Genomic DNA, 69168 nt, shown 5'->3' with positions numbered 1-69168 from the left:
GAGAAACTCATTCTTCACTGCCACAATGATGCATGGCAGCCCTGCAGTGTTGGAGGAAGATGAGCTGCCTGATGAAGTCTGGATCATTTTTGGTGATTTGGTGTTCTTTGGTGGTCAGAAGGAGTTTTTCCTCTCTCCTCGTTACTTCCTTTCCATTTTAAAACAGTCCATAACCAAACTGTCTCTAATCCTTTCCCCTTGAATGATCAGACATTTTTCTAGCACCGTTTCCCTCTCCCTCCCTCTCCCTTCATCCCCTCTTGTTTTAAGTCTGACTACCAAATAATCATTGAAGACGTTAGAGGTGGCTCGGGGAGTTTTATGGAGTATTTAGTATCAGCAAGGGGCTCTTGCTTTTAATTTGCTTTTGTTTATTTGTTGTCTGCTTGCTTTAGCACTGCCTCCGAATTAATGCCTGAGTCTAAATGAGACTGTTTATTTCTCTGAGTTTTGTGGGCTAAAGCCCCCATGGTGGTTTTCATTCTGTCAGGACGGTGGATGTTTTCACAGTCTGTGTGGTAGATTGAATGCCTTGGCTGATGCACTTCTTGTGTAATTCAAGCAGCTTTCCTGCACAGCCGGGGGGCCACAGCGGGGTCACACATTCTGCTGACAGAATGTGTTTACCCCATTGAAAACAGATCTGCATATGGTTATTTATTCTCACATACATCCAATTTCAGTGGTGCTGGTCTGGGCACACTCTGCATAAATGCTGGAGCTAAAAAACTGTATATGAGGAGCTCTTAAACTCCGAGGATTCGTCTCACCTCCTTTGACCTATTTAAGGAAAGCATGCAGGGAGGAGACGCCGACTCGAGGGCGAGAAAAGTGCTTCTAAATGATCGGGCAAAGGAAATGATGTGCCTCGGGTAAATGTTATGGAGCTAATGTTTTGAGACTGTTGCTATTCCTGTTTGGTGATGTTGTATTTTTCCATTTAGCAGAGTTTACACAGCTCTTTGTGTGTTTGCTAAATTCTTGAGAGATAAAACCGGAGGCGAAACACAACCATACATCAGCACAGATAACAACCTATTAGCAGCCAGAGAGGAGGAACGAGTTCTCTGTTTCACACCTCAACAATCCATTTCAGTGTTTCTTTACCTTTGCGATGCAACATTGTTTAAACCAAATGTTTAGGAAATCAAACAAGTTAGTTAGTTGACTCTTATGTTGTTAGTCAGTGATGAAGCTGGGTCGTCGTTTTGTCTCATTTCACATTGATCCTGTGTGACCCTGGTGTGCAGGTCGGTGTGCTCACAGTGCATTATGGCCAAACAGCAATCTGTTTAAAAATGAAGCCAACGCTGAAGTGTAACATCCTGCAGTACCTGGAGTGTCCACTAGAGGCTGACTGCAGTACCTGGAGTGTCCACTAGAGGCTGACTGCAGTACCTGGAGTGTCCACTAGAGGCTGGCTGCAGTACCTGGAGTGTCCACTAGAGGCTGGCTGCAGCAGCACAGGAAGTCACATAGATAGATAGATAGATACTTTATTGATCCCGAGGGAAATTCAAGGCATCCAGTAGCAGTATACAGACAGGCAGGACACAAGACATTAGTTACAATACACACCCGCTGTCCCCCCCCCCCCCCCCCCCCCCGTATACAAAATCCCCCAAACAAGATATAGCAGCCCCTATGTGACTAAAGCCATACACATACACACCCATTCAAACAGCCTGTTTTTACAGCAGACATGAACATGTTTACAGCCTGCTTCAAAGGTGTGATTAGCTCATGTCTCCATCCACACACACTGTACGGGGGGAATGTTTTGATGACTCAGCAGTTTTGATTGGATGAAGGATCAGAGTTATTCACAATAAGGCGTGTAGCTGAGCTGATTGATGCGATGTAATCAATGAAACGCCTCTCGCCCCTTTAATGCCTCAGTGATTAAGTCTAAAGGCGGCACAGAGGTGGGATCACTTCGATCCCTCATTAGACCCTCCTGACATGTCAGAGGTGAGGCGTTAGTCACGTGCCTTGACTTGGCAGTCACAATAAGGACTATGACTTGCGTATTCATAGCAAAGCGGCCATTCCTTTCATGAAGATGGCTCATTTCCCGTCTCCATTATACCAGCCTCCGTTCCTGCTCAGAAAGAAACAAATCAAGGGGTTAACACAATCCCAAAACATTTCCTCTGCCAGCAAAAACCTGGAAGCTTCCCTCGAGAGAAGCTGCCAAATTAATCAAATCTCCTCCATCTTACAGGAAATCCCCGAGCCGGGAGAGAAACCTGATGTATCCACTTACAGCGAGTGTGTGAGTCCACTCTGCACGCTGAGATTCAGAGGAGACGCCTGCAGCCTGGAGAGGTGAGAGGGGCGTGTTGGACAAAGGCTGGAGGCAGCAGTAGAGAATGCTTATCATATCACACACACACACACACACACACACACACACACACACACATGCACACGCACAATGTTACCGACACATTTCCCCCGACCGCTACGATGAGCCAAGACGATCATGCAGAAAATTGTTAGCTTGCTCCCAACCCCACTTCAGCTCAAATGGATTTTTATCTCAGTTCCGACCTCGTCCTCGCCCTGATATCTGCCCGCCTCACGTTCCTCCATCCTGCACGTTCACATCCCTTTGGTGTCCCTCTTCTTCTCCCCTCCTCCCTCAGTCCCTCTCTTTGCTTTTAACACTTAATGATGCTCGCTCCATGAAGGGGCAGAGGAAAGGACGCAAATGGGGGGTGGGGACAACACAAGTGGAGGAGCCTGTGGCGTCTCTTCCCTCGTTATCTCTGAAAGAAAGAATAACGATGGTATTTTGTGTTTTGAGGCTGAAAGCAGAAGAAGGACGGAGACTAAAGGAAAGGAGTGGATCAGAATCAGCAGGAGAGATGAGTGCAAAGCTAAAGCTCTTTCTGTGGGGGAGTTTCTTCTTCAGCATCGTCAGAGACGAGACGTAAAGTGCGAGAGAGAAGAGACGGGTCAAAAGCTAAGCAGCTCAACATTATGCAAATAAGTCTGAACTTTGCCTTGAAGTGTCAAAGTGATTCCCCCAAAAGTTTTATCTGAAAGTATAATGTGTTTGAATTTCATGGAGAGAACTCCTTTGTTCTATTACGCTGAACTTCAGAAACTAAAGCCCTCACATATGAAGCTCCACAGGGAGTTAAACCCTGAGCCATGATGTCATAACCATCAAAGCCAGACTGACCACGAGCTACCTGCCGTTTGTGTGCTGAGGAGAAAAGCGCCTCACGTCCGTCCTGTCTCCATGACAACAGTCTGTTGCAGCTGTATGAGCGACACGGCTCCGTTACTTGGTTACTGCATGTTTTATTATTGAGATTGTTCAGACACGGAGCGAGCAGCGCCTGGGAACAACACACGATCTGACGGAGGCTGAAATACAGCCGCACATTTTCAAAAGAGCGCCAGTGACGACGACGGCGCCTTTCTGAAAAGTTGAACGATTCTCGTAGAGGACGCTGAAGATGCTGCAAACGCTCACGCCTCCGTCGACACGAGGCCTGAGGCTGCAGCCATGTTTGAAAGCCTGACCACTCCCTAACCCACATATGTTCATTTATTTTATATCTGGCTGCTTCTCAGTTTGTGTTTTCTTCAGTTGTAGAAAGATGACCCTCCAGGTTAAAAAAACAACGTTGACATTTGCCGGGAGTCGGTGAAGTGAAAAGAAATCTCTTGGGTCGTAGTAACACCGGCCGTTCACAGAGACCCTTCTCCTCCCGGGGGGGCTTCAGCAGGATGCCACCAGGTCACTGTACTCCACAGCTGCACCTTTGCATGACTCTGGAGCTGGACTGACAGGACCGTCTCTGGGAGCTCTGCAAAGAGAAAAGTGACAGACTAAAGATGTCAAACTGTCTGAGATATTTAACAACCGTTCAAACTTCAGTTTTACAAGGACAAGCTGATTCTTGGGGGAGCTCCAACAGTTCCTCTGGACCATACATTTAGACACCTCTGCCACCTGCCAGGAGGTGTGAGAGGAGAAACAGAAACCTTGCAAAGAGAAAACCAGAGGAAGGAAGATGCTTCAGGGAATGCAGCAATTTTCTTCCCAGTATTGTATTACTTAAAGTCCTCGAGCAAGGCACTTCACCTTCAAGTTGCTCCTGATTCTTCGTTGGCGGTGTTTAAATGTGTCTGAATGGATGAGTTAATACTGATGGACTCTGCAGCAGCCTCTACCATCAGTGTGTGAATAGTGCTGCTCTATAAACGCTGTAGACTGATGGTAAGAATCAAACGTTGTGTGTGTGTGTGTGTGTGTGTGTGTGTGTGTGTGTGTGTGTGTGTGTGTGTGTGTGTGTGTGTGTGTGTGTGTGGAGCACCCGCTGTGCCACGCTTCTGCAACGCCAAAAGGGAATATGATTTAAGAAGAAATATTAGCTCATCCCTGATCGGCATCAACACACAGCTGTGGGAACAGAGATGCCGTTCCTTAAAGGACATGTTTGTCTTTGTCTCTCTGAACGTCTCAGCGGGTATTTGTTTGAAAGAAGTCCAGAGAAATCCTGACTAAAGAGGAGTGTGAAGGATCATTGTTGCTGCTGCCTGTCAGTGAGCACACACAATGACAGAGGAGGTGATAAACATTAGAGGTGCGATGCGTTCTGACTGACCTTAAATTCTCCATAAATTGATGATTTTCTCTCTCCAGCCTCAGCAGCGACATGATTCCCCTGCAGGGATTAATGATGTTTCTTCTTATCTTGCACCCACTACGCACAGTAATACAGTATAAACACAACCTGTCACAACTAGGGATTCACACACACACACACACACACACACAGTAGAGTGTAATGCCTTATTAATGCACATATCAACACATTGATTTCTCATCTTTAAAGATGCCGTTTCATTATTGCCGAGCTGCATGATGACTCGGCTCCCCTCTGCTCAAATGCAGGCAGTTCGATGAAGCGTGGAGGATCAAGGCCGTTCGGAGACACTGTGCTGAAAACTTAATGACCAAACACAGACATCTACACCATGTAAACACTCCCAATAAGATGTCTCCATCAGCAGAGCGGCTGACGAGCTTGTTTTTACGGCTGGAACAGAACAAAGGCAGACAATGTGAATTATGCAGCAAACACATGAGCTAGTTAATGCTAGCTGCTAAAGTGAGTGTGTGGTGGAAACAAACAATGACACACACACACACACACACAGCTTGAGCACTCTCTCTCTCTCTCTCTCTCACTCATAGGACACTCATGAACACAGATACACACAGCTGCACTTCACACACACACTGCAGGGAAACCTGCAGCACTCTCTCCTCGGGGGGGAAACGTGGTGAAGTAAAGTTTCTGTGCAAAGTAATTTAAACTTTGTGCGAGTAAAACGATCATATCTGCTAATGCAAATGTTGAATAATGCAAAATAACAGTGATTAGAGAGGCTTACAAAGGAGGCTTAATTAAGACATGAAAGGGTTGAAGCAAGAAAAGATAACTGGAAACAAAATCGGATGAAAGGCACAACCTGATCTTTTCCTTTTTTCTAAACAATCACAAGCTTCTACAGCCCTGCTTCTAAAAGCAGCACTGAGCCTGTTGGCTTGGTTTAAAGTTTTTCAGCCCTCAGAGACCCCCCGCCCCCCTCTTCTGGTCGGTTGCCCGTCGACCTCGGTGCCTCTGCCTGCTGTGAGGTGCATGTGTGAACAAGCAACTCAGGAAGACTTCAGGGCCAGCCTGTCAGGACTCAGTCAGGAGTGCATAGAGTACAGTAAAGTAGAGTAAACCAGCTCGTCTCTGCTTCCTGTCCGCAGCAGCCTCAGGAGAGGCCTCTGTGTGCTCCTGTTTTATACATAACCAGCAGGCTCATCTAATTACTCCGTGATGGAGAGCAGTCAATTTCACAGTCAGCCAGACACTTCTGCTGCCTAAAAATTGGGGCCACCCAAGTTTGATATATGAGGCAATAACCTGTAATGTAATGAAGTCACCTTCAGACCAAGACCCCTGTCATTGAAATAATAATGAATTATAACAAGTATAATAGTATTTAGGTTTGACAAGCTGAGACTCTTTCATACTGCCTCTCTCACTCTCTCCTATGCTCGCTGTCTTCTTTTCTCTTCCTCTATCAAATGGGCTTTTTTTTAATTCGCAATATTAAGGTGACTTTAAAGTTCATGGAGCAGCCAGTCAAATCGGCAGTTTGACTGTGGGCTTTAAATGGGAGACATATGCAGAGGGGGACGTGTCAAACGCCTCCAACACTCATAGTTCAAACTCATTTACTTAAGCAGGGGCAGCGCTGTAAAACTCAAATCTTGGGCTTGTCATCGTAATAGTGAGGCCGTATATAAAGAGTTCAGTGGCTTTATGTCTCAGCAAAGAGGGCCCTTATGCTGTGTAGCAGTACAGGAAGTGGTTGAATACATGTGGAGTGGCTGATTTACTGCCTGACTGATGATGGCATGTGACCCTTTCAAGAATGAAATATCCATTTATCTAATCCGACATACAGAACATCAGAGTTAAAGGCAGGATCAGTGATTTCCTCCGGATCCACTTTAACAGATGTTGGTGTAAACTGTCTTTAGGTCCTGACAGACATTAATAACTCAGGTTCTCTGAAAAAGGAACAAAGTAAATCCATCATCTGTATCAGTTTGTAAGTCTGTAAAAACTTCAACCAATGTCTGCCACGAGGTACCAATCTGATGGACCAATCACAGCCTCCCTGTCTCCCTGCTTTCTGATGAACCAATCACAGCCTCCCTGTCTCCCTGCTCTGTGATGAACCAATCACAGCCTCCCTGTCTCCCTGCTTTCTGATGAACCAATCACAGCCTCCCTGTCTCCCTGCTCTCTGATGGATCAATCACAGCCTCCCTGTCTCCCTGCTCTCTGATGAACCAATCACAGGCCTCCCTGTCTCCCTGCTCTGTGATGAACCAATCACAGCCTCCCTGTCTCCCTGCTCTCTGATGAACCAATCACAGCCTCCCTGTCTCCCTGCTCTCTGATGAACCAATCACAGCCTCCCTGTCTCCCTGCTCTCTGATGAACCAATCACAGCCTCCCTGTCTCCCTGCTCTCTGATGAACCAATCACAGCCTCCCTGTCTCCCTGCTCTGTGATGAACCAATCACAGCCTCCCTGTCTCCCTGCTCTCTGATGAACCAATCACAGCCTCCCTGTCTCCCTGCTCTCTGATGAACCAATCACAGCCTCCCTGTCTCCCTGATGAACCAATCACAGCCTCCCTGTCTCCCTGCTCTCTGATGAACCAATCACAGCCTCCCTGTCTCCCTGATGAACCAATCACAGCCTCCCTGTCTCCCTGCTCGTTCTCTAGCTCACAGTCAAAGCTCGTCCCCGGTGACAGAGTTTATCATGCTAGTTTTTGGGACCCTGCACTTTAACCTGGTTTGTGTGGACACAAGGACACTGAGTGCAGTTCAGCCGTCTGTGCAGGTCATGAAGTGGACTGTGAAGTGGAAGTGGACGCATGCTCCACTAATTCACGCACCCTAAAAACTCTGCACAGCCGTTATTGAACTGTATTGACTATGCTATTTGCACTATTGCACACTACCTCACTTTAACTTTGTATTTTTAATCTGCACTCTGTTTATATTGTTAATACTGTAATTTATCTACCTCATAGTAATTTATCCACATTCTACCTCAAAGCGAAACACTCACAAGTGCCTTGTCTGTCGATTGTCTGTTGTTCGTTATTTGTTGTCTGTTGTTCGTTATTTGTTGTCTGTTGTTCGTTATTTGTTGTCTGTTGTTCGTTATTTGTTGTCTGTTGTTCGTTATTTGTTGTCTGTTGTTCGTTATTTGTTGTCCAAATGTCTTTAGTTAAGTTATTTGTTGTACAGTATTGCTAGTTTTTTTCTTTAGTGCTCTTTTATGCACTGCAGGTTTGCACTGGGGGGGGGGGGAATGCAATTTCATCTGTGCTGTATGTTTAACATGTGGCATATTTGACAAATAAAGAACCTTGAACCTTGAACCTTGGACTCTGCAGCCACACAATCACTGAGTGAATCAGGCCCTCTCTTTATTGGATACAGAAAATAGACTCTTTTCTGTAGTCGACAGAACACCTGCATGAGTGACGGACGACCTTGCCTGAGGAGAAAAAAGCACCGAAGATTTGATCCCACAATTGCCAAGCGTGCCCACCTGCCAGCTGTGTGTGTTCCTCTGTGAGTGCTCATGTGAAGAGGAGGCTGCGTGTGTAATATGACCATGGAGGGTAGTTGAACGGAGAGATTCCGCCTGACAGCAGCGACGTCCCACAATAACGCTGCACAAGGTCACTGCCTCATTCGATGTCGACACACGAAGCTGCAGCCCCGTGGGTTTCGTCCATCTCAGAGTGCGGACCAAAAGCCAGCGTGTGTGTGCAAATGTGTGTGTGTGTGTGTGTGTGTGTGTAGCAACACTTTCCCAGAGCTTTCAGTCAAAGTTAAGGTCCCGAGGACGCTCATGTCCGTTGTGTCTGTCGTCATGTGTGCTGGGTCAGTGCTTCGCTCTGCTCTGAGAGGATTCTTTTACCGACACGTCATCCATCCAATCCACAGAAACCATTTCTACAAATGCTCCTAAAGCTCTGTCACCTGCTTTCATTTACAAAATGAGTTTAGTACAGACAGAAGAAAAAAATCACATTAACTGTTGGTTTTATTCTCATAAACATTAAACGACTTTAATCCCGTATATTGACGACTTCTTTCTCGCATTTTAATCAGATGTACTTCCTGTACAAGCTGACGCTGCATCACTTTCCTTTGTCTCCACTTTAAAAAATGTAGTTCAGAGAAGTGAAGAAACCCGGCAGATAATCGAGTCACTAGAGAAGGAGAAATAAAGAAGAAAGAGTCTGAGCCTTTTTTGAAACACATCCAGAGAAGAAGAAGCGTCTCTAACAACAGGGCCATTGAAATTCTGTTGAGAAAGCAACTGTTTGTCTTTTTTTAAATCCCATGTATCCCACCTGGTTCAGAGGTGGATGCGAGACCGGAGGCAAACTTCTTACATGGGCTTTATGTTGGTTGTGTTTGCACTCAGATGCAGGACCTCGGGGGACTTCTTGTTTTCTTCTCCTGATACCGGCTCAAAAACTGTTTTCCAACTTGGCCTCCTGGTGGGTGGGAAATGTGAGCAAATAACATGAATAATTAATACTCCAAGCTTCTGTTGAGGAGCCCTAGAGCAAGGCATTTGACTGCCAATTTTCATGTGAAGCTGTGGTTTTGCTGTCTGGGAAGGGCCACTGGTTTAACCTACAGTGTGTGTGTGTGTGTGTGTGTGTGTGTGTGTGTGTGTGTGTGTGTGTGTGTGTGTGTGTGTGTGTGTGTGTGTGTGTGTTGATGGGAGATACATAAGAGATGTGTGAACTGGCAGCTAGTTCATGATAAATTAAGGATCTGATCTGACCTCTGCTCTCTGCTGTCATGATCACAGCAAGAAGGACCTGATGGATGAGATGGATGGATGGATTGTTGGATGGATGGATGGATGGATGAGATGGATGGATGAGATGGATGGATGAGATGGATGGTTGGATGGATGGTTGGATGGATTGTTGGATGAGCTGGATGAGCTGGAGTATTTTTTTTAGTATTTGCACCTTTTCATGTTTTGTCCTGGAAACGCTGCACCTCCAATCTTCTCCTGGGGATAAATAAAGTTTGATCTTATCCCTAATTCATGAAGTTTCAAGGCCCCTCCGTGTTGAAAGAGCTGCTGCAGGTGTGTTCAGGGTCAGAAAGCTGAGGAGGCAGCAGGGGGCCTTCAGAGCTTCACAGCGAGACGCAGGAGTCCTGCCCTCGGTCTGGATGAATGCTCAACATCACAAGGAGAAAGTGAGGTCCACCATGATGAACGTGAACACACATATACACACCGACATCAGTCCTAACTCCCTCACTCAGTGTGCAGCTCACCTAAGAACAAGGAAGAGCAGCTGGAGGATAAAGTGATCCCATTGGTTGGCTGGGTGGAGTTAAATAAGCAGAATGATTTCCTGGTTCTTCCCAGGAAGCAGACGGATTACTCATCCTGAAAGTCAAAGCTGCTCGACAGCAGCTGTTCTTTAGTAAAACACATTGATCAATATGCTGATTGGTTATTCGACACACACGAATACCGAGCTCTGCTAAATGCCTCACAGTTTGTTTCCACTTATAATGCGGCATATTGATGTGTTTAATGGGTAATTAGTCAGCACATTCCCCAGAACATGGATGCAGAGCAGACCGGGCCAGCTGTGATCATAAACCCAACATCATTCATCGCTGTCGACGCCTCTTTAAAAATAGCTTGACATGATGTTTCTAATAACGAACGCCACTTTAACTGCAGTGGTTAGCGCTGTCGTCTCACAGTGAGGAGGTTGCTGGTTTGAATCCCCGTCTGTCAGGAGCCTCTCTGTGTGGAGTCTGCATGTTCTCCCCGTGCATGGCGTGGCTTCTCTCCTCCCACAGTCCAATCACATGCTGCTTACCTGCTGACTCTGTAGGTGTGTCTGTCTCTACATGTGAGCTCTGTGATTGGCTGGTGAACAGTCCAGGGTGTAACCCCGCCCCCCACCCAGTGAAAGGGACTCTCTCCAGCTCCCCGCAGACCTAAACAGACAAAGCTGCTCTCACAAAATCCAAACATTTTTTTACTTTGGATTTGTAATAAAAGCAGTTTTAATTGCCTCTGAATAGCTGTGTGTGTGTGTGTGTGTGTGTGTGTGTGTGTGTGTGTGTGTGTGTGTGTGTGTGTGTTTGTTTGTTTGTTTGTGTGTGTGTGTGTGGGGGGGGGGGGATTTATTGAGTCCAAGTTTAAAGACTAGAGTGAAATAAATGCTTGGAAACACATAATTGAAATTCATGAAATGTGGTGTTGTTGGGAAAAGAAATAATTTTGGCCGTCGAGTGAATAAAAATCCCAAAAATCAAATTGACTGCAGTAATTAGCAAAGTTTCTTCATTTCAGTGCAATTAAAAAGCCTGCTTCCTGGCACTTCTTCCTGTCATTAATTCAGCCTCTGATACATCTCACTGAAACACCAAATCCTCAATAATCACGTTAGCCGACTTTGTTTTCTCTAAACATGATCTCTTCAGTTTCAGCCGTTCAGATTGTTTTTTTTCCCCTCACAGCGACGACTCGGCCCAGCTTTGTTCGGTCTGATTAACGGGGTGGTTTGAGATGGAAATGTTCTTAAAGTGGACGAGTGGTCTGATGAGGACCGATGGAGAACAAAGAGGGCGAACGACGGAGAGAGAGAGAGAGAACAAAAAGGTCTGATTGGAGCTGAGAGCCTGTTTGTAGGATTTGTATTTAACAATCATGATGACAAAAGTAGGAGGGCTTACCCGCAATGGGCCGCCATCCTGACCCGCTGGGTCTGTGACATGCAAACATGTCTCTTTGTCTCTCTGAGGACGCTTCTTCACTTAAGGACTGATGTATGATGTTATCTATGGAGTGCTCGTCTTATCTGTCTTGTTTTCATTTGGATGTTTAATGAACTCCAGACAGAGACTTTGGATACATGTGGACTTTTCTTCTCGCCGTGTTCGTGTAAGAAGCCGACTGCAGCAGTGCGGCCAATTCACCGCTTCAAGGCGTCTTGTTCTTTTTGTCCATTGTGGAAACATTAGCTGCTCGTCTCTTCTGCCCAGAAGATGACAGCGAACCCTTCTGTCACTTACAGTTAATAGTTCTGATGAAACAGTTTCCATGAAGGCCAGCTGTGCTCCTGCGGGTGTTTGTGTGCTTTTCCTGTTAAAGCCCAACAGAGCGACGAGTCCTGAGTCATCAGAGGTGAGCGAGCGCAGCCTTTCATGTCTTTCACTGTGTCCAGTGCCGAGAGGGCTTTGGAGGCGCTGCATGGAAACCCACTGTGTCTGTGCCATTATCTTGTTCTCAGGGTCAAAGACCAAATAATGGATCCGTGTGGCCACCTGCTGCTCGCCACAACTTTCCTGCCACCGCCATCACTTCTGCTGGACAACAACAGGAAGGGAACAGAATGAGAGAGATCCAGCTCTTTGAAGGACCTTTACCTCCTGCGGTTCCTCGAGTCTCAGCTTCTGGTTGGCTGATAAAGACCAGGAAGTAGGGCCGTCTGGAGCCAAGCAGACGGACCGGGTTCAAATCTGACCTGTGGCATGTCCCTCCCTGCTCTCTCAATCCGGTCTGTAAAAAAGTTCAAACTGGCGCTTGGTCTGTTAGTAAAAAACACTCTGCACATTTATCTGAGTTAAAAACTATCCGGGCACAAAAGTTTGCACGAACAAGAAGTTTATTACTCTCAATCTGAGGGGGGAGAAAAAGAGTCTTAGTCAACACTTTTGCTTATATGTTTTATTGGGATAATTTTGAGCCTCCTAACGGCTGCATATGCAGAATAAGTGTTTCTTCTTCTGCTCTTTTCTCAGCTCTTTACATTCATCTTTGTCTCTTTATGTTATTTGCATTGTACTTTTGTTGTAACACTGATTTAAGGATGCAGTCTTTGGTGGCTCTCTCCTGGAAATAAGGGACGATTTTAATCTTAATAAAACTTTTACCTGCGCAGGTTAAGGAGGGGAAGTAATCCCAGGAGGCGCTCGTCCAGAGGTAGCCGTGTCCCCGAGTCAATAGCAGCTCTTATCAGGTGATTCATTATAAACAAAGACACTTTAATATCTCCTCAGCTTCCGATGAAACTCATTTTCATAACCTAATCACTGCCTTTAATAAATTTGACTCTAATAACATTCCTCATAGCTCGGAGCCAAGCCGCCTGTTTGAGTCCAGGGTCCATTAAGGGTGAGAAAACAATTAAGCGTAATCTGAGAACACAGAGCTGGCGTGTGCTTCGCGAGCGGACATCGGCGAAAGAAGATATCTCATTTTTTCATTGCTCAATTAAATAGTTAGCGCAGTGCACATAATTAACTTTTTAATCAGTCCATTCTGCAACAAGCGTCGTTACAGAGGACATTAAACAAACCACAAAGGCTTCTTGTTTTTAATGGAATACGGAGAAATACTGACGCTGATTAATCAGCTGTGTGCTCGTTTATTCTCCACAATATGCAACGCCGTGAATTCACGTCAGCATTTTTATACATTTTTGGTGGTTTAGGAGCCGATTGAATGTGCAGCGCGTGCTGTCAGGAGACATCAGAGGACAAACTCCACAGGCGTTTTGCCTTCATGTTTATTAATACAGCTGTTGTGACGAGCCTTGCATGTCATTTCTGCCTCCGTGTGTTCCCCGCTCTTCATCGTCAAACACAATTAGCCGAGACCTACTTCATGAGAGAGGGAGAAATACTGCTCTTTAATTGTCTCGCATCCTGGAGAGCAGCAAATGGGCTGTGTTTCATATAACGCTGCCAGTCAAGCTGCAGGAGGGAGGAAAGGGAGGGGGGGGGGCGCTGCACGTTCAAGAACACTTATCAGCACGTTAATGAATAATTACTGACTGTGGTCTGACAATATGAGAAAAGATCCTGTTTCATTAAAGTGATGGGTATGCTGTGCAGGATGAATGGAACTGGAGCAGTTTGATTGGGTGAAAAAGCTGCAGCTGATTATGAGCTTCCTGGATGACTTTAGATCTTCATTCAGCAGCAGTTTGATGTTTACATGTTGCAGAGTTTATCCACCAGCTTTGGTCACATTTTAAAATACCTGCACCTTGTTACTTCAGGAGGAGAAGTCATGTTTCCACAGACTGTGTGTCTGATCTTGTAGTTCTTCCTGTGATCTTGTAGTTCTTCCTGTGATCTTGTAGTTCTTCCTGTGATCTTGTAGTTCTCCTGTGATCTTGTAGTTCTCTGTGATCTTGTAGTTCTCTGTCATCTTGTAGTTCTCTGTCATCTTGTAGTTCTCTGTCATCTTGTAGTTCTTCCTGTGATCTTGTAGTTCTTCCTGTGATCTTGTAGTTCTTCCTGTGATCTTGTAGTTCTTCCTGTGATCTTGTAGTTCTTCCTGTGATCTTGTAGTTCTTCCTATGATCTTGTAGTTCTTCCTATGATCTTGTAGTTCTTCCTGTGATCTTGTAGTTCTTCTTTCTTAAATGCATTGCCTCGGTAGGGCACAAAAATAGTTGTGTAGAAGTTTCATTGAAAAGCTAAAAATGATTCCTTAAACCAACAGAGATGCACCGACTCCTCTCTGAAGATGTGGGTGGTAAAAATAACGAGGTTGAACATGCTGAACTTTCTTTTTGAGCACATTGTGAGAAAGAAAAGAACCACTGAAGGCTGCTGCACAAAACAACATCCATGCAATGAGTGAAACACACAGGCAGTCCTGTATGGCCACACCAGGAGCAGATCATTAATCATAATTGCCTTTCTCTTACTCTCTCTCTCTTCTGCTTCATAATTGCTCTACGAGTGAACAAGTGCAGATAAGAAAAGCACAACCTGCAATTTCCTTCCCTTCAGTTGGCTTCATAGACTTTAGAAAACATGGACGCCGTATCAGTGATGTCACTCAGGAAATGCTGTCCTTATCCTCGGGTCGGTCAGGCAGAGGGGGGAGCTGAAGCGGTCCTTAAGTCTCCTGACTAACGTTTACCACGCAGAAGCTTTCATCTCCTCCGACATGTTTGATGGCTTTGCTCCCTTCAGCAGAGACGATTTCATCCGACCAGTCACAGGTGAGGATGAACAGTTTGGCCTTCACAGTCTTCACGCTCGACTAGTTAGGATGAACCTTACGTCTCCATGGTAACCAAAAAAATGACAAGTTTGTTGGCCGTGGGCTCAGGAGTGCTGGCATGAAGCGCTCGTCCATCCTGTCTCCATGACAACAGTCTGTTGATAACGGCCGCTGTTGGACCGACACTGCTCCGTTACGTTTTACTGAATGTTTTATTTTTGAGATTGTTGATTTCCTGATCAGACACGGAGCGAGGAGGATGAGGGTACACGCATGATCGTTAGGAGGAATGTGGGACTTTGGAACACATGACCACATTCAGGGTTATCTCCATCTGTAGAAATGAAACAGTAGCTGCAGAGTGAGGAGGGGTCGTCATGGGAGACTCTGCTAGAAAATACATCACGTCATGAGGAGCTCAAACTGCCAGAGAATTTGAGCCCTTTAATGTCCAGAGCTGAACTGTGTGAAAATATGGAGTAAATAATGTTCCAGAGAGGAGGCAGGGAGCTGCACCTTTCACAGAGAGGTGGATTAAAGCCAAATGAATCAATCAGGAGTTAATACCTTCCTGGCCAGTCTTAACCTGCCTCTCTTAGGCTCACACACACACACACACACACACACACACACACACACACACACACACACACACACGCATGCACACCGCCGCCAGATAACCCCAGAGTGGAGATTGATTCATGAGGCGAGTGTCAAGTTCAAGCCAAGGACACCTGAGAACAGCTGAACCACACACACACACACACACACACACACACACAGACACACACACACACACACACACCGACACACACACACACACACACACACACACACACACACACACACACCGACACACACACACACACACACACACCGACACACACACACACACACACACACACACACACACACCGACACACACACACACACACACACACCGACACACACACACACACACACACACACACACACACACACACACCGACACACACACACACACACACACACACACACACACACACACACACACACACACCGACACACACACACACACACACACACACACACACACAAACTTTAACAAACACAAAGCAGGCTGGCACTTATAGAACTGTCCTCATTACCAGCTTGACAATAATTCACTGTTTATGTTAATGTGTTGATTGGACATAATTCATGATTTAAAACTTCGCCACGCATCATCAGTCTTTGTAATTAATGACTTTTCTTTAGATAAAAGTGCTAATTAATGCAGGAAATTGTTCATTTCTAAACTCCTCTGATCATTATTTTGAACTAAACGTTCCTCTCTTTAATATTAACCCACGAGGGACGCATGCAGAGATATCGTCATGAACGCAGGAAGTGACCAGAGGCAGAGAACAGGTACTGACAGGAAGTGACCAGAGACATAGAACAGGTACTGACAGGAAGTGACCAGAGGTACTGACAGGAAGTGACCAGAGACAGAGAACAGGTACTGACAGGAAGTGACCAGAGACAGAGAACAGGTACTGACAGGAAGTGACCAGAGACAGAGAACAGGTACTGACAGGAAGTGACCAGAGGCAGAGAACAGGTACTGACAGGAAGTGACCAGAGGCAGAGAACAGGTACTGACAGGAAGTGACCAGAGACAGAGAACAGGTACTGACAGGAAGTGACCAGAGGTACTGACAGGAAGTGACCAGAGGCAGAGAACAGGTACTGACAGGAAGTGACCAGAGACAGAGAACAGGTACTGACAGGAAGTGACCAGAGGTACTGACAGGAAGTGACCAGAGACACATGTGGACAGAGGTCCTAAACAGGCGCTGTTGATGCTGAAAACGCCACCAGTGGACACGGTCCAGAAGTTTGCACGATGCAGCCTGCCTGTCGGGTATAATACAGGGCAAAGTTTTCTTTCTTTGATTCTGGAAGGTTCTGATGGTTTAAGTTGCTGATGATGAGGAATGTGTTTGTGTGACGTTAACGACTTGGATCATTTCTTACTTTGTGCTGAGAATAACGAGGATAAAGCTGAGACAACGTGGGGACACTTTTTCCTGGCTGTAATTCCAGCTTGTGAAGCCAGAACATTTCTCAAACAGCAAACTTTTTTTTAGAAAAGCTTGGCATTCAGCTGTGGTGTCCATGGCTGCAGGAGAGAAAAGAGGTGCCAAGACATCCAAGAGATGATAGATGCTCTCAATTTCTGTAGTGTTCATAGAAAGAGAAGCCATTCAGCAGGAGATCTGAAAAACACAAAATCACTGCAACATCTGTCCGTCTGCACTCAACCCATCGACTTTCTAAAAGAAGGAAAAATAGCGTTCTGCTTTCAGACATGAAGGCGAAGCAGAATTATACCTGCGTTCAGTTAAAGGCCACATATTCTCCAGGTGTTCAGAATAAGTCTCAGAGCTGCTCAAAACACGAGTAAAGCACCAAACCTCTCCGTTTTTATGCATCCATTTCATAGAATGTGTTTCAGGTTTTCCTTTATTTTGAAGGTGGACACATTGAAGTGAGGTGCTTTTATTTTGAAGGTTGTTCTCCGGTGTTTATACAGCTTAAAGGTCAACATTTTAATCGTGATGTGGATATTAGGACATTTTTTTAGGCCATCATCAGACACGGATTCATTCCAGTTAACCTGGTATTAGTCCAGGTACCACAGGCAGGCTTCACCACATTCCCAGCATGTCACACACACACACACACACACACACACACACACACACAGCAGATACTGCAGGGTCCTCTCTCATGTGTGACTCTCAGGCAGGAGACCAGAGGTCAAAGCGACACACACATTCACATTCACAACTTCGCCCTTCTGCAGGAAAATGAAAAATGTCCGGTGGCTGCACGGCGAGCAGATGATGCCATACAGCGGCTTAGCCCTGTCATCTGGATTAGCGTGTCATCAAGCAGCATTTAGGTCGTTGGTCGTCGTGTGACAGTCGGGAAGGGCAAGCCAATTATGTGAGGTGGAAGACTGGCGCCGAGAGCTTCAGTCAGTCTGCACTGGACTTTATTATCTCCGCCGGCTTTGACTTTGACTGCAGCTCTGCCCGTGTTCACTCACAGCAGTGTTGTTGGTGCCGTGCTATCATGTCACCTTTAGGAGCCTGCTGCGCAGTAAGACAGTCCTCCAAACGCTGCTCATTACAACTTTATTCTCCTATATTGCTTCCATAACGCTGCGTCTAAAAAAAGGAGAAGAAGGTGGCTAAACGAGCAGCGGGGAGGAAGAGGAGCCGAGCGTGCACAAGCGTGCACGAGCGTGCACGAGTGTGCCGTGGACTCCAGATGGAGAGATTGGGACACCCTGTGATTACTTTATACTGGCCACATTACAACATTTACTCAAACAGCTAAATGTTCACTGACTGCAAGTTGATCTCAACGATTCAGAACCCGTGTTAGTTTGTGTGTCTCGTCCTGGCCGACACAAACAGAATCTGCTGCTTGTGGATCCATGGCTGTGGATCAGTTCGAAAGGAAAGGCAATAACAAGAACCTTCTCCACATGGACCAAAGAATGCAATAAACAGGAGCCGGATGAGGAGATGGAAGGAGGGTCTGAGTAAGAACACTCACACAAAGCAAGAGACGGGAGAGACGGGGGCAGAGAGACGAGGACACAAACAGGAAGGTGAAAAAGTCGGAGCGAGTGAAAGAATACCGAGAGGACAAAACTTTGGAAAAGAAAGACAATCAAAATAATTCGAAACATTGCAAAACTGAGAAAAACAAACACAAAACAATATTTTCATAGTTTGGATGTCTCAGCCTCGGGCGACCCAGGCTCCATCCTGGTGTGCGAGAGAGCGTCTGCCTGGGGCCATAGAAACACTTTTACCTGACTGTAAATGAAGGAAGTGGACAGAGGAGGTCGTGCTGCCTCGCTGCAGGGACGACTCCGTCTCATCCCTCCAAACTTCAAACCACAGAGAGGTCAGACGATGCGATCGTTCATGGACTCACAGGCAAACCCTGTTTCTGCCACGAACATCGATTTGTTCTGACCCGTTCTGCTGCGTCAGTCGGTCCTCAGCAGGAGTCCAGTCTGTCCTGTCCTGACTGTCCACCATGAGAGAGACTACAGAGAAGAAGAGCATACTCATCTGGATGAAGAGTTCACATGAATCACAGTCAGGTGAGAGCAGCTCCATCGCTTGGGCCGAATGCTGCTTGATCATGGTGCGTCCCATTTCATAACTCCTTTAGATAGATAGATAGATAGATAGATAGATAGATAGATAGATAGATAGATAGATAGATAGATAGATAGATAGATAGATAGATAGATAGATAGATACTTTATTGATCCCGAGGGAAATTCAAGGCATCCAGTAGCAGTATACAGACAGGCAGGACACAAGACATTAGTTACAATACACACACCCGCTGTCCCCCCCCCCCCCCCCCCCCTCTCTATACAATAATCCCCCAAACAAGATTTAGCAGCCCCTATGTGACTAAGAGTAAATATAATTACAGGTTAAACCTGTGCGAGGCGTGTCTCTGAAGGAGCGTGGACGCTTCAGTATATAGAAGGCGTGGCCTAACAGAGGTTTGTTTTGGTTTCATGCTGGAGTTCGAGGGCGACACCTGCTGGATCAGAAAGTTGCACATTTTTAAACCTTTAAGGTCCATTTAAAGCTCAGTGTAGCCTCCGCCTGCTGCAGCCTGCACACCTGAGCACTACGTCCACCTGCTCCATCTTACCGACCAGGTATGTGCTTTTATTATTTAGGTTGAATTAATCTCCTTTGTTTCTTAATGTCATGCAAAGCTGACATTTATTATGATGTGCCTGAAGGGGGGGCTTGTTCTACTGCCACGTTGCGTCGGTTAGCACCTTAAGGAGCAGAAAACACACCGCTGAGGCTGAATTTAATTCCCCCTCTCTGGAGACTCTGTTTAAATAGATGACTGCAGAGATAATTGTGAGTGAGAGCTGGAAGCAAACCGGGAGCATGAGAGCGCAAATGTCACTCAGACTATCCTGCATCCCGCGGGGGAACGCTGCCCTTTCATGGAGGATCATGGGACGCTTCATCATGATCCCGAGCAAACTTCCTCTGGACTCGAGATCCTGCAGGAAGAAGAGCGACAGCAGCGTGGTCAGAGGGGGAAATATCAAAACGGGAAACTGCCACAGACTCGAGCCATATTGTTCATAATTGTTAAAGGGGGGGCCTCGGATTAAAAGTGTTATTCGATGAGAGCGATCTGAGAGCCCTTGACAGTATTTAATTGCAATCAGTTAAATTGTTTAATTCAAACAGAGAGCCGTGGGGAAGGATGATTTGCAGGGAGGAGAGAGAAATAAGAGATTTTATTTATTTTATCCTAAGTACCTCTAACTATGTTTACATCAGGCTGTGCAATTAAATAAATGGGGACATTATGCTGATTTAATTGTTTGCTAATGTGCCTGTGAATGAGCCTGATGTGTCAGGGTGACTTCTAAAAGTGTGACAAAGAAAAACTAACTGAACACATTTCTGTTCTCGTCACAGGTGGGAGGAGAGTCACGGCTCTCGTTCTCTGGTTCGGACGCAGGTTTGATGTTTTTGATCGTATTCAGGTTTTAAGTCTGACAGTGTACGAAGGATTGTCTGTTCTTTCCTCACAGATTAACCTGATGGGAAATATTGATCCAGAAACGTTGTTACTTTTCAGGTCTTTTTGAAAGTCTATATTCTCACTGCCCTGGTGTTTATTGAACCTTAAAGCCACGTCGACGTGTCTTCATCTTCTCAAAGCACGACTTCACGGTGTTGTTGACAGCGAGCTGGCAGGAAGTACTTAGAGATTTTATTTTAAGCATTGGCGTGTGTAGTCGTATTTGGTCGTTTTAATGCTCCGGGACTTTACTGTCGGTCCAGTTGTCTGTTTTCTAAATATGTTTGTAAGAGTGACTGACTGTTATTCGTTAATGTTTACAGTGTAAATTTAACAAAACGGTCATTGGTGATACTGGATTTGTACTTTGGTCCTTCCTCTGCCGGGTTCTGACTCTGAAGCAGGAGCTAAAAGGTTCCTCTGAATGAGTTAGAGGAGCTGAAAGAGTTCTCAGTTCTTGTGGTGGGGAGTCAATGAGAAAGGGGGAGGAGTCCAACAGATCCTGGATTCAGGTGTGATCTTCCAGGTTCACCGGGTCATCCTTCAACAAACCTGTAAAGCTGTAAACCTTCAGAGACTTTATTCATGTGTAGAGTTATTTATTTAAATGTGCTCGCTCACATTTCACCACCACAGAATCCTGTTCATCAGAACAAACCTGGTTCATCATAAAAGTGAAACCATCATGGAGGTTTGAGGTGGTCCGCTTCCTCACCCTCATTCTGTTTGTACTGTCACATAAAACCATGTGTTCAAACGGAGAGTGGCGTGACTCTCAGCAGGCCGCAGAGAGTCGTTTGTTGAGTCAGCGCGAGAAAAAGGAAAGAGAGAGAGATGGTCATTTCAGACCAAGAAGATAATATACGACAAGCGGAGAGAGAGGACACAAGTCTCTGTTTATTATTTCATGCAGTGTTTAATGAGAGGACAGACCTCTGAAATAATACATTTGGAGTGTTAGTAACGCCACTTTAAGTGCTGCTGGAGGAGTCGGGAGAATTAATCGCCCCCTGACTCTATCTCAGCCAATCACATTATCCCCAGATTTATGAAACAACAACAGGCGAGAAAGCAGACACAACCTTGAGACCACGAGGTGCCGACTGGAACCGGATCTTTGTTGAATTCTAAAAAGTAAATGTTAAAGGAGCAGTCTGTAACTCTGCCCCCTAGTGTGTAAAATGAGTACTGCAGTCTAAACTCTAATCATCACAGAGAGCTGTCTGGCTCCGCCCCCTCCTCTCACACAGGTCAGCATGTGGTGGACACTGTAGCTTCAGTGTTTAGCCAGCTCTGCATGTGGTGGACACTGTAGCTTCAGTGTTTAGCCAGCTCTGCATGTGGTGGACACTGTAGCTTCAGTGTTTAGCCAGCTCTGCATGTGGTGGACACTGTAGCTTCAGTGTTTAGCCAGCTCTGCATGTGGTGGACACTGTAGCTTCAGTGTTTAGCCAGCTCTGCATGAGGTGGACACTGTAGCTTCAGTGTTTAGCCAGCTCTGCATGTAGAGACACTGTAGCTTCAGTGTTTAGCCAGCTCTGCATGTGGTGGACACTGTAGCTTCAGTGTTTAGCCAGCTCTGCATGAGGTGGACACTGTAGCTTCAGTGTTTAGCCAGCTCTGCATGTAGAGACACTGTAGCTTCAGTGTTTAGCCAGCTCTGCATGTGGTGGACACTGTAGCTTCAGTGTTTAGCCAGCTCTGCATGTGGTGGACACTGTAGCTTCAGTGTTTAGCCAGCTCTGCATGTAGAGACACTGTAGCTTCAGTGTTTAGCCAGCTCTGCATGTGGTGGACACTGTAGCTTCAGTGTTTAGCCAGCTCTGCATGGGTCTGTAAAGCTTTCTGCGTTCTAACCTCTCTCCATGTTTCATCTCCAACATTGATCCTAGTTTGAGCAGCTTTCTGCTGCTGGAGCTTATTAGAAACATGCAGAGGCTTTTTAGCTCGGGTACAATCACTTCTATCTGAAGCAGTTCCACTGCCCGCTTCCATCGCTGCAACACCTGTTCACCTGATAACTGCTCTCATATCTGGCAAACCCAGGGGCGTCCAAAACGGCCTCATCTTGTGTTGACCCTTGCCCAAAGAAGTCAACACTTCCTTTGGATTGTGGAGTTTAAGTTCACTTTAAAAAGCATTGAGAGAAGTATAAAGTAAAAGATAAATAAAGAGTATATATTTCTATATTCATTCAGAGTCTGTGATCAGCTGTGCAGCTTGGTTTCCTGAAGCATCTGAAGAAGACAACAACTCGTAGAGTCAGCAGCGCCACCAGATCCTCGTTTTGACAGGCATTGCGGCTGATTGGATTGTCTGTATCAGCATGTTGCAGGAGGGAGACCCTGAAGCTGATTAAAGTCTGGCACTGTCCCCCGCCTCCTAAACAGCTTGTGACAGGCTGCGAGTCCGGCAGGCTCCTCGGAGGCTCCCGCTGCAGCGAGGCGGAGACTGGAGGTGCCATCGCTGCTTAGAGTGTGTGTGACAGGAGAGGGACGGACAAAACCTGAAGAAATCAATGGACGCTCAGCGGCACCTCAGTTCTGGTTGGCTGCTGCTGTTTCGCTGCATCTTATTGTTTTTGGCAGGTAAATTTCAGAAAAGTAGCAGGTAGAAATAAAAAGCATAGATCTGTAGAATGTCCTTAAACCTTGAAGGACTCTGAAACCGCCACATTAGAGGCTCCATGCAACAGTAAACACACAGCAGGGGGGAACATAACCACTGCAGCTGAAAACAGGTAATGGCTGCTAAAGGTAACGAAGCTAAAAGGTAAAAAACAACAAGGTAGTCCTACACAGAAAACATAATTCAGCTCTGTTAACAAGCAAGCCTTTGTCTGACTTTTATTTCCGCTGCTTCGTCTTCCAGGACTCTAATTGCGCCCATTGATGTTCAAGAGAAAGCGTGCAGCGTTCTCAGCCACATCAAAAGACGGAAAATTACTTTGCTCTGCAGCGAGATTAATGCAGCCTGGTCATATATTTTTCTCTTTGTTATATCATCATATATTATGCACAGGGCCACTGGGACCAGCTATGAATCTAACACTCACTTATGCAGTCAGAAGTTGGATCCAGCATGGGGCCTAACATGTGTCTTTACACATGTATCCACTGAAAACACACACTCACATACAAACTGTGAAATAAGCCTGCTCGGAGTGCGCCGGTCTCTCACTGGCTGATTCATATTCAAACCTTACTGAGGATTGTCTGATGTCAGATAGTGACAGAAAGCTGAGCATGGTCCCTCCAGCTGCTCCTGGAGGAGTCACAGTTTCCGGTCCACCATGAGGATTTCCTCACAGCTCAACCAGTAAACCCTCAGAAAGTTCTGGAAGGCCCCATGAGTGAGGATTATCCTCATGTGTTGCCTCTTCTGTTCTTTGTCCACTAAAAGACCAAGGGCCGACACCAGCACCACTTTCAACTTTTAAACAATGGCTGCCTCTGTACAGTATCTGTGTGTGTGTCTGTGTAGATGTGTGTGTGAGAGAGAGAGAGGGAGAGCAAATTGCTCGCACCACCGTCTCCTGAGAACAGGCCAGGTGACAGTGCAGGCCAGGCCAGACAAACGGCCATTTTCACGTCCAGACTCAGACTCAGGGTCAAGTGTTGGAGCGCCACAGATCCATTACCACGAGCAGCCTGCAGAGGATCCAGGTGTCTAGACACAGAGCACATTACATGATTAAGGGGAGTTAAAATGCTGCAGGTGGAGTGTGTGTGTGTGTGTGTGTGTGTGTGTGTGTGTGTGTGGTGCAGATGAGGAGTACAGGTAGCCCAGAGCGCTCAGTGAGCTCTCAGATGGATCAATCCCCGACCATCCAATTTACACTGTGGGGGAAAGGGTGAATCGATCCAGGCTGGGGGTATCCACTCACACTCAGATCTCTCCAGAAAATGAAAACAACTCCTCCTGCTCTGAGCTGCATCGCCCTCGGCATACTTTACATGGTGTAGCACGTTGTTTAGTTGTAGCACCTGATAAGTGAAAGCCTTGACGCCCTTCCATTCTTTTTGACTTCTTGACGAGCCCACGTCATCATCACCTAACTGTTCTGAAGAACTCATTGTCGTATGTTTACTCTTCACCGCTCTGTTGAAGGAAGAGGATGAACCCATGTGCATGTTTTCATGAGAAAATCACACCGCCACCTACTGGCCTGGCATGTGCACTGCAGCTTTTGAGCTCGTTTTTGCAGATTCCTCTGCAGAACACTTGTTGTCAAAACGTTGTCATCTGAAGGAAGAACTTTTTTGAAAATGAAATTGAAAAGTATTTCCGTTTTCAGTGAAGAAGTGTAGATTCACTCAGGTGTGCAGCAGGCCGAGAGAGAGAGAGAGAGAGAGAGAGAGAGAGAGAGAGAGAGAGAGAGAGAGAGAGAGAGAGAGAGAGAACAATGTGGATATGATTGGAACCTGTAGATTGTTTTAATGTTTTTTTTTTCTCTCTCTCAGTTTTGATTTAAAACAGAGCATGTTCATCTGCACATTCAGTTCATGCATCAAACCCACAGTGGTGACTCGTTTTGACACTTGATGGAATCATGGAGACGGATGGAAAGAGGGGCTCTGATTGGACAGGGAGGGAACCAAAGGGGCGGGCTGAGGTTGGAAACCTGTCGAGAGGTTTGCTGGAGCTGGACTCCCTCGTTGAGATGCTCCACAAGTCTGCTGAAAGAAGCAGAATACTACCTGGCAATCAAACAGCACATAAACCTTTATCACCCTCCAGCTTTAACATGAAACAGCCCCTCTGAGTAAACAGCTCTCATACGACCTGTATAACCTGAGCGCTGTGTTTACAAGACTGTGCATGCCGTACGTCTCATGTGTTGATCACCATCAGAGTGTCAGAAAAATCAATCCTAATCTGAAGTCAGCCGTCTTTACACACATGTTGCTGCTTTTTACCATCATCGGGAACAAGGCCAGAGCTTTTCACTACGACGCGGCTGAGTGAGCAACATGTGAGGATTTCTGCTGCATTAGACACACCGCAGAAGAAGAAGAGGAAGACGATGATGATGTGTCGATTGCTGCCTGGTCAGAGGAGGTTTGGCGTCTGCATCTCAAAAACGGCAAAGATAAAGAACATATTGATTGATTTATGAATCCTTGAAGGGAGGATTCTGGTTTCACGCACACGTACAAACACAACCTGTGCACATGCATTAGCAGGAGAGATGTCAGTCCTGCTACACAGGGAGCGCCCCTTGCTCAAGGGCTCCTGGTACCAACTTCCAGACTTTGTTCTGCAGCGGCGATCCTCACGCTTAAAAACAACGTCTCTCCCTTTTAGTGTCACATGTAATCCTACCTTCGTCTTTACTCAATAATCCAACACGTCGCAGAGGAAACTTGTTGACGCGTATGCATATTAGTTCCAGACTCTCCGTCTTACACCCGGCAGTCCCAGCAGCCGGTTGTCCTTGAGTCTCGACGCCTCCTGCGTCTTCGCCACAATCTGCTACAAAGATGAGCTTCATTTATCTTTTTAAGTGGGAGAAACACGCTGAGATGTTTTGCCTCTCGAAACCAACTGCCATCTTCCCCCAAAACAAACTTGCGTTCAACATTTCCAAACCAATTAAGGATATAATTAATGAAACGCAGCACCTGTAGTGCCGGAGCAATCACAGGAGAGGGGACAGTGAAAAATGTAGCAATCAAATTAATCAAGCAAAAGGCACAGGCCAATTACTCACAAAGCATGGAGAATGTGGTGCGGCGCTGGGAGAACAGGTGATAGTTATCATTAAATTAGTGGGAGATCAGCAGCGAGGGCTGTCTCATCACGTGGGAGCTGGATGAGCCGCGGGCCGGCCCGACACGGCTCGGCGTTCTAAGAGGAGAGGCGGTGAGGACATGCTTGGATCATCATTAATGAAAATGTGAATGACTCTGCATCAACAACATCTGCTCCTGCACCAGGAGGATCCTGGACCTGAAGGAAAGGACACACATGGAGGTGACAGCAAGAACATCTGAACTGCTCTACGTCCACCCGACGTCCCTGACGCCCCTCAACCTCCGCCATCCGCCGTCCACTCCGACCTTCACGAGAGAGGAATACAAAGGAGAAATTCTTCCTTCATGTTATCTCATCTGCTCTTTCGTAAAGCGTCTCGAGATAACACTTAAATCTCGCACCAGAGACCACACCACCTCCGACTGGCTCCTCCTCCTCCAGCCCGGTCTGCGCACGCAGATGTGGTAAGGAGACACGCCGCCGCAGCACATGCAGCTTTCCATTTGAGCCCGGATTACTCTGGACCCGTGGACCCTGACGTTGGACTCAGTGCTGTTAGTGGAGAATATGTTCCCGCCACAAATTTTGTACCGTCTGAGGTCTTTTAATCTGATTGGTTGAAACATATCAGACGTTTAGGTCGTGGGTCACAATAAGCGATGCAATGATTCGATGATTCTCGTCCTCGCTGTGGAGAGCGTGCGTCTCAACCTCGCTCTTACCCTGACAGCTGGCACCGTGGAGGATCCCCAGAGAAGACTGCAACGGTTTCATCTGAAACACATTCAGGCTCTTTTCCTGACTGAATACAAATAATCACAGCAGCAGGTCGCAGGTACAGCGTGGCGAGCGGGCAGCTGTCCACCCATTGGCTGTGCTGCAGAGTGTGTATTAGCAGGAGGTCATCACAGTTTATTACACAGTCCATCTGAGCCGTTTCCATCCAGCCAACCTGAAACATACGTCCAGACTAATCAGCACCACGGACAGCACCTCTCACCCTTCACTCGGCTGCAGCGCCGCTTCACACCATTGAAATGCACGACGCCGTTCCCACTTCGGTGCACCGTGTCCAGCCTTTGTTTTTTCACACCATGCCCCAGCAGCCCTGCGACATTTACTTTGCAGTGCAGCACAAGCCGTCATCTTATTTTATCCACACGGAGCCGTTGATCTCTTTGCAGTGACACATGACAAACACAAGACCAGCAAACACTTCAGTTTAACCATTTCGATGCGACACGAAGAATGAACAACGTTGAAAGGAGGTTTGATCAGATCTGGACCTTCAAGTCATCGTACGGTTTGAAACATTGAAATCTGTTTATTTCCTTCTTTAATGTGGTCGTTAAACTTCCAGAAGATTTTCAACTTGCACATGAGATTGGGACGTTTGAGGGTTCACGTACCTGAAGGTATCACAGTACATGTGAGGTGATTCACCATGTTGAGCAAGAGAAATGACATGAATGATAACAGGTTTCACTGGTGGAGGAATGACATATCTGGCAAACCCAGGGGCGTCCAAAACGGCCTTCAAAGCCCCGCCTACCTTCTCTGGTCCAATCAGATCCAGAGCAGAATCTAAAGTTAGAAGGAGGACATACTGGCTGCTGCTTTGTTGCTGCACTGATGGATCCTTTGTTTCCCGTGACCCAGCCCAGCACAGCCGGGGTTAAAAATGCTGGAGGTTATCTGTGCAGGTTTTGTGCTTTTATTTCCTGCAGTGACGGCGACGTTTATCTGCCAGCTTTAATCCTGAGGTTTACCAAAGTCTGCTGTTCAACACAGATACCAAAATAACCAAACTCCGGCGCCGAGTGGTACGCGTCTGGATTGGATTAGTTTCTTATCAGTACTGTACAGATGTTTACCACAGTGCAGACTCACACAAAATGTGTCATGTCTGATTCATGATGTTCTTAAAAATTGGCCCAGCTCGGACGCCAGAGACACAATCCCATTAAAGCGAGTCACTGATTGTGAACTACATTTGGAAATGTGACTAATTCTCATCTTTCTCGTTTTAACAGCCTCGACTGGAATGGGAACAAATACATCACTGAATCAGCAATGCCCTACTGTCGACGTCATTATGAGTCTCAGTCCTATGCCAACTTCTTTCATTAAAAAAACATGGAGCCGTTGGGGTCCGTGCAGATCCCCTCGGTACAGGAATACGACGCTAATCACAAACACGGCGCACGCCAACTTCTGCTTTAGGAGCTTTCTAGAAGAATACAGAGAAAAAATAATAATTGATGAAGTTGGCTCTGAGCAAAGGCACTAAGCGCTTTAAAAGCTTTCCGTCGTCTTACAATACAATTTCCAAATCAATATTTCATTAACTGGATAGAGGTGCAATGTTCCTTGTTAATAAAGAAGGTTTGGCTCGGCGCAGAGTTAGCGTTTAGCTTTAGTGAATTTGAGAGAGAGCGCCGGGCAATTATGTTCCACCTGGCCTTCACACAGACATCCAGCCTCCTCTCTGCACACACACACACACACACACACACACACACACACACACACACACACACACACACACGCCTGGTCCTCTCTTGATTGTTTCTGTGTTTATGGGCCGTTTTATGACCACAGACTCTGATCTCCCTTGTCGCCGGGCATCAGGTGACTTTCCCCGCGGCTACAGCGAGTAACAAAAACGTGGGCTCGCCTGACTTTGGCCCTTAATCGTGTGACAGAGAAGGTGCAGCCGGCACGCTAACAATGCTATAAATACAGAGAGGAAGTCTGGACAGAATTAGCCCAGCTGAGGAGCCGTAGATCACATTAAAGGGCGGATTTTCAGGTGGAGCGTGACTGATTTATCACCACTTAGATTTCTCATCTGTGATTGGTTGGAGTGAATAACATTTTAATCGTATAACCGCAAAGCTGCAGCGGCCTATTAAGAGCTCAAATGTAAAATTGCTCGAGGTTTCCGCCCCTCGTTGACTGACGGTGTTCATGAGGCAGCATGCTGAAGACAGCAGTTCATCACCGATTGAACAGATTTGTCCTCCACTTCTAATTCTTCTCATCAGTCGTTACGTTAGTTGTGCTTCCTGTAAGCTTGCTTCCCGATTGGCCATTTTTCTGGCTCCATGTGACAATGTAGGGAGGCTGTGCCCGGCCGTCCTCGGTGTTCTCCCCACTCTTAAGGATTGATGATCTATTTTCGATTTCATGTCGGGGCAGGGTCTCAATCGTCTTCCGAGCAGATTTGGGAAGGTTAAACTCATGGCAAACCAAACGGCAAGCTGCGGTCATGTGATGATGCCAATGAGGAAGTGCAAAATCCTGCAGTTCTTGGCGAGTCCACTTGAGGCTGAACGCTGGAAGTCACATACGCACCATGGCATAAATGAAGACGTTTACAGCCTGATAGAGAAAAACAAACAGGTCTGTCCTCCTGGGCACACGCTGTACAGGGAGGGCATTTTAACAGCTACAAGTAAACAGGAGCACATCACCCCGATACTCGCCTGCTGCAGCACCCTGTGGATTTTAGAATCCATTTCAACGTGTTATTGTTTCTAAGTGACTGGATGGTTTAGCCCCCTCTGATTGAACAGAAGTGTGACTCCCTTACAGCCCAGGATGACCACTCTGACTCCTCCGAGCAGTCTCTCCCTCTCCTCCCTCACAACCTCGCCTTCTCAGCTGCAGGCCTCCATCTGTGAAATTCATTTGCCTTCCCTTATCCGAGATGCAAACTCTTCTTAGGATCAGCCCTCAGTGTGCATGTAGACGCCATACACTGTGTCATGTCTGGAATCAACGCAGCTCGAGTGGTCTGCATTGGCATTGCATGCTCAAACATAAAAAGGTAAATATAAAGGGCCAGATAAGTGGATGATTACTTCACCGTCTGTGCGATAGCTTCATTTATTTTACAATAAACAACTTCTTTCTGTTTATGAGCAGCGGCAACCATCTCAGTTTGTATCCATTTATTACAAGCAGCTGGTTGGTAATGAGTATTATTCAGTGCATGCTAAACTTCGCCCAACAAATGTTTCATTGTTTTAAAAGAAGTGAGTCCGACTGAATGCTTCCTTTCTTTTACATTTTACACATGATCTCCTCCTCTTCAGGTGAAATCAGAGCTCCTCTTCATCATGTGTGTGAAGTGTGTTGTTGTAAATCCACTCTGATCCTGTATTTGATCATGTCTATAAACCCCTCTATTTCAGCCCTGCTCAGAACAGGCTGTTTCTGTGTCTGTAGCTTTAAATATGTAAATGAGCTGTGTCTGACCACGCCCCCTCTCTGGAAGGGCTCGGGTGTACTCGCTGCTTTCTGGCTCCATGTCCTATTGTTTACGGTGAGAAGGCAGACTCAGAGGGCAGAACAAACACCTAGCTGTGGGAGTGTCACCCACCTGGGGGAGGGGCTACTGCCCTTTGTGATGTCATGAAGGGAACATCTGTTTGAGCACACATTTTCTGAAAAGTGGAGCAGACAGAAGACGGAGAGGATGGACTTTTCTCATCATTGGGGGGTTTGTTAGAGGAACATGGAGGAGAGGAGTGACATGTGTCCTTTACGAAATATCTCCCCTTATTATTTATTATAATCTGTACTTGGAAATAAAACCTTGCGAGCAGAGCAGGAGCAACATAAAAGATGTTTTATCACCCAAAGGTTTTTATTTTGAAGGTCTAATTGTGCAGAGACTCTTAAACTGTAAAGATTTAAAGCAGATGTTAAACAGTCTTTGTCTTTAATAAGCGCTCTTCTCTGACTCAGCCTGAGATGGATTTGTGTTGTTGGGTTTTCAGCGTCAATATAAATGCAGTGTTGCTTGCCATTCATGCGCCTGGACATTTCATTAACTATTGTGCCGCTGTAATGAAATATTGGAATGCAAACGCACAATGTCAGGATTGCAGAGTCAATTTTACTGTAACAGCCTTTAATAGGCCATTTTCCCCCCTCACCCTGCTGCACATGGTCCCTGCTCTGCTCGGCTCTGAGAGCAGCAGCGTGCGTGACAAACTGAAATATTGAAATTCATCTTGATGGATTGAAACACATGCAGCACACACACGCACACACACACGCACACACACACACGCACACACACACACACACACACACACACACACACACACACACACACACAGCAGGTTTGGTGTGGGATGTGATTGGTCAGAGGAGTTTGCACACATGTGAAGGGGAGTCATCCTCTGCGTCCTCTGGACTGTGACGCTCCGGCTTTGAGCTGCTGCTCCTGAAGCTGCAGACGTGCAGCGTGGAGCGGGAGACTCAGACGTGAGGCAACAGTGACACCCAGTGCAGCTTCAACACAGGAACGCTCTCTGCATTAAATTCAGTCAGGGCAACATTTGTGGTTTTCAAATCGTTCAAAGAATACATTTTGTAATATTTGAATGCAGCTTAATCATCTTTAAACTTCTGCACGACTTTCTTCACTCCGGGCTTCGTGGAAGTTTTGAGACCTGGTGGTCATACTTTGGCATACTTTCTGCTCGCCTCTTTTCTCTGGGGACAATCGATGCGTGCTGCTCAGCACCCATGGGAGCTGCAGAATGACACCCCAGTGTGCTTTGTGTTCCCATTAACACAAAGTAGAGCAGAAAGTTCAAGGACTTCAACCCAGTAAACAGTAGGCGGTCTTTGAGTGAAGCAAAAAAAAAAGAAACGGTGTTATCTGTTATTAAAAATGTTTCTGAGTTATTATCTTGGAGGTGATGAAATGTTGTAAATGCAGGAAATGAGATGCTGGCTCCAGGTGAATTCTCCTGATTATATCCTGCTGCCTTCTCTCAGTCAGCTCACTCTGAGGCTGGAGGAGAAACATTCAGCTGCTCCGCTTCATGACGCTCAGACTGAACACTTCTGGAGGTTTCTGCAGGTGTGAACGCTCTAACAGAGTAGTAATGTGGTGCTGTAGTTTATTTCCAGGAGTGTGTTTGAGTAGAAGCCTGAACGTCGTCTGTAAACTATTAAAATGTGAATAATCTTCATCAGCTCTTCTGTTCAGAATTCAACGGTTGGGTTGATGTGCATCAGGAAGCGATCCTCAGTGTGTGAGAAGACTGACACTTCTCATGTCTGATGTTTTGTGCTGGGTGTTCAACAGTCTGCAGCTCATCCATGTATTCATGCTCCGTCTCTGCTCCATGAAGCTGGCTGCAGGATTTACATGTTTACACCGTGTGAGTCCGTCATGATGCTCCTCCAACACCGCAGTGGTGACATGTGATCGCCAGCTTCCTGACATGTGCACACACACACACACACACACACACACACACACACACACACACACCTTTGTCTCTGTCTGTGTGCCTCATTGAATCAGTATAAATAAATCTAATCAGGCGTGTGAATATGAAAGGACAGTAGTTTTGGGCTCTGAGGACCCTCAGACACGCCGGTGTTACGGTTCAAAGGGTGACCATGCTACCTGCTGACTCTCAGACACGCCGGTGTTACGGTTCAAAGGGTGACCATGCTACCTGCTGACTCTCAGACACGCCGGTGTTACGGTTCAAAGGGTGACCATACTACCTGCTGACTCTCAGGTGAATGCTTGTGCTTGTCGGAGGTTTTGAGTCCTAATGATTGAAACATATCTGATCAGTGTTTTTGACATTATGATGATACTCAAAATGAGCAAAGAGGCGTTCATTAGTCACGTTCAGTCATCCGCTAACATGGTCACTGTTAGAAGCGTAACAGCAGAACGTCACGTCACTGATATTTAGAGGAGAAGGAGCTCCTTGGATAAAAACAGTTGAACTGTATTCAGTGTTTGAGTCGACCGTCCTCCTCCTGCTGTTTTATCTAAGCTGTCGCCCCCCGGAGGAGGATCTGCACGCTGTTTGACGGCCGTCCAGGTGATTCTGTGTCTCCTACCTGCGTCTGTCATTCACGTCATCACAGGACACTTTCCTGCTTTTATGGTTTCACTCGGAAACAGCTAACGGACGAGCAGATGCTAAATGGTTCAGAGAGGCAGTAAGTGAGCGTCTCTGTTCACCCTGCGTCTCTTACCGTGTGTGTCTGTGTGTGTGTGTGTCTGTGTGTGTGTGTGTGTGTGTGTGTGTGTGTGTGTGTGTGTGTGTGTGTGTGTTCGTGCCTGCAGCCTGATTGGCTCTCTGACAAGCAGCTCTGTTGTTGAGGATCGTGTGTGGCCGAGTTCAAGCTCACGTGTCGGGGAGCCAGGAGTCTTATGGCCGTAAAAGGAATCTTCAAAACAAAAGCTTCTCAACACGTCATTTTCAAAATAAAAGCTTCTCATGAGCGTGTCATCTTCAAAATAAAAGCTTCTCATTAACACGTCATCTTCAAAATAAAAGCTTCTCTCGAACGCATCACAATGGGTCACAACAATGTGTAAGAAATCGTTGAGTGTGGTGTTTTACCCAACAACAGTTTACAGGAAGTTTTAGGGAGTGAAGAGGAATGTGCACAGAAGTCTGTCCACCTGCAGCCTGACACCAGGTCAGTAAGATTATTCACCTGAACTCACTTTTTAACCTTCAGCACACAAGTCCAAATGGTCATAGTCAGGGTTAGGGGGCGTTACCTTAACCCTGACCCTGACCTTGAATGCACCACGGGGATTTCTACAGGTGGTCTCTGCAGTGTCATAAAAACTAAAGACAAAAACAGTGTAAACAGACGACGGACGACCTGCAGCAGAGCCTCCCTGCTGTCCTCTGATGCCCCCAGACAAGTCCCGAACCCTCAGTTTGAGAACCAGCGGTCAGGTTTCATCTCTTATCACAACACACTCCAAATAATGAAAGTGAGAGGCCACCGTCTGAGGTCAGGAAACCTTGGAAAAAGTCTCCTCTAATCATAAACAGTGTGTTTACTAAGCATTGGATTTCATGCTGATTATTGTTGTTGTTTTGTTCATCACTTCTGTAAGGCTCTCGAGGTGACGACAGTAAGTTATTAATGTGAACAGACATCTAACCTTTAACAGCCTCGTGTTTTAAAGCATGATTGATCCTCAATAGATCTGAAAAGGTCAAAAAGGTCAGGTGGCGTGATGAGGAGAATTGAAAAGGTGAACAGATCCTATATGTGGGAGAAAAAGAGCTTTCTCTCTTTCCTCCTTTGTCTTTAATAAAAAGATGCATCCCTGTTAGAGAGATGAAGAATGTGAGCTGGGGGAAAAAGAGGTGAATGTGTCTTTATTGGCGGCTCTCCAGAGAGCTAACAAAGTGTTTCCAGTCTGGATTTGTTTCTCAAGGGCGAAGTATCCCGCGCCTGCCAGCGGGCACTCTGCTCTGTGCTGTTTGTGCCCGAGATTTCATTTGGGAGCTAACAACATTTTGCTACTGCCGTTCTCCACACACCGCCGCCACTGCAGAGACGGGGCGAGGGGGGGGAAATGGAAAAGTTAAAAAGGAAATGAATAAGACCCTGAGGCACTCCCCACATAAAGGGCCCCTGATTTCTATTTGTTTCTCAATCTGAAGCTCCGCTGGGCTGACCGACAACCGGCATTAAAAAAACAATGAAAGGAAGCGTCATGGCCCCCCGTCTTTTACTTCTGTGTGTGTGTGTGTGTGTGTGTGTGTGTGTTTGTGGGGACTTGGGTTGTGTAACATTGGTGTACATGATATTTTTAATGCACAATTTCACCCATCATGAACAGAGGTGTCCTCCGGTTAATTCCCCGTGCTGGTGGCACGTTGTCTTGTTCTTGTTGCGCGATGATGAGCTGGAGCTGGGACGATACATAATTCACTTGGTGTAGTCTAAGCTCTGAACCCCACCATGACGTCCCTGCAGAGAGCTCGTGGGGGAGCAGCAGAGCACGAGAGTCTTAAATTTCTCATCTTTTGATCATTTATTTATGTGTCTTCTCCTGAAAACCACAAAGGAGGAAAATAAATGTTTTACCACGCTAGTGACTCCTGAGTTTGTCCGACATCAAGCAAAGAGAAGGACAAGAAAGTGTGCTCAGGGTGGATTCACCATGCGTCTCCCTAAATAATATACCGCTAACCGTTTTGTTCTTCTTTGTAAAGTGTCCTGAGGTACATTTTGTTAAGATTAAGGGGCTGTATAAATTAGGGCACAGAATATTAAACTTTGAAATTACCTGTAAAAAGAGTTATTCACAATAAGGCGTGTAGCTGAGCTGATTGACAGGTGGGCGCCGTGTAACGGTTTGTCAGGAGGCTTAAAACCCGCCTCAGCTCTCAGCCTGTCGTTAGCTTGACTCAAAGTTAGCCTGAGACAGCGCCCCCTGCAGGGACACACGGGGGACTCCAGCGCCCCCTGCAGGGACACACGGGGGACTCCAGCGCCCCCTGCAGGGACAAACGGGGGACTCCAGCGCCCCCTGCAGGGACACACGGGACTCCAGCGCCCCCTGCAGGGACACACGGGGGACTCCAGCGCCCCCTGCAGGAACACACAGGACTCCAGCGCCCCCTGTAGGGACACACAGGGGACTCCAGCGCCCCCTGCAGGAATACATGGGGGACTCCAGCGACCCTGTAGGAACACACGAGGGACTCCAGCGCCCCCTGTAGGGACACACGGGGGACTCCAGCGCCCCCTGCAGGAACACACGGGGGACTCCAGCGCCGCCTGCAGGGACACACGGGGGACTCCAGCGCCCCTGTAGGACCACACAGGGGACTCCAGCGCCCCTGTAGGAACACACGGGGGACTCCAGCGCCCCTGTAGGAACACATGGGGGACTCCAGCGCCCCCTGCAGGGACACACGGGGGACTCCAGCGCCCCTGTAGGACCACACGGGGGACTCCAGCGCCCCTGTAGGAACACACGGGGGACTCCAGCGCCCCTGTAGGAACACATGGGGGACTCCAGCGCCCCTGTAGGAACACATGGGGGACTCCAGCGCCCCCTGCAGGGACACACGGGGGACTCCAGCGCCCCCTGCAGGGACACACAGGGCACGACGCTCAGGCTGTGGGTAAAAGAAATAAAGGAGAGTTTCCCTTCTTTGAGGTGAGATGACAGTATGTGTTGTGTATTATTTAAAGTGTGTACAGAAACATGCTCTGACGTGACAGACAGCTGAGTGTGTGAGCTCAAACCTCTCGTGTCTGTGTGTGAAATAGCTGCAGGGTGGAGGCGCTCGTCTGTACATTAGTGACTAATTTGTGTAGACATTACACAAGTTGTATAATTGAGTGTGCGTGCTGCAGTCAGGGAGAAGGAAGGTGGTTTGTAGAAGAGTTATTTGTTTGTGTTCGCTCATCTCCACGCAGCTTACTGTCTTCATCCGTTTAATCATCCAATTAGTCCCTGTGTAATAAAAGACAACGCTTCATGTGCACAGCAGAGCTCATTAATAACTTTAAAAGACAGTCAGACAGAATAAAGAACCAGGGACGCAACACTCGGCTCAAATCAACAATAATAACACAAATGGAAAAATTAAAGACATTTACACCATTAGATGTTTAAACATTCATGAAGCTCTTTGTTTATCTTTTTTGCTCATCGCTGCCTGTAGACATGACAGCAGCCCTCGTCTGTGTCCGTAATGTTTTTAAATTCTGCTGAGTGAGTGCACTACATTAAAGTCAGTCTACAGTGAGCAGGGAATGAGTGATGGTGGTGGGTGACGCTACCACAGCTAGGTGTTTGTTCTGCCCTCTGAGTCTGCCTTCTCACCGTAAACAATAGGACATGGAGCCAGAAAGCAGCGAGTACACCCGAGTCAGTCAGGTCAGCTACACGCCTCATCCAATCAAAACTGAGCTTTTTACAAATGTTCCATGTTTCCTGCTTGTGTGTATTTGTGCTGAAAGACATGTTGGTGAGTAACAAAAACACAGTAACAGTGAAAGTTTGAGGGAGAAAATGAGAAAATGATCTTTTGTGTAGTTGCTTCCGCTTCGTGCCGTGGGACCGAGCTCGCCTTCAACCTGAGATTGGGGGCACTTGCCTGCTGAAATTGGGGCCAGAAGATGGCATTTTATCCGAAAATACACTCAAAGCTGCTCGGGGCTGACAGGGGCTTTGGCGCTGTGGTGACAGGCGGATGCATGAGCCAGATCACACACATCCGGATCAGGAAAGTGAAGGCCAATTAGGAGCAGCACACACCAAAGGCTCTGAGTCCCGCCACCATGCACAAAGTGCGACCTCTAAGACAATACCAAACCCAAAAGAAGACTTTTTTTCCATCTATCTTCTCCACTCCATTTAAATTTCATTTATGAGCAGAATAACAAATGATGAGTGGGAGGCTGAGGAGTTCAAAAGAGAAAGCAAAAAATAATAAATAGATAAGGACATGAGAGAAAACATCTTTCAGGAAACGTAATTACATTTGCTGGAATTCATGATCAAGGAAACACCTTAAAAAAGAAAAAAAAACTCAATCAAAAACCAATTTATTTTCTGTGCTCTGAAGTATAACACAATCTTCCAGAATAAATCTGATTTGTAGCTGAAAAATGACTTTGAAATCCAACAATTGCTTTGTTAGATTTGACTTTTCATGAGGTGCTTTCACTGAGCACAGAAACCCTGAAAACTCCCATCAGAAGGTTTACCTGTGCCTTACACAGTAAACCTCATGATGTGTACCTGCTCCACTTTTCAGTAAATGTGTGCTCAAACGGGCCGTTTGGAGATGTTCCCTTCATGACATCACAAAGGGCAGTAGCCCCTCCCCCAGGTGGGTGACACTCCCACAGCTAGGTGTTTGTTCTGCCCTCTGAGTCTGCCTTCTCACCGTAAACAATAGGACATGGAGCCAGAAAGCAGCGAGTACACCCGAGCCCTTCCAGAGAGGGGGCGTGGTCAGACACAGCTCATTTACATATTTAAAGCTACAGACACAGAAACAGCCTGTTCTCTTATTGTCATTTTGCTGCGTCCTTGTGACCTTGCAGGATGCATTTTTGGTGAATCGATATGAATGATAGTGTTCTTTGAAATAAGAACCATATTGTCCTTGGATGATAATGTTACTGAGATGGTGTTTAGAAGGAGTCTGAAAGTCCCCTGAAATCTCACTTTAAGCACATAAAGTTCTCCCTCTTTTCGGCAGCCTGTAAGCTTCCAGCGATGCCACTCACTTCAAGCTTTGCTTTTAGTTTTTTTTAGTTTTTTTTTTAAAGGCACTGAACTGCAACTCTGAGGATGACTGTGGGCTGCTCTCGCTCCGAGCTGTGGTCGAAGTGAAGGGATGAAGAACAGTGAAGCTGACAGCTTTGTACTTAGGGGAGGAGTTGTGGTAGCGGCTGTCACACTAACACAACAAGCAGAGCCATCACGGTGAGGCTGCGACAGTGACAGACACGCACTCCAGGCTTTATATTGGTGTGGCTGTGTGGCACAGAAACACAGTGGTGCACTGGGAGGTTGTTCCTCGCTCTGCCTGCGAGCTGATTCAGTGACTTGATGTGTGTTGCAGCGAGAGAGGTGTTAGAGGGGCTCAGTCCAGGTTTAAGGGTCAGTTTGAGACCAGCACTATTCAACAGGCTGCTAAAAGTGAACGTAAGACACAATCCTTCACTCTTTGGAAACCTCTTCATAGTAATTAAAGAAATATGCATAATCCTTCACAGGCTACTTCAAGACTGCAGCTGCTTCTCTCTTCATCTCTACATGAACTTTGGCAGTGAAGCCAAGTTGGCATTTATTGTCTGAACTTGTTATTGATTGTAAAATTCCATCATTTGGTTTAACAAGCAGCTACTGTGTTGATTGCATCAGGAGCAGACACATCACTCAATACTGATGGACTCTTTACTCTGCAGCAGCCTCTACCATCAGTGTATGAATGGATGAGTTCATACTGATGGACTCTTTACACTGCAGCAGCCTCTACCATCAGTGTATGAATGGATGAGTTCATACTGATGGACTCTTTACACTGCAGCAGCCTCTACCATCAGTGTGTGAATGGATGAGTTACTACTGATGGACTCTTTACTCTGCAGCAGCCTCTACCATCAGTGTATGAATGGATGAGTTCATACTGATGGACTCTTTACACTGCAGCAGCCTCTACCATCAGTGTGTGAATGGATGAGTTAATACTGATGGACTCTTTACACTGCAGCAGCCTCTACCATCAGTGTGTGAATGGATGAGTTAATACTGATGGACTCTTTACTCTGCAGCCTCTACCATGGACTGGTAGCTGCAGAGTACCATGTCTCTTCCTGAGCAGATAAAGGAGGAAAATGACGAGGACTCATTCCGTTGTTTATTTACAAATGTGAACTGACACAGATAAAGAGAGCGAGTATAAGAAGAGGTGACGTGTTCTCCGGTCAGATGATCTACAGGCTGTGGATGATGGTTCTGTTCTTCAGGCCCTCCACGTACTCTTTGGCCTGGTCGAAGCCCGTCCTCGTCTCCGGTTTGGGCGGCACGCCCTCCACAAGTTTCACAAAGTAGTGACAGTAAACTTTGTCCATGATGCCGAACATGCCGCGACCATGGTAACGTATCCGCTTCAGGTACTTCCCTTTGCCGGAGTGCGACTCAGCTGGAAGATATGGGAGAGGAGGAGTGATTAAAGAGAAGAGGAGGGATTAAAGAGGGGAGGAGATAAGGTAGAGATTAACTCCTTTAATTTGATGAAGTTCCTTTAATGGAAACGGCTTATCTGAAACAGCGTCTGAAAATAAATGACTCACTCTGCACTCTTCTGATTCTCGATACTAAAACAGACACACTCACACACCAACACCAGGCATCTCCCAAACTGCCAACGTGTGGTGACATCAGAACACTGTCACAGATTTACTCTGCAGGCAGGTGAAGGTTTCTATGGTCAAGACTTCGAGCGTGTCCTGTCAGCACGTGAGCGTGCAATGTAGCGCACGCTCATACTGTTTACATCACTGCTCTGTGAATTTTAGTATCCTCTTGTAAACCGACAGACATGCGCAGACGTGCTTTTATTTTGAAGGCGGACAAACTGAAACTCTGCTCCCTTGTGTCTTATCCGTGTCTCCGCCTGCTACAGGAATAAATAACAAAAACAAATGGGCGTTGGGCTAAACGGCGTGTTGCATCGCTTACGTGTAATTCAGACATTCCAGTAACAACCAATAGAATCGAGCTGATTTTGAAGCTGACGCTCGCTCGCATCGCATGCTGTGAGGAAACGGTCTTCAAGCATTTACGACTTTTCATCTCATCTTTATTACTGTTTCCTGTTGTCAGTCAGGATTTCACAAAGACAAAACGACTAACCCTGCTGCAGGAGGTCATGCCGGGGTCATGTGGAGGTCACGTCGGAGTGAATAATGTGCAGCATTAGCAGCGAGCCCCGTGTGTACTTACCCACATACAGGTTGGATTTGTACTCTACGTTGTGATTTTTCACCGCCATCTCCTGAGCTTCCAGAAGAACCTGAGCGAGCGAACACAGGATGTGACATTGGGACAAAGCTTTAAAGGGGAGCTGTGATTGGACACAACGTCCAAATGATGCGTGTAAAAAAGAAGAGCAGCGACGGTTTGATATTTCATGATATGAAACGGACACAAACCTCTTTCATGATTTTGGCGCCTTTCTTGTCGTTGAACTCGAGCTGAGCGATGGCCTGGTCGATGCTCATCCCTTTGATCTGTGGACGAGAATAAACCGTGAACTCAATACACAGCATTTAAAGTTCCTCCATTTCACGCTGATGAAGGAGACGTACCATCTTAGCCAGGTACCACATCTTGTCTTTACTGTATTTAATCTGCCTCCTGCTGTGGTAGATCTCCTGAAGAGAGAGAGGTCAGATCGGTCAGGCGAGACACGAGCACACTGCAAAGAAACTCTGAAAGCATCCTTCAGACTCACTGCTGCTCTTGGTGCTTCATCTGGTAGCTGAGGTGGATAAACCTTCAGGTTCCTCCTGTCCCAGCTTTTGGAGTCCAGCGAAGCGCTCGTGTGCAGACATGAGGTCTGCTGGTGACCAAGACGCAGCAACCTGGAGGGAAACAGAAAACACAACACTTTTTTATGAAGCTTTATTTGAGTATTATGGCGTTTTCACATGAGGCATGATCGCACCCGCGCTCGTCTGCTTTCGTCTCTTCACATGTGATAAAACTGCACTGTTGTTGCTGCTCTGTGCCGTAAAGTGAAGCTTTATTTACAAGTTAAAGGTTTTATTTTAGAGAGTAAAAACGCTTCTGTCTGTCAAAGTGTAGATGCAGACATGTCTGATGTTTGAAGGTGACTTTTGGTCGTCACGAGCTTAAAGACTCTCTGATGATACACAGGACGTGAGGTTTCACTAAATTCACTCACTTATTATTATTATTATTATTATTATTATCTGATGAGCATTTTTTCTAAGCAGATCTCGACGTCACACCGGTGTGTCCTTCTGCAGAGTCACGTGACCGTGCTTACCTGTGACATAACGCTTCAGACGTGCTCCTTATAAAAGCGACACCTGGAAACAGGTAAACATCAGTTAAAACATGCTTTGGAAACAAGTTTACTTTCCACATATGTCGGATTCATTTGCTCACCGAGTCCTGTCATTGCAGTCGCCATGTTGGAACACACGACACTAGTTTGCTTTACGTTAACGTCATTTAAAAAAAAACACACACACACACACATTTCTTTGTATTTTGGAGGAATTTGATATTTGCGGTATATTTTTTTATCTGTTAAATTATCCTCCATGATTTACTCATATACTTCCCAAAGGGTCGTGTAAAAAAAAATAAAAAAATGGTTTCAAGTATACTCGAGGTAGTTTGAACCAAGCAGGACTCCGTACTCAGCGATGGTGATATTTACGACAGCATGCTGGTCGTACGGCCATGAATGTAGTTGCTACGACAGGGAGGGTACCATGTGAGGAGATAGTTAAGGCTTCATCAGACTGTTTCAGCAGAATTAAAGAAGCACTTGAAGCAGTAAAAAAAGATCATGCACGAGAGGTCACTTCCCGCGTCTCCCAACTGGTACTGCTCGCGCTGCAGTGACGTCAGCAGCAATGGTTTATTGGGAGTTGGAGCCAAGACCAACATCTATCTGATCGAGGTGTCTGCATCCTCCTGCAGGGTCACAGGTGAGTCCACATCCGGGTGATCAGGTCTGCAGGTGAGCTGGTTACAGCGCGTTCAGTGATGTAAGAATCAAGCTGGCAGTTTAATTCTCTCATATTAATAAGCTCATCATTCAGTCAGTAAGCACGTTTAATAAAAGACACACGATTTTAGTTTCAAACTGCATTTAATACAAACTGATTCATTTATCAGTTGCTTTCATCCAAAATGACGAACATCACATGTACTGAGAGAGAGAGAGAGAGAGAGAGAGAGACAACTTCAGGAAGTGACCAGCTGTAGCTTCAGTGTTTAGCCAGCTCTGCATGTAGAGACACTGTAGCTTCAGTGTTTAGCCAGCTCTGCATGGGTCTGTAAAGCTTTCTGCGTTCTAACCTCTCTCCATGTTTCATCTCCAACATTGATCCTAGTTTGAGCAGCTTTCTGCTGCTGGAGCTTATTAGAAACATGCAGAGGCTTTTTAGCTCGGGTACAATCACTTCTATCTGAAGCAGTTCCACTGCCCGCTTCCATCGCTGCAACACCTGTTCACCTGATAACTGCTCTCATATCTGGCAAACCCAGGGGCGTCCAAAACGGCCTTCAAAGCCCCGCCTACCTTCTCTGGTCCAATCAGATCCAGAGCATTCAGGAGCAGAATCTAAAGTTAGAAGGAGGACATACTGGCTGCTGCATTGTTGTCAGAGAAGCTTCAACACAGCAGGTTTCCTTCATGATCACACAGGAAGAGAGCAGCTCTCTGATTGGTCCTTTAATTACACATCATGTGCCGACTCATCATCCTGATTTTCGATTGTGTCGAGCAGAATCATCTCGAGCTTGTTCCTCAGGTTTGGAGGGTTGTCTTGTGTCCTCTCTCGTGATGTCGTGCCGTGTGTTTCACAGGTGAGCTGGTCGGCCATAAAGACTTGGTGTCGGGCTTTTCTTTCTGTCAGCACGTCGGGCAGAGTCACGTCTGTGTCAGCTCGTCCACTGATGGCTCCGTCCGCTTCTGGGACTCCGACGAGAAGGTGCTCATAAGAGAGGATGCAGCTCATCAGGTGAATCTCTTTTTTTCTGTTGTTATTGTAAACAGTGAGGGTTTACAGGTTGTTGGTGCCCCCTGCAGGCTGCAGTCGGCGCTGCACCATCTTCAGAGGTAATGAGGCTGCAGCTCTTTCTGTAGAGGCGGTTGGATGTCCGTCTCTGAGGACACACGGAATCGATCTGAACCTGTTTATGAATACATCAAATAATCTACCTGATAGGTTGCTTGAAGATATTTAACCCATCGAACATCTGATGTCCTCCTGACTCCACGGTGCTCTTATGTGATGCACGATGATAAACGTTGTGTAAAGGACGACGTGAAGTTTAAAGAAAGTAGAAGTGTCTGATGATTGTGTCCTGGTGTTGCAGACGTCCGTCACAGCGCTGCACTGGTCTCCGCTGGATAAAAACCTGGTGGTGTCCGGGGATGAGAAGGGCATCGTGGTGTGTCACTGGTTCAACACGGGAGACACCAGCAGCTTCTTCCCCGAGCCCCGGACCATCTTCTGCCTGAGCTGCTCCCCGCACAGCTGGAGCTGCGTGGCTGTGGGGTAAGACGGTTTATGTGGGCGGGGCTCAGGCCTCACAGCTTTGGGACCTTCAGGTGAAGGTCGTGGATATTTAGCCGGCTCTCGGCTCAATGATGAATGCGTTTCCAAAGCGGCTGGTTTAGCTAGTTATGCACGACTCAATAATCCTAATAAATCAAACACAGACTCTCTGTGAGGAGATCGCTCATGTCGCTTCATGGAGTCATCGTCGGTGGAAGAAGATGAAAACGGTTCCAGAGGAGGATTCAAATATCTGTGATTGTTTATTTTTGCGTCACAGGTACAAAGACGGGATGATCGTGCTGATCGACGTGAGCAGGAAAGGCGAGGTGATGCATCGTCTCCGTGGACACGATGATGAGATCCACTCGCTGGCGTGGTCGTCCGTGTCTGGCGAGGACTCCCTCTTCTCTCGATCTGAGGACGGTGACGGCAGCATGGCGGCGTGTGGAGACGGGAAAGGTTGCTACCTGGCGTCAGGGAGCAGAGACCAGACGGTGAGGGTCTGGAGCTCGGCGAGGGGAAAAGGTGAGCGAGCCGCAGGAGGTCTGTCTCCTGTTATTGAGTTTCAGCTCGTCCACCATGAATACATCGACTTCTTTAATTATAGACAAAAAAAGAATGTCAAAGCGCTCGGCTTACGTCCCTGTCCTCTGGTTTCCTCCACGTGCAGCCGTGATGACTCTGAAGCTGCCGTTCATAAAGAAAAGAGGCTCCGCGGTCGACCCCGGGCTCAAAGAGAGGCTGTGGCTTCACGTGCACTGGCCGAAGGGACGAGCCGCCCAGCTGGTGTCCAGCTGCTTCAGGTACACAGAGGCCTGATGGCGAGGCACAGCGCCGCCCCGTGTGGTGTCAGAGGTCAGGGAGACATCCTGAATGATTGATTTCCTGTTTTGTCCAGTGGTGAGCTGGTGATGTGGGACCTGACTCGAGCGGGGAAGCAGAGGTGGACTCTGTTTGGGACGTCTTCAGAGGGTCAGAATCACAACCGGATCGTCTTCAACGTGAGCTCCGTGCGTCTGCAGGACGACAGAGAGCTGCTCGTCAGCACCTCCATGGACCGAGAGGTGAGGCAGAAACATCTTCACTGTTTCCTCCCGATGCTTAGCAGCAGGTTTGTTAAGCCGTCTTGACCTTTGGCGTTCCAGATTAAATGCTGGGACCTGACCTCTCTGGACTGTCTCTGGACTCTGCCCACTCTGGGCGGTTTTGTCTACGCCCTCACCTTCTCCCCTGTGGGCGCAGGGTGCCTGGCGCTCGGTGTCGGAGACAACATGATCCGGGTGTGGAACACCCTGACCACCCAGAACCAGTACGACACCAGGTCCTTCTGGCAGGGCATCAAATCCAAGGTCACAGCGGTAAGACGTCACTGTGTCCGTCATGGACAGTTTGTGGTTTGTTAGCCCTTTAAAAAAACCAAACTCTGAAGATGAGCTGTTTCCCTGCAGCTGGCGTGGCACCCCAAGAAAGAAGGACACCTCTCGTTTGGAACGGACGATGGAAAAGTTGGGATTTATGACGTCTTCTCCAACAAGTAAGATCTGATTTATTTTCTCCAGTTTGACATCCGTTAAGCTGTTACTCTTCTCCTCCTCTATAGAATCAGTGTCCTCGCTCCTCTTCATCATGTGTGTGAAGTGTGTTGTTGTAAATCCACTCTGATCCTGTATTTGATCATGTCTATGAACCCCTCTATTTCAGCCCTGCTCAGAACAGACTGTTTCTGTGTCTGTAGCTTTAAATATGTAAATGAGCTGTGTCTGACCACGCCCCCTCTCTGGAAGGGCTCGGGTGTACTCGGTGGTTTACGGTGAGAAGGCAGATCAAACGCCTCGCTGTGGGAGTGTCACCCACCTGGAAGCACAAAGAGATGACTGGGGGGGGGGGGGGTTACACCCCTGTTTGCGTTTTCCTCGGGGTCCTGTTGGAGTCTCCCGAGGCCTCCTGCTGTCCTCTCCACTTCCTGTTTTCCTGACTCAGGCATTTGTTCTGCTTCATTTCCTCCCAGGCCTCCTCAGATATCGAGCTCCTATCACCGGAAAACCGTGTACACGCTGGCCTGGGGACCCCCCGTCCCCCCGATGTCATTTGGTAAGTTCCTAATGAACTGCTGTGAACGCTCTGACCCAGCAGAAAGAGCGGCGGTGGGACGCAGAGGAAGCTACGAGTCAGCGGAAAAGGAGCAGAAACATCTTAGCACGCCGCTTCATAATCGACTGTGTAATTAAAGGAGCAGAGAAAACGCTGTCCGCTCGCCCCCACCTCAGCTGCTCGTCGGGGAATCAGGAAGTAGATCTCACCAGCTGTTGAAGGACGACGTTTTGATGAGTGTATCAGGCACTCTGCTTCCAAGCTGTAAACTTAATTGTTGCTATGCCAACAATCTGCTGATGTGTTTAACAGAGCTGGTTGTTTTTAAATGGGCTCCATAAATCAAATGTGTTGGCTTGATTTAGTGTGTGTGTGTGTGTGTGTTACATTCAGGGGCCGCGGGGGGAAAGGCGTCCTGCAGCCTGTACAGCTGTGCAGGCGAAGGCGTCATCCTGCAGCACGATCCGTCCAGGCTGAGCGGAGAGGCGTCGGACATCGACAAGCTGATCAGAGACACCAACAGCATCAAGGTAGTGAGCGCTCACATGCACAGACAGCCTGTCCTGCTGCCTGTCACTCAAACACACAGCTGCAGGTGCAGAACAAACACGAGTGAGATGAGTGATGAAGGTGAGCTCTTCTTCCTCCCCGCAGCACAAGCTGTCTCCACACACGGACCTCAGCTGGAAGCCGGACGGGAAAGTGGTGGCCATCGGCAACGAGGACGGGTGAGTGAGCGGGGTGGAGCTGCATGAGGAGGCCTCAGGGACTGATTGGTTGGTTGGTTGTTTGTGGGCGGATTGAGGAAGAGGTGGGCGTGTCTCTCCTCTGCAGGTGTATCGACGTGTACGCGGCGCCCGCTCTGAGGCTGCTGTGCAGCATCCAGCAGCACCACAAGATCATCAACACGCTCCGCTGGCATCACCAGCACGCCTCTTCTGCTGAGCTGCACGGCCTCCTGGCCTCCGGCTCCAGCAACGCCATCGTCTACGTGCACGACCTGCGCTCCATCGTCGGTGGGTGGAGACCTCACACACCTTTCAGTCACGTCTCGCCGCCTTGATGGAGCGAGTGAGAGACGACCTTGGGGAAGTAACATTTGTTGACGTGTGCGTCTCGTGTCTGTGCAGAGAACCCTCCGGACTGCCCCGCCGTGCTGACCGAGCCGTACCGCAGGCTGTGTGGTCACACGGCTAAGATCACCGGCATGGCGTGGAGTCCACACCACGATGCTCGACTGGTCACTGTCTCATATGACGGCACAGCGCAGGTGAGTCCGGCGACGACGCTCCCTGATCTTTGAGTCCACTGATGGCTCATCTGGACCGATCTGATTGGATGTTCATGTTTAGGTGTGGGACGTGCTGCAGGAGGCGCCTCTCTCCAACTATCGCGGTCACCATGGTTACCTGCTGAGCGTGGACTGGTCTCCCGTGGATCCGGACGTGATCTGGACCGGAGGGAAGGATTTCACCCTGCAGGAGTGGAGAGTCTCCAAACAAGAGTTTACGAAGCCGCCCAAAGGTGAGGCATGGTCTCTGCAGCGCTGTAAAAAACAACACGCTCACACGCAGCGGTGACTGACAGCCTCTGCTCCTCCTAGGGAAAAAAAACACCGAGCTGAAGGAGAAGATGAAGGCCAATCCGAGGCAGAAGAAGAAGAACAAGAAGACGTGGGCGCCCGAGGTGAACGGCGAGGCGGTGAGAGGAGAAGAGAGGACGGGACAGGAGCAGTCTGGGGAAGACGAGGACGATGAAGTCGGCTCCACCTGCAGTCCTGTGCCTGCAGCAGGTAACGGAGGAGAACATTCGGCGGCGGCGAGTTGACAGCTGATGGTTGAGATGGTCATCTTTTCCGTTTGTGTTGCAGCCGGTGTTGAGCTGCAGAGGAAACCTCCCGTTCCAGCCAGGAGCAAAGACAGAGCAGGTTTGACCTCCAGCTGAGTTCATCTCACAAGCTGTCGATGCACCGCGTTTTATCTGAACTGTCGGGGTGTGTGTTAGTTTTCCCAGACTCAAACTTGCAGAAGAAGAAGAAGCCTCGCTCCATGCTGCCTGTCAGCACCTCCATGGACCATCGGCCCAAAGACGAGCTGCTGCAGGACTGCGTCACTCTGGCCTCGGTCCGCCACAGCCACGGTGAGGGTTCAGAGCCTGCTTGGAGCTTTCACGTGTAAAACTACACGCTTACTAACTGTCTGTTTGTGGCCTGTAGCGCCCCCTGCTGGCTGTGTTCCAGGACAGGGCGAGCACATCCATCTGGGTCTGTTCTCCGACAGAGCGGCTCTGCGCCGCATGTTCCAGGCGGAGGGTGAGCACGTGGCGTGACACGGATGTTCAGCCTGTTTATAAAGGCTTTAAATGATGATCTCACTTCCTGTCTGTCGTCGTGCAGAGGAGAGTCACCTGGAGGCTGGTCACTTCGACTCTGTCGTGTACCTGCGGCTGTGGAGCGGAGACCTAGAGGGGGCGCTGCAGCTCGCCACAGAGAAGGGAGAGCTGAACGACCACCTGCTCTCCATCGCTCCGATGGGTAAAAACCAAACGAGCGACACATCGGGTTTCACACCTGCAGAAAGCCTCCTGGTGTGAGGACGCAGCAGGATGTCTGTGTGCATGAATCATGATGGCAGACTTGTGGTCTTTGCCTTCCAGCCGGGTTCGTGGCGTGGAGCCGGACGGTGGAGGCCTTCGTCAAGCAGCTGTGTCTGCAGGAGCAGTACCTGAAGGCAGCGTCGCACCTGCTGTCAATCAACAAGCTGTACGAGGCCGTCGAGCTGCTGCGCTCACACAAACTCTACAGGTCCCTTTTCATTTCTCAATGTCATGCTGACCTTTGACCTTGTCCCCCACGGTGTCTCCAGCTGATGTGTGTGTGTGTGTGTGTGTTTTCTCTGGGTCAGGGAGGCCATCGCGCTGGTCAAAGCCCGGCTGCCTGCAGACGAGCCCGTCCTGAAGGAGCTCTACACCAGCTGGGCGTCCGTCCTGGAGAGGGACGGACATTTCTCTGCAGCTGCCAAGTGGTGAGACATAAACTCCTCCCCCACTCTGTGCTTTACTGTTTGTGCTGGACTAACTGAACGTCCTCTCTTAGTTACCTGGCTGCCGGCGCCAGCTTCGACGCTGCCAAAGTCATCGCCAGGAAGAACGACGTGTCCTCCCTGAGGACGGCCGCCAGTTTAGCGAGACTCTCCGGCGAGGTGGACCTGGCTCAGTCTCTGGCGCTGAGATGTGCCAAAGACCTGGCTGCTGATCTGGACTGGGTCGGAGCCCAGGAGGTCCTGGGTGCCCAGGAGAGGCTGCTGGTCAGTGCTGCTCTGTGTTCACAGGTGGTGGGGAGAGGAAGCGTCACTGACCTGGATGTTTGTCCCTCCGTCCCCTGCAGGTCCACAGGCTGCATCTGAGCGTCGCCGAGCTGCTGGCTGCGACGCTCACGGACCCCCCTGCTGGATCTCCTGCATCCTGCGTCTCCAGCAACACGTGGGCGTCCCCAGGTGAGCGTCACGTCAGCATCCAGGACCGAGTGAGAGGCGTGTGGGAGGAGCAGTTCGGGGTTTCACAGGAATCATCGGGAAGTCACAGCGCTGCGTCTCTCCTGCAGGAGCTGAAGTCTGTGGAGAGTCCGGCACTGACGGCCAACGTTCCTCTGAGACAGGTGCGTCCTCCTCGCTCACGTAGACGCATGCTGGTCCATCACAGGTAGAACAGGAACTCCAGAGTCTAATCTAAATGAATGTGTGTCATTGTCTCAGCTTCAGCTGTATGCGTCCCTCCACCTGACCCGCGCCGTGCTCAGCTGCTTATTGGACGACGACCATCAGCTGATTAAGGAGTTGTGGCAGGCGGCGTCCTGGTTCAGAGACGCCGGGTCTTTCTGCGCCTCTGCAGAGCTCTGCAGGCTGCTGTTCCCGGACGGTCCGTCTCTCTGTCCCTGATGATCCGGAGCCTCTTGAAGCCTTTTGGTTGTCACTGATGTTTCCTCTTTCCTCTCCAGGTGACGTCCGCGTCTTTTCCAGGAAATATTCCAAAACTCTTCATGACACAGAAGAAGAAGAGGCCAAAGCTGCTGCAGCCAGTCTGCAGGCGTTCGTCACGTACCACCGCCTGTATGAACACTGGTGGAAGACCTCCACCCGAGTGCACAACGGCGTTTCACACTCAGAAGCAGAGTCCCGTCCTGCAGCCGAGCTGACGGGCCGAGCGCTGAACGGAGGGGGGTCGGAGTCCGGAGAGAGAGACGACGTCTGTTCCGGCACCAGGACGTTTGATAGACCGGACTTTGAGGCGTCCCTGCTCCTGTCGGAGCCTCACGCTGTCTGTCAGACGGCTCAGAGGATGCTCAGGGAGATCCAGGAGCGTCTGGCAGCCATGGTGCAGCAGCACAGCAGAGCGCTCCAATCAGAGGAGGACGAGGGCGAATCAGCCGTCACACAGATCTCCAGGACAGACGAGGCGTCAGACCACCACGAGTCTGCTGATCCCGAGCAACGGTGAGGACTTCAAAGATTTCTGTCTCACCCGGAGCAGTTTGAACTTTACCCGACTTACCGTGACTTTGTTGTCCTTCAGGTGTGACGAGCCGGAGACGCTCGTGTCTCTGTCCGCCAAGATGTCTGAGCACCAGAAACAGCTGGCCGCGCTGCCCGCCACCATCAAGGTACAGCGGCGAGTCCTCGCAGTGACACATCGTTAAAGACAGAGAGGATCTTTGATCAGCCAGGCGCCGACGAGCGGCCGCATCATGAACGTGAATGTTCACGTAGCTGAGTGTGTATGAGGGAGGAGTCCTCTAGAGGGAGGAGTCCTCTAGAGGGAGGAGTCCTCTAGAGGGAGCGCCACGTCACTCAGACGGCGTAGAACACTGAAGCACAGATTCTGGTTTGTCGTGATGTGAGCTCACGTGGCGTTGTGGCGACGCATAGCAGCGGTCCGTCCATGTTGTTTAGGAGAGGATGTTGCATCAGTGTTTAAAGTCGTCTCATCATGTCTCCTCAGATGTTTCCTCACCCAGACGTCCTCGAGTGCTGCCTTGTTGTCCTTCGCCTCAGCGAGTCCACGCCGTCCGTCTCCGAGGCCCTCCAACAGACGGCCAAAGATCTGCTCCGTAAACACGGAGCGAGCCTCAAAGCGTCGCGGCGCTTCCTCCCCTGAACCTCCATCACTCACACTGACACATTGTTTCACTAATAAAACGTTTATGACATGTCGGCCGTGTTTCCTTCTTCGCTGTTTCACTCAACGTGGACGAATCTCAGCTCGTTCAGTCTGAAGTTACAAACCACACGACACTAACAGGTCAAAGCGTGGACTGAAGCCTCGTGGTCAGGTTTTGGCTCCGCCTCAGGAGACTGAACATCTCAGTAATACTAACACAGGTTTTGTGCAGTTCTCCCATCAACCAATCACAGCTTGTAAAAAGCGTCATTCCTACCAATCATACCGACCACGCCTCCTCAATATAAATGTGTCACTAAAGCGAGGACTGAGAGGCAGGGCAGCTGTGGATCAGCGGTGGATGGTTTGATCCTCCTGCAGTCACATGACCGAGGTGCTGCAGCGTCTGTGGCGTGTGAATGGATGAGGTCACTCTGGTCACTATTGACAGTAAGGTGAGTCGGCGTCTGGAGGAAACGTTATGAAGATTTGTGGTTTCATGTTTTCAGGCTGTGTCGGAGTGCAGCTCGTAAAGAAGATGAAAACTTAACATTTACATTGAAAATACAAAACAATTTAATATACAACTGTAAAACAATGTTGAATGTAAAAACAAGAGAAAGCACAACATGTGGAAACCTGCGGGGGAACAGTCTGCTCTGCTGGGTGGAAACATGCACAGTTACACACTCGTGACGCTCGCTGTTAAAAGTTTCTGAAAGTGGAAAAAGAGCTAAAACATTTTTATTTTCATCAAAATTATACATGTTCATTTACAGGCCCTTCCAACATTAACTTAAAAAATGACATCCCTGCAACAAGTGGCGAGTCCCGGCTGACCGAGGACAGTCTGAACCGAGGGGCGAGACGGGTTTGTGAGGTCACAGTTTGATACCGGAGCTGGTCCCATGCTGTCAAAGAAAAGTCCAACAGGTTAAAAAAAAAAAAAAAGAGCGCTTTGAATATGTGGCCTTATACTCAGTGAAAGCGACTTAAAAAACAAAAAGAGGAGTGAGCCAGAGAGGGATCACTGCGAGTCCGTGTTAAAGAGCCACTCTGGAGGAGGATCAAAGAAACGGGGGGGTGGGGGGGTCGCCTCGTTCAGGGGTCGAGCGTTGAGGGAGATCTTCTGCTGGTCGGGTTTTTAAAACAAGTGCGTGTTCCACTTGAAGGTTTCTGAGCGTTCAGTCAGTGCTTGTTGTTCGTCTCTTCCTGGCCCGAGCCCGAGATGCCGTTCTGCGGTTGGGTGGAGCCTGAGCCCAGGCCGTACAATCTCCCACAATACTTTGCGTCATCGATGTTGTCTTCAAAGAAAAGCTGAGCGGAGAAAAAAAAAAAAAAACATGTTTCAGGGACATCACACCACACTTCACAGGCGTCACAAAATGTTGAGATGCATTTCATGTAAAAGGTCCAGTGAGCTGTGCGTTTGGAATGTAGACTGCAGTACTCATTTTGAACACTAGGGGGTCACAGTTACATACTGCTCCTTTAAAGAATGGCGATGGAGTGGAGGCGGGGCTAATTCATATTTGGTTGGTTCGTCACCATTAAGAGATAAGTAAGTGTGTGTGTGTGTGTGTGTGTGTGTGTGTGTGTGTGTGTGTGTGTGTGTGTGTGTGCACCTCTTTCATCCTAAAGAAGGCCATGCCGGTGAGCAGCGAATCAGATCCTGCCTGATGCTGCCGCCCGATCCTCTTCAGCTCCAGCTGGTCTGCTACTTCCTGCAGCCCCCCCTGCATTCACACAAATCAAGGTCAGTGGTACTGAGACGGCGTGTCGCTGCACTCTCTCAGTATCAGCTCATCGTCACCTTTAGGTTCTTGCAGCTCTTCATCAAGTACTTGACGTCGTAGATGGCGGGGAAGAAAAGGTTGAGGATCTGGAAGAAGTCGTGTTCCTCCTCGGGGAGCCGTGCGTCCGTCAGGAGCTTCACCAGGTAACCAAAGTCGTAGCCGCTGAGAAACACACGAGAGGAAAAAGTATGGATCAGGATCAAAGCGTGCACACCGATTGGTCAGCTAGAATCCATCACTAATAATCAGCCTTTAATCCATCTTCTCATTCCTTCCTTAAAAACAGCAGCTCTCTGGATGTTTGTGTCCTAACTCCAAAGTATGGATTCATCAAATCTGAATGTTCCTGCTGAGCTTTAGAAACTAAGACAACCATCACAGACTGTTTCCTACGGTCACTGATCACAAACATGCTCATTCAGATTCTGCTTCTCTCTCTTTGAAATGTGGCTTCAATGGAGCCTTTACGAGCTCCACCGGAGGTTTCATATTAACGGGTTTGAGTTCACTCTGGTCCGCCCCGCTAAAAACAATCATAGTAGTATGGTCATAGAGACGGTACAGTCCGAGCGCACAGCTGGAGCGATGCTGTCAAAGCGGAACGGACGGCTACCTGTGGAAGGAGAGCCACTTGACGTTTTCACACAGCACCAGACCGGACGTCATGAGGAGCTCAGCAAAGTACAGCGTTTCGATTCCCTCTTCTTCGTGTTTTTTAAACTGCAGCCCCGAGTTCTGGAGCAGGTCTATGGAGTCCTGCGAGTACATGTCTTCTCTGTGAGGAGATCACAAAGAAAGATTCTTATTAGTATGAAGAAAAGGGGCGGAGACTTGGGATGGAGGACGCGAGCGTACGAGTGCACCTACGTGAGGTTGAACTTGAAGTTGAACTGCCACGTCGTGGTGCCGTGAGGATAGTCTCCGTCCTCGTTCATGAACGACAGGCCGAGCTGGATGATCTTCAGGAGGTCCACGTTACACCGCAGCAGCTGGTACTGGTAGTCCACGGTGCTGCGGAACTCGCCGATAGGTCGGACGACCACCCCGGGGAATTCTGTGTCCTGATCCAAACAAAACACTTATTCAGCATTGATGCACACTCTAATTCACCTCTCTCAGAGGCAGCTCACTCGACAAGTGTTCAACTTCAGAATTAAAGTACGCTCTGAGAGTTAATACAAAAGCAAGACAACTTTACTGAAACAGCTCAGTTGTATCGCTCGTGCAAAGAGCAGATGTCGAGTTTGATAAAACCTTGAAGTCACTCTGCAGATACTTTTAATGCCACCACAGTCCAGACCCACGTCTGCCTCATGCTCACCATGGCGATGTAATTGTAGCTTTGAATAATCTGTCGGATTTTCCTCATTTCCTCCTCCACATTGCTCGCCCAGACCTCACAGATGATCTGACTGGAATCTGTAAGTGCGGCTGGCATGTTGGCGGGTCACGGAGAGAGCTGAAGCCCCAACAATCCTGCAGCGCTCTGGAAGGGGGGGTGAAGGGGGGGCGGTGTCCTGAAGAAAGACGATTCTGGAAGGAAAGAAAAAAACGCGGTAAATGAACGTGTCTGCAGATTTAAACCCTAAGTTCCTGAGAGAAAGAGAGCAGCATCAGCAGAGGCCCCATGATACGATATTACCCTGATACTACAAAGTGAGCGCAGGGTCTCGCGCTCCGTGATGTCACCACTGTGCGTCTAATTGGACTATTGAACCGAACCGGACCAGAGCGCTTGGTGGAAACATGTCTAAAAAGTGAGTATAGGTTTCTACCTGACAGAGACTCACACTGGGAACCTTTAAACTGGTCTGTTTCTGTGTGAACTGGTCATGGTCCTGAACCGGCGCGCATGCGCAGACTTCGTCACATTAATATTTACTTTGAGCTCAACTAATGATGATTAAAATCATTAAGATATAAATATACATCAAAAACAGTGGTGGGATTTAAACATTTACAGACGTTTAAATAAAAATGCGTAACTCTGTGTTACCATGACGACGATGAGAGGACACCACATATAATCAATAAAACTTACATAAATACGACGTTTAGATGTGACTCCAGGGGACGTGCTGCTGGGATTAAATAAGTATTCAGTTAATTTATTATTATATAAACTATTCAAACTTACGACGCTGCTAGCTCAATGCTAAACTAAGCTAAGCTAATCCTCGCTGAAGCTAACATCAGACTAAAAGAGCCGGCTCTGTTTGTTCACGTCACAATACGTCAGAGCGGATAAATGACCTCTGGACGGGACGCTGTTTCACTGCGCTCAGTGTTCAAGTGAATAAAATAAAACTGCGTTTACCTCAGAATCTTCTCGACGCAACCAGACAGGCTAGTTGTTAGCGCCGCTTGTTTTCTTCTTCTGTGGTTCTCTTTCTCCCTCTTCTTCTTCTTCTTCGTCGTCTTCGTGAAGATAAATGGTAAATGTCAGAGCGCTACCTGCTGCGTAGGAGTGGTACTGACTCATAAAACATGTCAAAGGCGGATAGAACTAACTTTAATCTTTACAATGTTGATAATTGTGTCCTTATATCATGCCTTAAATATAAAAATACATATTGAAGCTATCTGGAAAAAATAAAACACACCTGATTAACACAAAATTAAAAATGTTATCCCAAAAATAACTACAGATAAAGGTCTGCACTCCCTTGAGCAACACTTTAATCCAGAGGATTGTGTGCTGACCTTTCTTCTTGTTTCTGAACCAGTGTGCGCTTTGCTTGGATGTGCACACACGAGTCTTTTTTTCTTAAAGGTGCAATCTGCAGTTTTGGCAGAGAAATGTTAATGCTAGAAGTGTATAGATTCTGTGGTGTGTGTTCATAACTTTACAAACTGTCCTCAGAGGAAATACTGTGTAAAGATAAAATGATGCTCGAGAAAATTTCACAGCGAAATCTACACAGTGCTCCTTTGACCTGTAATTCACATTTTGTTCACACACAGTCTGTTAGACAGTACATTTATTTGTACACCATCTTAAACTTGTATATACTGTACGCATAAACAGTCCAGTACAGTGATTTAAAATAGGACTTCATATGTCAACAGTTTAAATATCACAAAACACAGAGAGAGGATTTATTATTTCTTAATAGCTTTTTATTTTTCCTGTAAACACTGGAGGGGCTCGGTTTCATAAGAGACAAAGACAGCACGGTGCAGAAAAAACCTTCTTAGACAAGGAATCTTTTAGAGTTGTACTTTTAGACATTTTATTAAAGGAAGTGATTTTCTGTCAGATAACATCACATGATCAGCAAGGAGATAATCGTCACACTTTGTCCACAGGGGGGCACCAAAACCAATACAACCCAAAAGTTCCTCACAGGAGCTTTAATGTGCCGCTGCTTTAAGGTTGCTTAGGGACAGGGCTTAACAAAGGAGGGTCAGGGTTCAAATATAGAGAGTTAGGGGAGGGGAGATTGTTTCTGTTTTAATGCAGAGATGCGTGCACGCTGGGAGACAGAACAGACCTGTCCGTCAGAAATGATTCACACTCTGCAAAAAAATACAAAGACAAATTGTTCTTTGGAGTTTTTGGGTAAGTACAATTAAATTCTTCAGTTACGTTAGAACCCATTTAGCCAGTTCAAAAAGCTGCAGCATGACGTCACGCCGCTCTAAGCCAGAAACAGGCCGCCTGTTAGATAGTGGTTAGAGCCTGCGAGCAAAGCCACAAGGCTTTCAGCTGCTCACATCCAAGACGTGAGCTGAAAACACTGATATGGAAAGATAAGCATAGAAAACAAGGTCGCCTGTATTCTCTGTACAGGAAATGAGAACTACACATCGACACACAGAACCTTAAGACTTATTATAAAACACAAATACAGCCTGTGCGTCGGTGTGAAGTGTTCTCTGGGGCATTATTGAGCCTTGTACATGACCTGTTGTCATAGCAACGTAGTGTCTGTGTCAGAAACAAACGGTTAATATAAATGCATTTGTTTCCCTGCAGCGGTTAGATCCAGACCTTCCTGATGAGACACATCATCGAGTCAGTGAAACCAAACGATGCTTCCCCTCCCAGGCACGAGGGTTTGTCCTGAGCAGAAAACCAGACAGAGGAAGTGCTGACTCGGGTGTTTTCCTCTATTTAAAAAAAAGAAATCTGTGTCAGTTCTTCATGGAGACAGAGTCCGGGCGTCGTGGCAGCGATGGCGCTCACTGATGGCTGGACTCAGATCTCCTCTGGATGTGAGAGATCTCCAGGATGGGCATCAGCAGCTGGAAGGCATCCTGGATGTAGGACGCACTGTTGGACGCCTGAGAGGAGAAACAGAACAAGAATCAAGATGAAGCTCATCATCATCATCATCGTGCTTCCACAGAGAGAGGAGACATACCTCCAGAAAGACTCCTGTTATCAGCGGGTTGAGGACGTCTCCTTTCTCGTTTGACTGTAAGACACAACAAAGACCATCAGCTCTCTGCTCGCAGCAGTGACGCTGTCGGCTGTAAGGACGGGAAGCAGGCGTGGACAGTTTGACTCTTAAACACCGGAGCAAAGTGTGTGAACATTCACTTCTCTCTGAGAGGACGCTCAGCAGGAGTTTGAATCAGGAAGGGTTGTTCTGATTGACAAATGTTTCACTGATGCACTCGAGGGAAACTGAAGCTGAAAGAGGAGAGGCAGGAAAGTAAACAACTGGAGGTCAGAAAAAAAGAGATTTTGAAGTTTGTATATTCTTTAGAAGTTCATTAAGGATTTAAAATGCAACGGAAGCTTCTGTTAACTCTCCTGCATTTACTCTCGGTTAAAAAAGTGTGTTTAGAGGTGAGACTGTTATTCTCTCCTGCAGCTACTTCCCTGCATGTCCTTCTCTCTCTCTCTCTCTCTCTCTCTCTCTCTCCCTCTCCCTCTCCCTCTCCCTGGTTTCTGACTCTCTCTGAAAGTAAAGGAATAAAAAGCCTCCAAATAAAACAAAAACAAACCATGTGAGCACTGATATGAAATGGAACACGTCCAATGAGGTGCACGCACATGTTGAAAACAGAAAATGGAAAAGAAGTGATTAGCAGTAAAAAGGCATTAACTGTGGTGCTGCACACTCCATGTAAAGAGGTTATAGTCCTCAGTGCAGCGGCCGTGGGTCCTTTGCTGCATGTCCTGTCTAATGAGGCCCAAACACACAGAGTGCTCTGCTGCACGTTCACTATGAAACCAAAGGACACTCACCCCGGTCGTCGTTAAGCAGGATGTGAACTTCTTAGAAAGCAGAGAGATTTCTTTACACAGGACGACAGTTAACCTGAGAACAGAACAAGACAACGACATTTAGACTAAACTCCTGAAACACCCCTGAAGAGTTTACGCTGAGCGTCATGTGTTTGAATGTTTCTCCTCCAGCCTCCTGGTGAACGCCACCTCTACCATCTCCCTGCTGCATTCTGTTTCTTGTTCTCCCCCATCTTCTTCTCCACTCTTCCACATTGTTCTTTTAACATCCTGTCTTAGCTCAGGAGACCCCGCCCCCTCCTGTCTGTATAAAACAGCTGGGTGTCATATCCGTGCAGCCTTACTGTGACAGAGCGCTGGCCTCTGGGCTGCCGTTGGAGAAGAGCATCATCTCGGCCAGTTTGTGGAAAAGCTCGATGGATCGAGCCGTCAGCTCGGCAAGACTTCTGATGGCTGCAGCGTGAACCTCCTGATGTGTGATACACACACACACACACACACACACACACACACACACACACAAAGAAAGAACACGTGCTGCGATGACATCATGCAGGAAGCTGACATTAAATCTGGAGCTTGTGAGTGATGGGTTTACCTCGACAGAGAGAGCTCTCCTGACGTCCTCGTCGCTCTCCTCCTCTTCACTCTCTGCTCGCTTCATGTCCGTGATCTGGCTGCAAACACTCTTACAGGCCTGTTGGAGGACGACGAACAACACCATGAAATAAAATACTGAACATGAACCAAAAGAAATCATAAGGTGGAAGATTTTCCTTTAAAAAGCAGAGATGCATGGTCACCTTGCTGAGTTTGTCAGCCGTGGTGGTGACGCTGAGGCCCTCCAAGGCCTCTGTTAACTCTTTCTCAAACTCTGAACCGTCCTCATCTGATAAAAACAAAAGCACAGCCCGTCACTGCTGGAGTCTGTGAGGAGCCGAGTTCCTCTCGCAGGGTCTGCCGTCTTCTGGAACCATCCTACCTTTCTTCTCGTCCACCTCCTCGTCGTCAAACTCCACCAGAGAGAAAGAGTCCTTAATGAGATCCAGCTCTCCTCTCAGCTGAACGCCCTCGTCTCCAGATAACGTGGTCAGCACCGACTTCACCTGCAGCACACACACACACACACGTTACCGTTAAACCCTCCCAACGTCCTCAGCTCAGAGCGCCTGGCTACCCACTCTCTCTCTCCTCCTACCTTCGACTCGCTCTCTCTCGACAGAATCTCCAGCGCCTCGAGGTGCGACAGACCCTGAAACTCGTCAAACAGCATCCCATAGTGAGCGACCAGCTTCTTCTCAGAGTCTGAGCCCTCGACCTCCGCCGTCTGCAGCTCCTCTCGCTCCTTCGCCTCCCTCAACACCTGAGAGAGAGAGAGAGAGAGAGAGGGAGGGAGAGAGACAGAGACAGAGACAGAGGGAGGGAGAGAGAGACAGAGAGAGAGAGAGAGAGAGGGAGAGACAGAGAGAGAGAGACAGAGAGAGAGAGGGAGGGAGAGAGACAGAGACAGAGACAGAGACAGAGAGAGGGAGAGAGAGACAGAGACAGAGAGAGAGACAGAGAGAGAGAGAGAGAGGGAGAGACAGAGAGAGAGAGAGAGGGAGGGAGAGAGACAGAGACAGAGAGAGGGAGAGAGAGACAGAGAGAGAGAGAGAGAGAGGGAGAGACAGAGAGAGAGAGACAGAGAGAGAGAGACAGAGAGAGAGAGAGAGGGAGAGAGACAGAGACAGAGACAGAGAGAGGGAGAGAGAGACAGAGACAGAGACCGAGAGAGAGAGAGAGGGGGAGAGAGAGAGAGAGAGAGAGAGAGACAGAGAGAGAGACAGAGAGAGAGAGAGACAGAGAGAAAGAGAGAGACAGAGAGAAAGAGACAGAGAGAAAGAGAGAGAGAGAGAGAGAGACAGAGAGAGAGAGAGAGAGAGAGAGAGACAGAGAGAGAGAGAGAGAGAGAGTCAGCCAATCAGGAGTGAAACTAGTTTATATGATTCAATAAATATCTTGCATCATCATCACGCCTGGCGTGCGCCCACCTGGGACAGAGTGGCGTTCCTGACCATCAGGCCTTTGGTTTTTTTAAAGCCCGGATCTCCTTCTGCAATCACATCCATCGTTTTCTTTCCGATGAACTCCAGAGCATCGAGGCCGCCTGTTATCACCGTTTTGCCCTGTGAGAGGAAGTGAACAGGCGTGACTCCACCAGACATGAGCTCCACACGTCTGTCAGCAGAGCGACAGGAACACCCACAGTGATGTCACTTTGAGAATGGAGCGAGTCAGGACTGCAGCATTAATGTGATCTAAAAGATGAGTTCAAAGATGGCACAGAGTATGCTCACTGTGCTCTGGACCACGCTTGTTAGCGACGACAGCATTCCCAACGCACTCCCGACCGCGGCTGATCCCTCTCCAGCGGCCGCGTCGGCCTCAGAGCCGTCCTCCCCTGCAGGGGGAAACGACAGGAACGCTCTGAAACAAGCCCGACCCGATGTGACGTTTCATGACGTGCACTGAAACACAGCCTCACCCTGCTGTTCCTGCTCTTCCTCTACTTGTGCCGAGAGCTCGGTCGGACTCGGGATTCCCAGCGACGTCTCGGCCTTCTCTATCGCCTGCGTGAGCCCCTGGCCTGCACAGACAGGAGACACAAGCAGTCTGGTTGGTTACCATGGTGACAGACTGTGAGTGAGTTCAGGTATAATCTTCGATTCCACCTTCACCTTGAAGAAACATATAACAGAGACCAGGCACACCTTTTGTGTGTCCGGCTGCTCTTCAGCTCGGCAGCATTAAAGAAGCAGACGAGCTCTGCGACTCAGACAGTTTAAACACTGATCATTAATGATTCTTTATTCATGTGTCCCCCCTCTGCTCTGAACAGACGAGCGGGGCGATAAGGTCGACCTCCAGGGGGCAGTGTTGCACTTCAGAAAGAAGTTGGAGCTCCCCACAGATATGGTGTGCGTGTGTGTGTGTGCGTGTGTGTGTGCGTGTGCGTGTGTGTGTGTGTGTTAAAGCACTTTACACACATCCAAACTTCACAGAGATTGATTTAGGTAAGGGGTCCGCACTCACCCACTGTGGCCACCGTAGCTGTCGCTGTAGATAGGATGGATTTGCCCCAGCTGCCCCAATAGCCCCAACCCCCCTGAGACACGGTGGACTCGGTGGGAGTCTGAGAGAGGCGAGGAAGCAAAGAGGGACGAAAGATGAGGCAGGAAGCAAGAGACAAGTTTATTAAAAGTGGGAGTCTAAACGTGGATTGACCACAGGTCCAGTTAGTGCACGTGTGTCTCCTCGTTACCTTCGCAGGCTGCCGCTCCTCTTCTTTCGCCGTCTCCTCAACCTCTGCCGCAGGTTTTGGCTCCGGTCTCCTCCTGGCTTTCCTTGTCGGGGCCACGTCAGTCAAGGTGTCAGGCGGGGTCGGCGAGGAGCTGCCCGGTGTTTGTGCAGGAGAGACATCGGGACCCTCGGCTGCTGTAGCTTCACTGTCGGACATCTTGGCGTCCTAGATCATGCCTCTGAAGGGAAACTAAACAATGGAGCGAACTATTAGTCGGGTCAGTATCCAATCAAAGGTGGGAGCGGTGTGAAGTTTGATTTGACATTTGTCATTGAAGTCCAGCAGGTTGGAGTGGAGAGGACGATGGTCATTGGCGACTGTATTTGTAATTTAGGTGACTTTATTTTCTCTGTGTATGGATGCTTTAAAACAAGGAGGAGTAAGGCAGCAGGGGCTCAGGTGTGTTTCTGTAAAGGACCTGCAGGATGTGTTTCTCAGGTGTGTTTCTGTAAAGGACCTGCAGGATGTGTTTCTCAGGTGTGTTTCTGTAAAGGACCTGCAGGATGTGTTTCTCAGGTGTGTTTCTGTAAAGGACCTGCAGGATGTGTTTCTCAGGTGTGTTTCTGTAAAGGACCTGCAGGATGTGTTTCTCAGGTGTGTTTCTGTAAAGGACCTGCAGGATGTGTTTCTCAGGTGTGTTTCTGTAAAGGACCTGCAGGATGTGTTTCTGTAAAGGACCTGCAGGATGTGTTTCTGTAAAGGACCTGCAGGATGTGTTTCTCAGGTGTGTTTCTGTAAAGGACCTGCAGGATGTGTTTCTCAGGTGTGTTTCTGTAAAGGACCTGCAGGATGTGTTTCTCAGGTGTGTTTCTGTAAAGGACCTGCAGGATGTGTTTCTCAGGTGTGTTTCTGTAAAGGACCTGCAGGATGTGTTTCTCAGGTGTGTTTCTGTAAAGGACCTGCAGGATGTCAGCCAGATCTAATACAAGTGATGAACCTCAGAGCTATTTTATATAAACATAAAGATTATCTCCTGTTTGAAACAGAGAGGCGTTTAAAGTCCTGAAACATGAACACATAGTCAACTCTAACATATATTTATGGTACATACTGTACTTTTGATTTACAGTGAAGTTAACTCATCTAAACCTCAGTAGACAGGTACGTCACATCCGATCTGTTACTCATCTCTAATGGCTTATTGATTTTTATTATTTTGGGCTCGTTAGTCGAACAAAGAACTAAAGAGTGTTCCGTGTTTTTGAAAGTACAGCTATAGAGTTAAACTAAAAAGTCAAACACAAATAATTTATCTTTTATATTAAACTCACCTGTCAAAGTCTGGATGCTAACCTGGTTAGCCTGTTAGCCTGTTAGCTCACAGCTCGCTGCTCTTCGTTGTCTCCAGTTTCCAGAAACCTTAAATTAATTTATTTGACAGATTAGAGATGAAGATGAAGGCATGTATCGCTCTTTTTGTTCACCAGGATTAGCCACGTCACAGTTTGTTGTCACCGAAGGCAACGCAACAGCGAGAAACTGGGGTTCCGGTTGGTAAACTTCAAAATAAAGGTTGTTTTACATACGTCGATGCGTCGGAAAATCTCTGTAAGATAACTATAAATTTTTAATTAACGCACTGAAATACACTTTATTTTTCTGTAGAATTCAAAACATTTCCTCTGGCATTACGAATGGTTCGCACGCGCTGTCGATTCATTTTGAAGGATAGAGGAAAGGGCCATTATCAGTATTTTTTTTTTAACATGACAGTTAAAAACGACACTTCCGTTTTTAATGAAAGAAATTAAAATAAATCTAAACTTCCGCTGAAAAAAGTAAAGAAATCGAAAAAAAGTTCTCAAATTCAATTACAATAATTTAGACATCACAAAAATCTGCTTCATGGATTTATTTTAATCATTAAAAAAAATCGATTGGTCGATCGAAAAAGGTTGAAAGGGTCAATGTTTATTTTATTTTGTGAGTCTAAACAGTATGTATACAACTAAACTTTTAAATAAATAAAACAATATTAAAACTTTGTTGGTGCTAATTAATGAAGCTAATTAGTTATTTATGAAGATTAAAGCCGAACAAGTCCCGCCCACTCGCTCACATCCGAAGCAGGAAGTGACAGGTGCCGTCGGATCGTTTTTCGGATCAATCTTTAAAGCCTCATAACAGAACAAACGTGGAGTCATTGGATTTTCTTTGATCACACATCTACCTTGATCCATCGATTATTTGTGTTTGTGTCCAGATCTAATCAGCACGTGACAACTGCGACACACCTGTGAGGCATAAAAGTAGAAAGCAGGCAGGTGAGTCCACGCAATAACAAGAGCATCTAACACTCAGGGAGCACTGGGTCACCTGTTTGTCTTTATCAAATATCTACAGAGACACTGAGAGAAAACTACGTTTATCTACGGAAGCCGATTAGCGCCCATTATAATTGAACTAAAGGTAAAGACTTTAATTCAGCTGTTTTCTGGAGGTCTAGATGACTCGATAAATAAGTGCAGATCGGTGATGTCTGTCACTGCAGAACAGCGAAACAAACCTCAGACTTATCTCTGATTGATTTACACATTTTATAAATTATTATTATTTAACTTTCAATCATTTTTATATGTGTTACATTTTAGAGGACACAAACATGGACCACTTCCTGCTAAGGGTTAAATCCTTAAAATTGAACATTTACACAGAAATATTAAAGTACAGGCTTTAAAAGTCTAAATGTAAACAGTGAAAGGACTTTTATTGTTGTTGTAGTTTTTGACAGCGGTAAACAAAACGTCGAGAAGAATAACAGTTTAAAGTTTGAAAATGAGAAGATGTTGTAAATGTTAAACACGTTTGAGTAAGTAAGAGCTGCTGCATGATCCATCAACGTTTGCTCTTCCTGTTCTGCAGGTTTGTCCCGTCTCGATGACACACCTCCTGTCACACCTGCTTCTCGCCGCCCTGCTGCTCTGCTGCTGCTGCACAGCTGACAGAGCGCACAAAAAGTCGGAGACATGGCCGGCGCAGCTGGCCAGCATGCTCTTCGGCGGAAGCATCGTGGCGAGGGAGGGATCCAGCACGCTGATTGCATGTAATGTGACCGAGGGCCACGATGACGTCAAGTGGTACAACCACAAAGGACTCGTGCCGGGAGAGGATGCAGGTAGGAGGAGATGCTGACCCGGAAGTAGCGGTTTCCGTCACTTGCATCCTCTCAAACTGAAACTGTGTGTTTTGTGTCGTGTTCCACTCTAGGCGGGAAGTGGCAGATTCAGGAAGATGGCGCCCTGAACATCACCGTGGTCTCCTTCGAGGACCGCGGCCGCTACACCTGCGTCGCCTCCAGCGCTGCAGGAGGGAGCAGTAACTACACGGTCACCCTGCGTGTGGCGCACACTGACAGCGGCTTAGGGCTGTACTTCGTCTGCATCTGCCTGGTGACCTTCACCATCACCATGATCCTGAACGTGGCGCGGCTCTGCATGGTCGGCAGCCACCTCAAGAAGACGGAGAGAGCCATCAACGATTTCTTCCGCACAGAGGGAGCGGAGAAGCTGCAGAAGGCGTTTGAGGTCGCCAAGCGCATTCCCATCATCACCTCGGCCAAGACGCTGGAGCTCGCCAAGGTCACGCAGTACAAAACCATGGAGTTCGCCCGTCACATGGAGGAGTTTGCACGGAGTGTTCCTCTCCCGCCGCTCATCCTAAACTGCCGCACGGTCACCGAAGAGGGCGTGGACACGGAGACATCAGGGCTTCAGTCGGCAGAGCAGGTCAGGAACAGACAAGCTATCGGGCCGCCGTCCTCTGACGGAGACGAGGACGGGGAGCTGCGTCAGGCTCTGCTGTCAAGTGAAGGCGAAGCCAACGATGGAAGAGGCGTTGACGTCAAAGTGTCAGTCCATATCGTTTGTGAGAAGGTCGACAGTGAGAATTAGGAGGACGCTCGGTACGGTTAACAATCGTTCAGTCCCAACAAACATATTCACCCTTTGTAGTAACCGTGGCAACACAACCTAAGACCAAGAGAACCAAAGATTCAAGAGGATGTAACAAAGAATAAGAAAAAAAAAGTTACAGCTAAAAGAGGAAATAAATAATAATAATAATAACAGTGTGAATGTGAGTGTCTCGATATGTCAGCTCTGTGATTGGCTGGTGAACAGTCCAGGGTGTAACTCGCCCTGGACTGCCCCCCCCCCCCCCCCCGACCCTGAACCGTAGAAGTGTGTATATAATGGATACTTTGGCGCTCATTCATACACTTGAAATAATGTTTTTATTTCTTTGTTAAAAAAGTAAGAAGTCTAAAAACTGAAAGAGGGAAACGTGTTTAAAACAAACTTCTTCTTGTGTCTCAGAGGAACGCTCGCTCTCCTCTCATGAAATGAACTCGTTACGACGGGAACAAGCAGTGCTGTCATCCCGAGATAACGAGGAGAAGTAAGTCGAGATGTGCTCGTCACGGGAACATGTGGCTGTGTGTCCCTCAGGGAAAAGACATGGAAGCTCTGCAAACTGTCAATTGTTTCTTACTTGACAACGCTTGAAACAAAAGCGCCACTCGATATTCACCACGAGTTCCCCGGATGATGACGGTGTCATGTTTACACTCCTTCTGTATGTTTGAGTTTTTGACCCTGAAGAGCTCTCAGAGACACAGCTGAATGTTTGTGTCGGTCTGTGAAACAAATAAAAGGAAGAACAAGAAGAAAAAGTCGTTATGGTCATTTCTGTTCCTTCAGGTAATACAACTGTTGAGCCTCTAGGTGGAGCTGTGGGGTAAAACATCTGTGCTGAGCCACACTGGAGCTGCATTCAAACGGAGAGGCTGTTTACATTTTAAATGGACATTTCTGTTAAAGAGCCGCAGTGTCCCCACATTTTATAACTTCATTTAACCTTTAATACGAACAACGCGTTTCCCCTGTAGCTTCAGCGTTTAGCCAGCTCTGCATCGGTCTGCAGGCTCGGCCTCAGGTGAGTCCGCTGACACCTGGCCAAGATGAGCAGCAGCAACAGAAACACTCAGACATTACACATTTTGTAATAAAGCTGAAGCAGCTCAGGATTTCAAAAACTTTCTAATCTGTGAAACGTGAAAAAAGGTCAGAAGCTTTTTTAGCGAGGACAGAAACTTCAGATTCTAAATCTGTTTTTTTTTTTTTATGAGCGTCCTGGTCGAGACAGGCAGCGGCACAATTTACAGTTTCACACACAACAACTGCTGTCTCACAGGAAGTGACATTTCTTTCGACCAATCAGTGGGCTGCAGTGTGTCTAGCTCCAGCCTGTAAACAGAGGTGTAGCAGTGAAGTAGCACGGTACGGGTCGGTTACTCTGGTCCCATCTGTGGCAGTGCTAATAACGGACGGGGCGTCACGAGGAGGTTTTAAATGAAACTCAACTTCTGCTTTAGGATCTGTTTTCACCACAAAGGGTCAAATATACTTTATGATTTTAAAACACAGCCACACTACCGAGAGCTTTATGCGTCGGTCAGGTGGAGGATAACTAACACACGGAGCGTCTCTACAATCATCATGGATTTAAATACTGTTCTCACCTTCAGGAAGTTCACTTGTTCATTTGACTTCTCCTGAAATCATCAGATCCAATCAAAGTTTAATTGAAGCTACCTGAGAAATATCAGGTTTGGAGAGCAGCCGACGGAACAACAACCTTGGGCCTCTGTGTTGAATAACTCACAAGCGTCCATCTGTCTTCCTTCTCCTGCCCTCTCTGGAGGCGAGCTTATCTAAATAGAATTGATTGTTGCGAGCGATCGTTCATCACGCCGAGCCGAAGCGGACGTTTAAGGAGAGAGAGGGGAGGAAGGTTTCAGGGAGATGATGTCTTCAGTGACCTCGAGGAAAACTTAAAGAGCGTAACAGGTTACAGCGCGTGTTTTAACACTTTATCTGACACTGACAGCAGCGTGTCTTTATTCATCCATTAATGAATGAAGGCAGCACATTTTGGCCTCTTGAATTTAAATTGCTCATAAAATCAGGTCAGGAGAAGTCTGTCTCTAATTGCATTTCATTTCCAATCAGCCCGAAGGAAACAGAACGGAGACAACATCAAGGACAGGAGATGATTTAGACGACACGAGGAGAGAAGTGCTCGTCACATTTGTTCATTAGACGAGAAGACATGGTGCAGATGCAGCGGCCGTGATTAGCTCTGTTGTTCTGCCTCTGTGTGTGTGTGTGTGTGTGTGTTTATTTTTGTGATTCGCTGGCTCAGTCCCAAACACGGTGTTGTCCTCGTAGCTCGTCTTGTGCACTGAAGGACAAACAAATTCTTGTCTCTGTTAGGAAAAAAAGATTAATCGCTTTACCTTTTATTACTGGAGGTTGGAGGAAGTTTGTCCTTCCAAATTGTAATTTGTCTGCAACTGCAAAACCATCCGGGTCGAGGAGGTCGGGTGAGAAGGTCTCCTGCTCGCAGTCGGCAGTCAAGATTTCCCCAAAGGCGCCGGGAGGACTGGAGGTCAAGAGCAGGGCGGCTGGTTGCAGAAGCAGGAAATGGTCATCCTGTTCACAAGGAGTGAAAATAACTCTCTAAACTAAACTTTGCTGGAACTAAGGAACAAAAACCCTGAAAATCAAACAAAGCCAAAAAAACCTCAGCTTCCCTTTGACGTGAGACCATCACGTCTTGTTTCTTTGGACTCTGAAGTGACCATATTTGCACAAGAGGATGGATTGGGAGAGAGGCAAAGGGTAAGCAAACGTCTGATTATCTGCAGTTCCATTAGTTAGCTAAAGCTGTAGCTGCATCACGCCGTGTGTCTGCTCATCACAGCGTTTACTGTATGTCTGACTCCGCTACACCAGGTGGCGATAAGCCCCCTTTCAGCTACTTCCTATTAGACCGTCTTCTGGTTGAGCTCACTCACACGCCAGCAAGCAGGTAGCGGGGTTGTACTTAAAACCTTTGCGACGCACGCTATCCCTCAAGCTCATGGCGAGATCCCCGGGCAGACGACAGAGCCTGGTGTGGAACGAGGACATGCTCAGATCGCTCAGAGGACAGTGTAGCTTTGATTGAGGCGTAAACATGTGAGAGTAAAAAGTTTCACTCTCCTTATTTTGAAGTAACCTCCAACAGAAGCTTGGACCCGGTGGCGGGCTAAGCGAGGTCATACGGCACATGTGCTAACAAAGGGACGGGGGCGCCGAGGCTGACCTGATTCTCCGCAGGGTCTCGCTGTTACAAACGGCCCCGCTGTCAGGCACTAATGGGAAATTATGGCTGCAGAAGAATCACGGCGGCGGGCTGCGCTCGCTGGGGACCGGGGTGAAGGGATTGAGGTCACATGTTCCAACAGCTCCTGAAAACATGCTGCAGGAAAAGGTGTGAACGCCGGGCGCTGACGTCGGGTAAATGAGGTCGAAGATAAAGACTGTGACCAAAAGAAACAAGCAGAGGAGGACTGTCGGTCTCCGGGGGGGGGGACCGTGACATTTCATCATCATCACCGTGCACACCGTTTTACTTCAATGACGTAAAACCCCAGGAGGTCGAGGACAGAAGTCGGTGATGTGTTATTTGTGCCTCCACTTTTTTTGGATCATCGGACGTTTTGTATAAATATGTAGAAACAGGGCAGACAGCTCTATGTAATGTTTAGAGTTTAGACTGCAGTACCCATTTTAAACACGAGGGGGCAGAGTCACAGACTGCTCCTTTAAATGGAGATTAAATGTAGGTCAACTCTGCTGTTTATTGTCTCAAAAAATACTGATGATGTCTAATGATGTCGAGCACAAACATCACTCTTGCATCAGAAGCATGTTTGTAATAAAAGCTGAAAAAAAGAGCAGATCAGTGAAAACTTTTTGAACACAAGTTCAGTGTTCCCATGTGAAGACTTTGAACATTTCATGTGTTTTATGATGATGAAAGCAAAGAGAGAAATGGAAAACATGAGTATGTGATGCCGAGGTCAGACATGGAGCTCGATCCTGCAGACGTATCACAGTGAACCACAGCCAAGGT

General features: G+C 47.6%; 5 protein-coding genes across 7 annotated transcripts; 2 read left to right on the top strand and 3 right to left on the bottom strand.

The window, feature by feature from the left end:
* Positions 1-39199: 39199 nt before the first annotated feature.
* Positions 39200-41558, bottom strand: mrpl22 (mitochondrial ribosomal protein L22). Its single transcript, XM_079355840.1, has 7 exons — positions 41497-41558; positions 41375-41417; positions 40817-40946; positions 40671-40736; positions 40515-40592; positions 40306-40375; positions 39200-39502 (listed from the first exon to the last, which is right to left on the bottom strand). The coding sequence occupies exons 1-7, from the start codon at positions 41519-41521 to the stop codon at positions 39294-39296; spliced, it is 621 nt and encodes a 206-aa protein (XP_079211966.1). The 5' UTR covers positions 41522-41558; the 3' UTR covers positions 39200-39293.
* A 35-nt stretch (positions 41559-41593) lies between these two features.
* Positions 41594-50926, top strand: gemin5 (gem (nuclear organelle) associated protein 5). 2 transcript variants are annotated; one of them, XM_079355803.1, is made up of 27 exons: positions 41594-42047; positions 42931-43085; positions 43444-43625; positions 43906-44153; positions 44299-44431; positions 44527-44692; positions 44774-44986; positions 45077-45162; positions 45637-45719; positions 46113-46249; positions 46374-46447; positions 46554-46735; positions 46850-46989; positions 47072-47243; positions 47323-47511; positions 47590-47646; positions 47724-47858; positions 47935-48030; positions 48115-48252; positions 48375-48522; positions 48623-48742; positions 48814-49024; positions 49105-49374; positions 49472-49634; positions 49714-50209; positions 50289-50376; positions 50715-50926. In XM_079355803.1, exons 1-27 carry the CDS (start codon positions 41906-41908, stop codon positions 50868-50870), a joined length of 4380 nt encoding a protein of 1459 aa, XP_079211929.1. In that variant the 5' UTR covers positions 41594-41905; the 3' UTR covers positions 50871-50926. The 2 variants fall into 2 exon arrangements, with proteins under 2 accessions (XP_079211929.1, XP_079211930.1); XM_079355804.1 differs by lacking the exons at positions 41594-42047; positions 42931-43085 and adding an exon at positions 43351-43374 and having other exon boundaries at positions 43405-43625.
* Positions 50927-51425: 499 nt separating this feature from the next.
* Positions 51426-55096, bottom strand: cnot8 (CCR4-NOT transcription complex, subunit 8). The gene is made up of 7 exons (XM_079355802.1): positions 54987-55096; positions 53991-54202; positions 53537-53730; positions 53283-53444; positions 52687-52831; positions 52499-52609; positions 51426-52190 (listed from the first exon to the last, which is right to left on the bottom strand). Exons 2-7 carry the CDS (start codon positions 54105-54107, stop codon positions 52062-52064), a joined length of 858 nt encoding a protein of 285 aa, XP_079211928.1. The 5' UTR covers positions 54108-54202; positions 54987-55096; the 3' UTR covers positions 51426-52061.
* Positions 55097-55762: 666 nt separating this feature from the next.
* fam114a2 (family with sequence similarity 114 member A2) lies at positions 55763-62735 on the bottom strand. Its single transcript, XM_079355534.1, has 14 exons — positions 62481-62735; positions 61171-61398; positions 60942-61041; positions 60394-60495; positions 60206-60309; positions 59900-60034; positions 59068-59232; positions 58852-58975; positions 58673-58758; positions 58468-58566; positions 58214-58338; positions 57870-57942; positions 57037-57090; positions 55763-56956 (listed from the first exon to the last, which is right to left on the bottom strand). Exons 2-14 carry the CDS (start codon positions 61363-61365, stop codon positions 56855-56857), a joined length of 1464 nt encoding a protein of 487 aa, XP_079211660.1. The 5' UTR covers positions 61366-61398; positions 62481-62735; the 3' UTR covers positions 55763-56854.
* A 554-nt stretch (positions 62736-63289) lies between these two features.
* On the top strand, positions 63290-65360 carry LOC306831856 (microfibrillar-associated protein 3-like). Of its 2 annotated transcripts, none has more exons than XM_079356101.1 (3): positions 63290-63473; positions 64072-64324; positions 64417-65359. In XM_079356101.1, exons 2-3 carry the CDS (start codon positions 64087-64089, stop codon positions 65097-65099), a joined length of 921 nt encoding a protein of 306 aa, XP_079212227.1. In that variant the 5' UTR covers positions 63290-63473; positions 64072-64086; the 3' UTR covers positions 65100-65359. The 2 variants fall into 2 exon arrangements, with proteins under 2 accessions (XP_079212227.1, XP_079212228.1); XM_079356102.1 differs by lacking the exon at positions 63290-63473 and adding an exon at positions 63502-63618 and having other exon boundaries at positions 64417-65360.
* The last annotated feature ends 3808 nt before the right edge of the window (positions 65361-69168 follow it).

Source organism: Symphodus melops, assembly GCF_947650265.1.
Source record: "Symphodus melops genome assembly, chromosome: 11".
Classification (NCBI taxonomy): domain Eukaryota; kingdom Metazoa; phylum Chordata; class Actinopteri; order Labriformes; family Labridae; genus Symphodus; species Symphodus melops.
The sequence above is the reverse complement of the archived record's forward strand: the minus strand, read 5'-3'. Positions and strand labels throughout refer to the sequence as shown.

Bases quoted from the DNA above. Each gene is read 5' to 3' on its own strand.
- mrpl22 (XM_079355840.1), bottom strand. From the start codon at position 41,521: ATGGCGACTGCAATGACAGGACTCG. The intron at 40,737-40,816 runs GTGAGTCTGAAG...CTCTCTCTTCAG, and splicing joins ATGAAGCACCAAGAGCAGCA to GAGATCTACCACAGCAGGAG. The intron at 39,503-40,305 runs GTAAGTACACAC...CATATCTTCCAG, and splicing joins CAAATCCAACCTGTATGTGG to CTGAGTCGCACTCCGGCAAA.
- gemin5 (XM_079355803.1), top strand. From the start codon at position 41,906: ATGCACGAGAGGTCACTTCCCGCGTCTCCCAACTGGTACTGCTCGCGC. The intron at 44,154-44,298 runs GTGAGCGAGCCG...CTCCACGTGCAG, and splicing joins GAGCTCGGCGAGGGGAAAAG to CCGTGATGACTCTGAAGCTG. The intron at 45,163-45,636 runs GTAAGATCTGAT...ATTTCCTCCCAG, and splicing joins TATGACGTCTTCTCCAACAA to GCCTCCTCAGATATCGAGCT.
- cnot8 (XM_079355802.1), bottom strand. From the start codon at position 54,107: ATGCCAGCCGCACTTACAGATTCCAGTCAGATCATCTGTGAGGTCTGG. The intron at 53,445-53,536 runs GTAGGTGCACTC...ATCTCCTCACAG, and splicing joins AACTTCAAGTTCAACCTCAC to AGAAGACATGTACTCGCAGG. The intron at 52,832-53,282 runs GTAGCCGTCCGT...TGTGTTTCTCAG, and splicing joins AAGTGGCTCTCCTTCCACAG to CGGCTACGACTTTGGTTACC.
- fam114a2 (XM_079355534.1), bottom strand. From the start codon at position 61,365: ATGTCCGACAGTGAAGCTACAGCAGCCGAGGGTCCCGATGTCTCTCCT. The intron at 60,310-60,393 runs GTGAGGCTGTGT...TTCCCCCTGCAG, and splicing joins GGAAGAGCAGGAACAGCAGG to GGGAGGACGGCTCTGAGGCC. The intron at 59,233-59,899 runs GTGGGCGCACGC...TCTCTCTCTCAG, and splicing joins GGAACGCCACTCTGTCCCAG to GTGTTGAGGGAGGCGAAGGA.
- LOC306831856 (XM_079356102.1), top strand. From the start codon at position 64,087: ATGACACACCTCCTGTCACACCTGCTTCTCGCCGCCCTGCTGCTCTGC. The intron at 64,325-64,416 runs GTAGGAGGAGAT...GTTCCACTCTAG, and splicing joins CGTGCCGGGAGAGGATGCAG to GCGGGAAGTGGCAGATTCAG.